We start from the raw sequence: 72,089 nt of genomic DNA, 5'->3' as shown, positions 1-72,089 counted from the left end.
CACTAAAGAAAATGGCTGCTGCGCATGGGTTTATGTATGAATTTTGAATGGCGTAATTACGTGGCGCATCTTTTAGAACTGGCCGTTGTTTTTTACGATTGGTAGCCTAATTTGCATAAATCTACACTTTATTGAGAATTTACGTGAACAGAATACTGGCGTAAGTACTTGCGACGACTAAAATGTGTATTTGCGCACATTTTAGTTGATCGCCTGTTTTTCCTACTTACGCCAGTTTAGCATCTGACGGCGCAGTATATTGGATAGGTCGAGTTGCGAGGTGAAATTACGGGCGGCGCAAACTATGACGTATATCGGATCGCGGCCCATATGTTCCATAACTACATAGCTAGCAGAGATAAAACTAAAAGATTTCAAAATGTTAAACACCTCACACCTGCACTAAAGATCATAAAAGTATATATATATTTTTTTGTAGTGCACACCTTAAACATAATAAAAATCAAGAATAAGTTTTCATTTATAAAAATAAAAAATAAGTTATTTCATGCTTATTCTTGGTATATTATTTATATACTATATTATATTTGACATATGATTGAGTACATAGTAAAAAATACTGGTACTTTGACCTCCAACATCTTGAACAGCATCTGGCAATTGTTGGGAAGTATGGATTACTGTGCTGTATCTTATTTGCAATTAAGGGGTTAAATTAGCACTACCAGTGTACTTTAAACAATGACTTAAGCTCTGTTTGCTTTAGTAGCTGTTTATTTTGAAAAGAAAAACATGCATGATTTTCATTATAAACCTCACATAATTTTAATTAAGCACAATTAGAGCAATTAGTGGTTAAAGGACCATTGAATAAAAATAAAAAATACATGCTTTCATTGTTTAGAGCATTTCATTTTATCACTATTGAGTATCAACCCAGCAAATCTATCGCCTAGATTACGAGTCTTGTGTTAGGGTTAAAAAGCAGCATTGAGAGATCCCAATGCTGCTTTTTAATGCCCACTGGTATTACGAGTCTTGCAGGTACAGGTGTACCGCTCACTTTTTTCGGCCAGACTCGAAAATACCACAAATCCACTTACGTCAATTGCGTATCCTATATTTTCAATGGGATTTTCCTAACGCCGGTATTACGAGTCTTCCTAAAAGTGAGCGGTAGACCCTCTCCTGTCAAGACTCGTACCGCATTTGAAAGTCAGTAGTTAAGAGTTTTATGGGCTAACGCCGTATTATAAAACTCTTAACTAAAGTGCTAAAAAGTACTCTAACACCCATAAACTACCTACTAACCCCTAAACCGAGCCCCCCCCACATTGCAAACACTAAAATAAAATGCTTAACCCCTAATCTGCCGAACCGGACATCTCCACCACTATAATAAATATATTTATTATCGCAAACAATAGTTACATTTTATTAACTCCTAATCTGCTGTCCCTAACATCGCCGCCGCCTACCTACATTTATTAACCTCTAATCTGCCGCCCCCAACATCGCCGCCACTATATTAAATGTATTAACCCCTAAACCTAAGTCTAACCCTAACCCTAACACCCCCCTAACTTAAATATAATTTAAATAAATCTAAATAAAATTACTATTTTCTCCTACATAGGTGTGTCCGGTCCACGGCTTCATCCTTACTTGTGGGAATATTCTCTTCCCTAACAGGAAATGGCAAAGAGGCACACAGCAAAAGCTGTCCATATAGCCCCTCCTCTGGCCCCGCCCTCCAGTCATTCTCTTTGCCGCTCTGAACAAGTAGCATCTCCACGGGGATGGTAAAGAGTTTGTGGTGTTTAGTTGTAGTTTTTATTTCTTCTATCAAGAGTTTGTTATTTTAAAATAGTGCCGGCTTGTACTATTTACTCTACAACAGAAAAGTGATGAAGATTTCTGTTAAAGAGGGCTATGATTTTAGCACAAGTAACTAAAATCCATTGCTGTTACCACGCAGGACTGTTGAAACCAGAGAACTTCAGTTGGGGGTAACAGTTTGCAGACTCATCTGCTTCAGGTATGACTAGTCTCCTTTCTAACAACACAGGCTATTGCTAGAAGACTGTCATTTTTCCCCTCAGGGAAAACGGTAAGCCATTTTTCTTAGAACTCAGCAACAAGATAACAGGCTTACTTTTTCTAGTTCTTATGCTGGTAGAAACTATTGTGGGCCAAAACGATTGATTTTTATTACATCTTAATGGCATTTGAGATGTTTTGTAAACTTACATACACTTGGGAACGTTTTTATTAGATCTGGCTTGTATTAGATGCCTAATCTAGTCAGGAAGGCCCCTTCACTCTAGTATGCTGAGGGAGGAGGCCCCATTTTCGCGCCTCAGTTGCGCAGTTGATTTCAAAGGCAGTGCATGCAGCTTCATGTGAGAGGGTCCTGTGGCTCAGAAACCGACTCCGGAGGGCTTATTTCTGTTGTGGTTGACCCCTAAGGAAGGTAAAAGCTACAGCAAAAGCTGTAGCAGGGACTGTAGTGGGTAAAACCGGTTAAAATCAACAATTAGCTCCGGTTTGCTTATTTTTGGGTCTAGAGTCTCTATATTTCGTGTGCAATACTTTCAAAGCATTAGGACACTGGGGTATAAATTTTATAAAAATCGGATATTGCCTTCATAGTTTTTTGAACATTCAGAAAAAAAGTGTGTCATTTTATTATTTAAAGAGACAGTAACGGTTTTGCTTAAAATTGTTTTTATTGCATTAAAAGCCTGCCAAAGTCTGTTTAACATGTCTGAACCATCAGATAACTTATGTTCTGTGTGTATAGAGGCCAATGTGGCCCCCCCTGCGAGTGTATGTGATAATTGTGCCATAGCATCCAAACAAAGTAAGGACAGTTCTGTCACATTTAATAAAGTTGCCCAAGATGATTCATCTAATGAAGGTAGTGGGGATAGTTCTACATCCTCTCCTTCTGTGTCTACACCAGCTTTGCCCGCGCAGACACCTTCTGGCGCGACAATGCTTGTTTCTATGCAGCAATTATCAGCAGTAGTGGATAATTCTATAGCAAATCTTTTATCCAAACTGCCAGCATTTCAGAGAAAGCGTGATTGTTCAGTTTTAAATACAGATAAAAAGGATAAACAATTAGACGCTGATGATGCCTTATCTATTTTACCCTCACATCAATCGGAATTTGCTGTAAGGGAGGGACTGTCTGAGGGAGAAATTTCTGACTCAGGAAAAATTTCTCAACAGGCAGAGCCCGGTATAGTAGCATTTAAATTTAAGCTAGAACATCTCCGCGCCCTGCTTAAGGAGGTATTAGCTACTCTGGATGACTGTGATTCTATGATAATCCCAGAAAAGTTGTGCAAATTGGACAAGTTCTTAGAGGTTCCAGTGCACGATGACGCCTTTCCAATACCCAAAAGGGTAGCGGACATAGTGAATAAGGAGTGGGAGAAACCGGGTATTCCCTTTGCCCCACCTCCTATATTTAAGAAAATGTTTCCCATTGTAGACCCCAGAAGGGACGCATGGCAGACGGTCCCGAAGGTAGAGGGAGCAGTTTCAACGTTAGCGAAGCGCACAACTATTCCTATAGAGGACAGCTGAGCTTTCAAAGATCCTATGGATAAAAAATTGGAAGGATTGCTTAAAAAGATTTTTGTTCAGCAAGGCTTCATTCTTCAACCAGCTACGTGTATTATTACTGTCACCTCAGCTGCGTCCTTTTGGTTCGAGGAATTAGAAAGGTCGCTCCAGAAGGAGACTTCATATGAAGAAGTCATGGACAGAATTCATGCACTAAAGTTAGCGAATTCCTTCATATTGGATGCCGCTTTTCAAATAACGAAATTAGCGGCGAAAAACTCAGGTTTTGCTATAGTGGCGCGTAGGGCGCTTTGGCTAAAATCATGGTCGGCAGATGTGTCGTCCAAGACTAAGTTACTTAATATTCCTTTCAAAGGTAAGACCCTTTTTGGGCCGGAATTGAAGGAGATTATTTCAGACATCACTGGGGGTAAGGGCCATGCCCTCCCACAAGATAGGCCCTTCAAGGCTAAGAACAAATCTAATTTTCGTTCCTTTCGCAATTTCAGGAACGGACCGGTTAATAACCCTACAGCCTCTAGACAAGACGGTAACGCTGTCCAGCCCAAACCTGCATGGAAGCCTGTGCAAGGCTGGAACAAGGGTAAACAGACCAAGAAACCTGCTGCTGCTACCAAGACAGCATGAAGGGGTAGCCCCCGATCCGGGAACGGATCTAGTAGGGGGCAGATTATCTCTCTTTGCTCAGGCTTGGGCAAGAGATGTTCCGGATCCCTGGGCACTAGAAATAGTCTCCCAGGGTTACCTTCTAGAGTTCAAGGGATTTCCTCCAAAGGGAAGGTTCCACATGTCTCGCTTATCTTCAGACCAGATAAAGAAACAGGCTTTCTTACATTGCGTAAGAGACCTATTAAAGATGGGAGTGATAAACCCAGTCCCCTCAGGGGAACAAGGTCTAGGTTTTTACTCAAATCTGTTTGTAGTTCCCAAAAAAGAGGGAACTTTCAGGCCAATTCTGGATTTAAAGATATTAAACAAATTCCTCAGAGTTCCATCGTTCAAAATGAAAACCATTCGGACAATCTTGCCAACAATCCAGGAGGGTCAATATTTGACTACCGTGGACTTAAAGGATGCGTATCTGCATATCCCGATCCACAAAACTCATCATCAGTTCCTGAGGTTCGCCTTTCTGGACAAACATTACCAGTTCGTGGCTCTTCCATTCGGTTTAGCCACCGCTCCCAGAATTTTCACAAAGGTGTTAGGGTCCCTTCTAGCGGTCCTGAGGCCGAGGGGCATTGCTGTAGCACCTTACCTAGACGACATTCTAATCCAAGCGTCGTCTATTTCCAAAGCAAGGGCTCATACAGACATTGTCGTAGCCTTTCTCAGATCTCACGGGTGGAAGGTGAACATAGAAAAAAGTTCCCTGTCACCGTCCACAAGGGTTCCTTTTCTAGGAACAATAATAGATTCTGTGGAAATGAAGATCTTTCTGACAGAGGTCAGAAAGGTAAAGCTTCTAAACGCTTGTCGAGTTCTTCATTCTATTCCTCAGCCCTCCATAGCTCAGTGCATGGAAGTAATAGGACTAATGGTTGCAGCAATGGACGTGGTTCCTTTTGCTCGAATTCATTTAAGACCATTACAGCTGTGCATGCTCAAACAGTGGAATGGGGATTATGCAGACTTGTCTCCCCAAATTCAGTTAGATCAGATAACCAGGGACTCACTCCTCTGGTGGTTGACTCAAGATCACCTGTCTCAAGGAATGAGTTTCCGCAGACCGGAGTGGGTCATTGTCACGACCGACGCCAGCCTCTTGGGTTGGGGTGCGGTCTGGGACTCTCGGAAAGCTCAGGGTCTATGGTCTCGGGAAGAGTCTCTTCTCCCGATAAACATTTTGGAACTGAGAGCAATATTCAATGCGCTCCTATCTTGGCCTCAACTAGAGGAGGCCAGATTCATAAGATTTCAGTCGGACAACATGACGACTGTAGCGTACATCAATCATCAGGGGGGAACAAAGAGTTCCTTAGCGATGAAAGAGGTCTCCAAGATCATCAAATGGGTGGAGGATCACTCCTGCCATCTTTCTGCAATTCACATCCCAGGAGTAGACAACTGGGAGGTGGATTTTCTGAGTCGTCAGACTTTCCATCCGGGGGAGTGGGAACTTCACCCGGAGGTCTTTGCCCAGTTAACTCAACGATGGGGCAGCCCAGATATGGATCTGATGGCGTCTCGTCAGAACTCCAAGGTTCCTCGATACGGGTCCAGGGATCCCAGGGCGGCACTGGTGGATGCATTAGTGGCGCCCTGGTCGTTCAATCTGGCTTATGTGTTTCCACCGTTCCCTCTCCTTCCCAGGCTTGTAGCCAGGATCAAACAGGAGAAGGCCTCAGTGATTCTAATAGCTCCTGCGTTGCCACGCAGGACTTGGTATGCAGATCTGGTGAATATGTCATCGGTTCCACCATGGAAGCTACCTTTGAGGAAGGATCTTCTAGTTCAAGGTCCATTCAGACATCCAAATCTAGTCTCTCTGCAACTGACTGCTTGGAAATTGAACGCTTGATTCTCTCTAAGCGTGGGTTTTCTAATTCGGTTATAGACACTCTGGTTCAAGCCAGAAAACCAGTGACTAGGAAAATGTACCATAAGATATGGCAAAAATATATCTGTTGGTGCAATTCCAAAGATTTTTCTTGGAGTAAAAACAAAATTCCTAGAATACTTTCCTTTCTCCAAGAGGGTTTGGATAAAGGTTTGTCAGCTAGTTCTTTAAAGGGACAGATATCTGCTCTGTCTGTTTTGTTACACAAACAACTGGCAGCTTTGCCAGATGTACAGGCGTTTGTACAGGCATTAGTTAGAATCAAGCCTGTTTACAGACATATGACTCCTCCATGGAGTCTAAACTTAGTTCTTTCTGTTCTTCAAGGGGTTCCGTTTGAACCCTTACATTCCATAGATATTAAGTTACTATCTTGGAAAGTTCTGTTTTTGGTTGCTATTTCTTCTGCTAGAAGAGTTTCTGAATTGTCTGCTCTGCAGTGTTCTACTCCCTATCTGGTTTTCCATTCAGATAAGGTAGTTTTACGTACCAAACCTGGTTTTCTTCCAAAGGTGGTTTCCAACAGGAATATTAACCAGGAAATAGTTGTTCCTTCCCTGTGTCCGAATCCAGTTTCAAAGAAGGAACGGTTGTTACACAACTTAGATGTGGTCCGTGCTCTAAAATTCTATTTAGAGGCAACTAAGGATTTCAGACAAACTTCATCCTTGTTTGTTGTTTATTCTGGTAAGAGGAGAGGGCAGAAAGCTACTGCTACCTCTCTTTCCTTTTGGCTGAAAAGCATCACCCGATTGGCTTATGAGACTGCCGGACGGCAGCTTCCTGAACGAATCACAGCTCACTCCACTTGGGCTGTGGCTTCCACATGGGCCTTCAAGAACGAGGCTTCTGTTGATCAGATTTGTAAGGCAGCGACTTGGTTTTCACTGCATACTTTTACAAAATTTTACAAATTCGATACTTTTGCTTCTTCTGAGGCTGTTTTTGGGAGAAAGGTTTTGCAAGCCGTGGTGCCTTCCGTTTAGGTCGCCTGACTTGTTCCCTCCCTTCATCCGTGTCCTATAGCTTTGGTATTGGTTCCCACAAGTAAGGATGAAGCCGTGGACCGGACACACCTATGTAGGAGAAAACAGAATTTATATCTTACCTGATAAATTCCTTTCTCCTACGGTGTGTCCGGTCCATGGCCCGCCCTGGCTTTTTGTCAGGCTTAAATATTTGTATCTCTATACACTACAGTCACCACGGCACCCTATAGTTTCTCCTTTTTCTCCTAACCGTCGGTCGAATGACTGGGGGGCGGGGCCAAAGGAGGGGCTATATGGACAGCTTTTGCTGTGTGCCTCTTTGCCATTTCCTGTTAGGGAAGAGAATATTCCCACAAGTAAGGATGAAGCCGTGGACCGGACACACCGTAGGAGAAAGGAATTTATCAGGTAAGATATAAATTCTGTTATTAACTAAATTATTCCTATTTAAAACTAAATACTTACCTATAAAATAAACCCTAAGATAGCTACAATATAACTAATAGTTACATTGTAGCTATCTCAGGCTTTATTCTTATTTTACAGGCAACTTTGTATTTATTTTAACTAGGTAGAATAGTTAATAAATAGTTATTAACTATTTAATAACTACCTAGTTAAAATAAAGACAAATTTACCTGTAAAATAAAACCTAACCTAAGTTACAATTACACCTAACACTACTCTATAATTAAATTAATTCCCTAAATTAACTACAATTAATTACAATTAAATACAATTATCTAAAGTACGAAACCCCCCCCACTAAATTACAGAAAATAATAAAAATAATTACAATTTTTTTAAACTAATTACACCTAATCTAATCCCCCTAATAAAATAAAAAAGCCCCCCAAAATAATAAAAAGCCCTACCCTATACTAAATTACAAATAGCCCTTAAAAGGGCTTTTTGTGGGGTATTGCCCCAAAGTAATCAGCTCTTTTACCTGAAAAAAAAGTACAATACCCCCCAACATTAAAACCCACCACCCACACACCCAACCCTACTCTAAAACCCACCCAACCCCCCCTTATTAAAACCTAACACTAACCCCTTGAAGATTACCTTACCTTGAGAAGTCTTCACCCAACCGGGCCAAAGTCCTCAACAAAGCCGGGCGAAGTGGTCCTCCAGACGGGCAGAAGTCTTCATCCAAGCCGGGAAGAAGTGGTCCTCCAGACAGGCAGAAGTCTTCATCCAGACGGCATCTTCTATCTTCATCCATCCAGAGCGGAGCGGGTCCATCTTCAAGACATCCAACGCGGAGCACCCTCTTCCATCGACGTCGACTGTAGAATGAAGGTTCCTTTAAATTACGTCATCCAAGATGGCGTCCCTCCAATTCCGATTGGCTGATAGAATTCTATCAGCCAATCAGAATTAAGGTAGAAAAAATCCTATTGGCTGATTGGCGGCGATGTTGGGTTCAGCAGATTAGGGGTTAATACATATAATGTAGGTGGCGGCGGTGTCCGGAGCGGCAGATTAGGGGTTAATAATATAATGCAGGTGTCGGCGATGTCGGGGGTGGCAGATTAGGGGTTAATAAGTGTAAGATTAGGGGTGTATAGACTTGGGGTTCATGTTAGGGTGTTAGGTGTAGACATAAAATGTATTTCCCCATAGGAATCAATGGGGCTGCGTTAGGAGCTGAACGCTGCTTTTTTGCAGGTGTTAGTTTTTTTTCCAGCCGGCTCTCCCCCATTGATTCCTATGTGGAAATCGTGCACGAGCACGTTTAGCCAGCTCACCGCTACCGTAAGCAGCGCTGGTATTACAGTGAGATGTGGAGCTAAATTTTGCTCTCCGCTCACTTTTCTGCGGCTAATGCCGGGTTTGTAAAAACCCATAATACCAGTGTTGTTTGTAGGTGAGCGGTGAGCATAAACTGCACGTTAGCACCGCACAGCTTTACAGACAAAACTCGTAATCTAGCCGTATGTGTTTAACCTCTGTAAAGGAAAGAAAAATATTGGGTTCAATTTCCCTTTAACCCCTTGAGTGCTAACGACGGCTCTGAGCCGTCGCAGAGTTTCCCACTCTGGTGCTAATGACGGCTCAGAGCCGTCGCTAGCACTCTCCCACCTTAAGGGAGATCTGGGGGCTCCCACCTGCTCCTACCCCAGCCATCGGGCCTGCATAGTGACAGGCATCGCCGGGGCTTCACGTTTTGCACGGTGACGTCACGCGCAATGACGTCACAGCGCAACTTTATAAAAAATGTACAATAAAAAGTATAGGGAAAGGGGGCATGCTGCTTAGATGCCTGTATCTCAGGAATCTAAGAAGCTAAAGACCCCCAAGACCCACCGCTGGAAAGGTAATCACCTAACCTTTCCTACGTTGTCTTGGGGATCTGGGAAGAAAAAAAAAACTTAAATCACCTTAGCACCCAGGTGGGAAAGTGCTTAGCACTCAAAGGGTTTATTATCCCAAATTTTTAGTTCAAACTTTTAAAGTATTAAGAAAATATCGCACTTTTCTATCCTGTGAGTAGTGATAGCCAAACTGATCGTGAAGTAAACCTAGAAAAAAACTAAGGCCACTAGCAGGCTTGTCTTGTTTTAAGGGTTAGATACATTTGTCCTCTGTATTTGTTTTCAGTAGCTCTTCCCCAAGTAGTGTGAGGAGGACTAGTACACAGGTAACACACTAGCAGGCTTGTCTTGTTTCAAGGGTTAGATACATTTGTCCTCTGTATTTGTTTTCAGTAACTCTTCCTCATGCAGTATGAGGAGGACTAGTATACAGGTTAGGCACTAGCAGGCTTTTCTTGTTTCAAGGGTTAGATACATTTGTCCTCTGTATTTGTTTTCAGTAGCTCTTCCCCATGCAGTGTGAGGAGGACTAGTATACAGTTAACACACTAGCAGGCTTGTCTTGTTTCAAGGGTTAGATACATTTGTCCTCTGTATTTGTTTTCAGTAGCTCTTCCCCATGCAGTGTGAGGAGGACTAGTATACAGGTAACACACTAGCAGGCTTGTCTTGTTTCAAGGGTTAGATACATTTGTCCTCTGTATTTGTTTTCAGTAGCTCTTCCTCATGCAGTGTGAGGAGGACTAGTATACAGGTTAGACACTAGCAGGCTTTTCTTGTTTCAAGGGTTAGATACATTTGTCCTCTGTATTTGTTTTCAGTAGCTCTTCCCCATGCAGTGTGAGGAGGATTAGTATACAGGTAATACCCTAGCAGGCTTGTCTTGTTTAACCTTTTAAAGCCGTTATGCCGTTCCATTCCGTCATAATTAGACTGGGCTTTAAAGCCGTTATGACGGAATGGAACGTCATAACTAACGGCTGTCCTGAAGCCTTCTGTGCTTCAGGGATTTAATCGCGGTCTGGAGGGCGTTCCTAGGATTGTAGGGACGCCCCCCAGATGCGATCCAATAATTGAAATCTCGCGATCGTATGCACGATCGCGTAGTTTCAATTTGTCTACATCGGAACAGTTGTTCCGATGTAGGCACTTTAACCCTGTCACGAAAGGGTTAAAGGGTTAGATACATTTGTCCTCTGTATTTGTTTTTAGTAACCTTCCCCATGCGGTGTGAGGAGGACTAGTATACAGGTAACACACTAGCAGGCTTGTTTCAAGGGTTAGATACATTTGTCCTCTGTCTTTGTTTTCAGTAGCTCTTCCCCATGCAGTGTGAGGAGGATTAGTATACAGGTAATACCCTAGCAGGCTTGTCTTGTTTAAAGGGTTAGATACATTTGTCCTCTGTATTTGTTTTTAGTAACCTTCCCCATGCGGTGTGAGGAGGACTAGTATACAGGTAACACACTAGCAGGCTTGTTTCAAGGGTTAGATACATTTGTCCTCTGTATTTGTTTTCAGTAGCTCTTTCCCATGCAGTGTGAGGAGGACTAGTATACAGGTAACACACTAGCAGGCTTGTCTTGTTTCAAGGGTTAGATACATTTGTCCTCTGTATTTGTTTTCAGTAGCTCTTCCCCATGCAGTGTGAGGAGGACTAGTATACAGGTAACACACTAGCAGGCTTGCCTTGTTTCAAGGGTTAGATACATTTGTCCTCTGTATTTGTGTTCAGTAGCTCTTCCCCGTGCAGTGTGAGGAGGACTAGCATACAGGTAACACACTAGCAGGCTTGTCTTGTTTCAATGGTTAGATACATTTTTCCTCTGTACAGGTATACCCCGCTCATACAGCGGGTTAGGGACCGGAGCCTCGCTGTAAAGTGAAAACTGCATTAAAGTGAAACAAGGCAGTTATAGCTTTTTATTCACTTGCCAGTGTGTTTAAAGACTTTAAAAAAATGTTTGAACTAACATATATTAGGGGTGCAGTAGTGCTAAGTTTAGTTTAACACTAGCACAGCACAGTATTCAATTAGTATTCAATAAATACTGTACCTGTAAAATAGTGACAATTACTGTAGTAACATTTGCCAGAATATAGCACTGAGACACAGATTGCACTGTTATGCTGTAAACAGAGTGAACTAAGCATAACAAAATGGTGCCAGTCACTTTTCTTGCAATCTCACAATGATTACAGCACTGTTTGAAAATCCATGGAGGCTGAACTTCAGCTCCACAGAGCGCTGTATTAGCGAATCGCTGTAAAGTGAAGCACTGTAAAGTGAGGTATACCTGTATTTGTTTTCAATAGCTCTTCCCCATGCTGTGTGGAGAACTAGTATACAGGTAACACACTAGCTTGTCTTGTTTCAAGGGTTGGATACATTTGTCCTCTGTTTTCAGTGGCTCTTCCCCATGCAGTGTGAGGAGGACTAGTATACAGGTAACACACTAGCAGGCTTGTCTTGTTTCAATGGTATTAATTTTTATTTGTATAAATGCACATTTCTAAGAGAGAGACTGCAAACACACACACAAATTAGCTTCCAGATGTATGTTTGCATGGATAGATATTCATGTTACTGTGATGACTGCTTTATTTCCCCCTTCTAGAGGAGGAATGTGTACAAAGTACCAGGGAGGTGCGATGCTGAAGGATAATATGTGATAATATAAGACTGGTACAGATTGTCTTGTAAAGTTTTACTTTTGATACTGATCTTTTCCAAAACTGGAAATATCTTAACTGCAGATGTATAAGTATAAAGAGTACTTAGATACAGGGTTCTGCTGATCAAATAATATTGTCCATCTAATACACTAGTTTCAACCATTTTTGTTGCACTCTTACAAACTATGTCATACTCCTGTTTCCCTATATATATTATGGGAAAGGTGTAAAAGCCGGAATGGAACGGAACAGGCCTTTTATGAAGGAAATTGATTCAAAATATAATGGGATATGTTAGAGACTATTGAGAACAATTTAGGAACAATAATCTTTGTGGTGTAAAATTTAATTAACTACCAAAATAGTGTCTGGAACCAAACATAACAGCCCGGAACAGCACCTTCCCAGAAAACCAGATACACCAAATTCACAAGTCACTCATTAATAAATGTGATAAGTGTAATCAGCCTCAAACCACCCACAGAAACCACGTTCCAATGTCTGTAATACACTTTTTCATGAAAACTGACGGAACGGCACCTTCCTAGCAAACCAGATACATCCAATTCACCAGTCACACATGACTTAATGTATAAAGTGTAATCAGCCACACACCATTCACAGAAACCACATTAGGATATCTGTTCCGGCCTGTAATACGCTTTTCATGAAAACTGACGGAGCAGCACCTTCTTAGCAACATAAACAGACCAGATTCACCACTAGTAGCTATGGATTCAACTACCCCTGCACTCTACTCTCTCTTTCTGTCCTTTTTTTCATCAGTGACTGCTTATCTGGCATTTCTTCCTGGATGGCCTCTCACCACCTAAAAATCAACATATTCAAGACTGAGCTCCTTCTCATCACCCCCTCTAATTCTACTACAGTTTCTTAATTTTCTATCAATGATGGCATCACCACTATCTTCCCATCACCCCAAGTCCGCTGCATAGGAGTTACACTTGACTCCGATCTGTCCTTTATACCCCACAGCCAATTCATCTGTTTCTGAGTGCTGAAACTATTAAACAGCTAACCGTTCCATTCATTTTTATAAAGAAGCATATTAAAGGCTACAATTGATGTTATGTGGTTTCTGTGGATGACTTGTGGCTGATTACATCTAGTCATCTGTTGCTAGTAAATTTAGTCTATCTGGGTTGCTGGGAATGTGCCCTTCAGTCACTATTCATGATAAAGCGTATTACAGGCCATAACGGTTATTGTAATGTGGTTTCTGTAGAAAGTATGTGGTTGATTACACTTCTTACATTTAGTCATATGTGATTGGTGAATTTGGTGTATCTGGTTTGCTGGGAAGCTGCAGTTCCTCCACTTTTCATGAAAAATCGTATTACTGTCCAGAGCGGGTATTGGAACATGGTTTCTGTGGATGGTTTGTGGTTGTTTAAACTTATTATACCTAGTTATGTGTGGCTGGGGAATTTTGTCTGTATATGGTGCTGGGAATGTGCAGTTCTGTCCCTTTTCATAAAAAAGTGTATTTAAAGCTGGAACAGATATCATAATGTGGTTTCTGTGGATGGTTTGTGGCTGATTGCACTTATTGCATTTAGTCATGTGTGACTGATGAATTTTGTTTGCTGGTAAGGTGCTGTTTCGTCACTTTTCATGAAAAAGCGTATTAACGGCCGGAACGGGTATTGGAATGTGGTTTCTGTGGATCGTTTGTGATTGATTAATCTTATCACATCTAGTTAAGTGGGACTGGTAAATTTGGTCTGTATATGTTGATGGGCAGGTGCTGTTCCATCACTTTTCATAAAAAAGGTATTACAGGTCGGAACGGGTATTGGAACGTGATTTTGGTGGATGGTTTGTAGTTAATTACACTTATTTAATCTAGTTATGTGTGGCTGCTGAATTTGGTCTGTATATGTTGCTGGGAAGGTGCCGTTCCATCACTTTTCATGAAAAATTGTATTACAGGCCGGAACAGATATCATAATGTGTTTTCTGTCGATGGTTTGTGGCTGATTACAATTATTACATTTAGTCATGTGTGACTGGTGAATTTGGTGTATTTGGTTTGCTGGGAAGGTGCCGTTCCCTCCAGTGACGTGGAGTGACATCAGAGGCTGGTGAGGCACTGGCTATAATATGCCTGAGAAACTCCTATATGAACACAATATAGGTATCTTAAATTTACAATTAAATTGGCAGGTTGCACAATGAAGATTAGCCTTCATTTTTACTCATTCAACGCAAATGAAAAAATATAGTGCATGGTCTAGTGCAGAACTTTTTTTCACTTTCTTTGAAGAGATTGAAACTTTTTCTGCAAGTCACTTTGAAATTAAATTAAATTGTAAAATTAGGCAGTTACACTAATGCAGTGTTTCTCAACCTGGGCCCTCAAGTAGCAGGCCAGTTTTTCATTATAGCTGAACTAGAGCACAGGTGAGCGCAATACTTCACCTGTGTTCTAGTTCAGCTATGAGGAAAACCTGGCCTGTTTGGGGTACTTGAGGACCGTCGTTGAGAAACACTTAAAGCACCAGCTCATCTGCAATATGTTGATTACCTGGAGAATAATGCAGTTTTTAACGTTTTATACACAGGGATGACACTAAAGTATGAAGTATAAGCAATCCAGTATTTTTCAGTAAAAATGTAATTCACCACTTTGGCCATTACATGGTGATGTTGGACTTGGAGTGAGTTGGAGGCTTGAGGGTGTAAGCCTCCAACTCACTCCAAGTCTAAGACAATGTAAAAAAAAGGATATACTGGAACATTGTGGTATAAGTGCATGAGTGGCACTGCAGTAGTTGCTGCCTTATGTAAGGTGCTAAGGTCTGACTAAAAACTCAACATAAGTGCCATAAAATTGCCATTATCATTTTTTTAATATTTTTTTTTTTTCTTGGACTTGGAGTTGGAGTCTTGAGGCAAATACAGGAGGGCACACAAAAAAACACAGACATACACGCAGTGACACACACAGGGGCACAGAAGGACACACACAAACACACACACAGTGACACACACAGACATACACAGTGACACACACAGGGGACACACAAGGACACACACAAACATACACACAGTGACACACACACATAAGAAGGCACACAAGGACGCACACAGTGACACACACAGGGGGCACACAAACATACACACAGTGACACACAGGGGGCACACAAGGACACAGTGACACACACACACACAGGAGGGCACACAAGGACACACACAAACATACACACAGTGACACAGAAGAGGGCACAAAAGGACACACACAGAAACATATACACAGGAAGGCACACAAGGACACACAAACATACACACAGTGACACACACAGGATGGCACACAAGGACACAGTGACACACAGGAGGGCACAAAATGACACAAACATATACACAGTGACACACACAGGAAGGCACAGAGTGACACACACACATACACAGGGACACACAAAAATACACATAATGCCACACACATACAGTGACACATACACACAGGAGGACACACAAGGACCCACACAAACAGTGACACACACACACACACACAGGAGGGCACACAAGGACATACACAGTGAAACACACAAAGGAGGGCACACAAGGACACACAAACATACACACAGTGACACACACACAGGAGGCCACACAAACATACACACAGTGACACACACACACAGGAGGGCACACAAGGACATACACAGTGACACACACACACACACAGGAGGGCACACAAGGACATACATAGTGACACACGCAGGAGGGCACACAAGGACACACAAACATACACACAGTGACACACACACAGGAGGGCACACAAGGACACACAAACATACACACACACATAGGAGGCCACACAAACATACACACAGTGACACACACACACACAGGAGGGCACACAAGGACATACACAGTGACACACACACACACACACACAGGAGGGCACACAAGGACATACACAGTGACACACGCAGGAGGGCACACAAGGACACACAAACATACACACAGTGACACACACACACACAGGAGGGCACACAAGGACACACAAACATACACACACACATAGGAGGCCACACAAACATACACACAGTAACACACACACACACAGGAGGGCACACAAGGACATACACAGTGACGCACACACACACACACACAGGAGGGCACATAAGGACATACACAGTGACACACGCAGGAGGGCACACAAGGACACACAAACATACACACAGTGACACACACACAGGAGGGCACACAAGGACATACACAGTGACACACACACACACAGGAGGGCACACAAGGACATACACAGTGACACACGCAGGAGGGCACACAAGGACACACAAACATACACACAGTGACACACACACACAGGAGGGCACACAAACATACACACAGTGACATACACACAGGAGGGCACACAAGGACACACACAGAGGAGGGCACAGAAGGACACACACAAACATACAGTGACACAAACACACAGGGGGTACCCAAGGAGGTGCAAGCAATTTTTTGCCCCCCCCCTTAAGACACCTGCAAAGACCCCACATCCCTGCCTAAAGAGTCCTGCAAATACAAAGTGAAGCTTTGACAAATAAACCCCTTATCTGCAGTTCATGAAAAAGTCTCATTTGCATCCTTTATTTCCTAACACAGCATTTCAAGTGCTATAATGTTATGTTTAGAGCCCTGGACCCTGCCATAGAACTGCCATATTTGCAAACACAGATTGACACTCCTAAAAAAAAAATTCTTACCTCCTCTAATTGACAATTATCCATAACACTGTCTGACACTGAAGCACATGCTCACACTGTTTGCAGCTCATCTTGTTTGTCGGGCTGACCAGTGCTCTTCAGCGCCATCTGCTGGCTGCCATCATTAAAAAGGCCAGCATTTTAAAAAATAAAACAAAAAAAAAGTTTTTAACTGTTGCGCTCTGGAAGGTGGAGAGAAGGCACCCAGGGCAGATGGAAAGGGCTACATCAGACTCTGTCTTCACTGTATATATGACTAAGTCTGATGATCCCTTTGCAGCTATTCCCAGATTGGATCAGTCACTCTAAAATGTTAAAAAGCTCAAACCTGCTCTGTCTCGTTTTTTGTTAGCAGCAGATGCGGTAATTCATTCATCCTAGCTATCTGTAATTCTATATTAACTTAATACAGATGAATGAATTACTGCATCTGCTGTTAACAAAAATGAGACAGAGCAAGTTTGAGCTTTTCAACTTTTTAGAGTGACTGGTGCAATCGCAGCTGGTGCCAATGCCAATGCAAGTTGCAAACAAAGAACAAGAGTCCTTGCGGTTCACTCTGATCACAGACACACTACATACAGTTAGTCTCAGACAGAGTCAGTCAGTAAAAATTATGTTATGTCACTCTGGTCTGTGTGTGATCATCATACTGTCTGTCACTGTGCGTCACTGGTCACTCTCAGTCTCTGACCGACCGTCGTCACCAGTCCAGTTCACCAGTAGAATAGACAGACACTGACAGTACACGGGGGTCACCGGTCACGCCGGCGACTCACTTCACTAGGACACTGACTAAGCAGCCAGACACTGACTGATGAGAGCACACTTGCCTCCTGAATGATCCTGATGATGACTGTTCTTGATGCCGACGAACACTCACTGATGGCCGCACATGACACAACACCTGACCAGTGCGCTGCGCCTGCATCTGCCGCCTCAATTTCCCGCCCAGCAACTCAGCCAGCCCAGAGACTGAGAGACTCAGTCACTCAGACATACTCAGAGACTCTGATTGGCTGAGGGGCGGGCAGACAGGGTTGAGGGCTCCCGGAGGCTTGAAGATACAAGCCTCCGGTGGGAGCAGTATGGGCCGCAAGAGAGACTGCTGCATTGGCTCTTATTCCACACTGGGTGGCAGTTTCTTGTGGCCCATACAATACAGTATTACAATTACATTCATATTGCGCAATGGAAGGATAGCTAGCCTCTACTTTCTTGCGCAATATGAATGTAATTGTAATTACTTAATATAACGTTTTTTAAAACAATAAATAAATAAAATAAATGTCAATAAAATAATGAATTTGGTGGAGGGGTGGGGGGTCACCTTTTGAGATGGGAAAAAAAATGGAAAAGAAAAAAAAGATTTATTATTTTTTTGTTATTTTTTTAATAAAAAAAGGCTGTAATAACCACATTGGCCAGGGGAGGCACTGCCTCACCTGCCTCCTATGAGTGCACGTCACTGGTTCCCTCACTTCTCATGAAAAAGCTTATTACAGGCCAGAACAGGTATTGGAACATGGTTTCTGTGGATGGTTTGTGGTTGATTACACGTAATTTATCTAGTTATGTGTGGCTGCTGAATTTGGTCTGTAAATGGTGCTGGGAAAGGGCTGTTCCATCAGTTTTTATGAGAAAGTGTATTACAGGCCGGAACAGATATCATAATGTGGTTTAGTCATGTGTGACTGGTGAATTTGGTGTATTTGGTTTGCTGGGAAGGTGCCGTTCCATCACTTCTCATGAAAAAGCTTATTACAGGCCAGAACAGGTATTGGAACATGGTTTCTGTGGATGGTTTGTGCCTGATTACACTTATAACATTTAGTCATGTTTGACTGGTAAATTTGGTGTATCTGGTTTTCTGGGAAGGTGCAGTTCCGTCACTTTTCATGAAAAAGAGTATAACAGGCCAGAACGGGTATTGGCACATGTTTTCTGTGGATCATTTGTGGTTGATTACACTTATCACATCTAGTTATGTGTGGCTGGTGAATTTGATCTGTATATGTTGCTGGGAAGGTGCTGTTCTGTCACTTTTATTAAAAAAGTGTATTACAGGCCGGAACAGATATCATAATGGGGTTTCTGTGGATGGTTTGTGGCTGATTACACTTTTTACATTTAATCATATGAATGTATCTGGTTTTCTGAGAAGGTGCCGTTCCGTCACTTTTCATGAAAAATCGTTTTACAGGCCGGAACAGGTATTGGAATGTGGTTTCTGTGGATGGTTTGTGGTTGATTACACTTATTTCTTCTAGTTTATGTGTGGCTGCTGAATCTGGTTTGTATATGTTGCTGGGAAGGTGTTGTTCCGTCACTTCTCATGAAAGAGCATATTACAGGCCGGAACAGATATTGGAACATGGTTTCTGTGGATGGTTTGTGGTTTATTACACTTATCACATTTAGTTATATGTGGCTGGTGAATTTGGTCTGTATATGTTGCTGTGAAGGTGCTCTTCCATCACTTTTCATAACAAAAGTGTATTAAAGGTCGGAACAGATATCAACATGTGGCTTCTGTGAATGGTTTGTAGCTGATTACACTTATTACATTTAGTCATGTGTGACTGGTGAATTTGGTGTATTTGATTTGCTAGGAAGGTGCTGTTCCGTCACTTTTCATGAAAAAGCATATTACCAGCCAGAATGAGTATTGGAACGTGGTTTCTGTGGATGGTTTGTGGTTGATTACACTTATCACATCTAGTTATGTGTGGCTGGTGAATTTGTTCTGTCTATGTTGCTGTGAAGGTGCTGTTCCATCACTTTTCATGAAAAAGCGTATTACCAGCCAGAATGAGTATTGGAACATAGTTTATGTGGATGGTTTGTGGTTTATTACACTTATTTAACCTAGTTATGTGTGGCTGATGAATTTGGTCTGTATATGTTGCTGGGAAGGTGCTGTTCAGTCACTTTTAATAAAAAAAAAGTTTATTACAGGCTGGAACAGATATCATAATGTGGTTTCTGTGGATGGTTTATGGCTAATTACACTTATAACATTTAGTCATGTGTGACTGGTGGTTTTGGTCTGTATATGTTGCTGGGAAGGTGCAATTCCATCACTTTTCATAAAAAAGTGTATTAATGGCTGGAACGGGTATTGGAACGTGGTTTCTGTGGATGGTTTGTGGTTGATTACACTTATTTCCTCTAGTTATGTGTGGCTGGTTAATTTGGTCTGTATATGTTGCTGGGAAGGTGCTGTTCCGTCCCTATTTATAAAAAAGCGTATTAAAGGCCGGAACAGATATCATAATGTGGTTTCTGTGGATGGTTTGTGGCTGATTACACTTTATTACATTTAGTCATGTGTGACTGGTGAATTTGGTGTATTTGATTTGCTGGGAAGGTGCCGTTCAGTCAGTTTTAATGAAAAAGCATATTACAGTCCGGAGCGGGTATTGGAATGTGGTTTCTGTGGATGGTTTATGGTTGATTACAATTATTACATCTAGTTATGTGTGGTTGTTGAATTTGGTCTGTATATATTGCAGGGAAGGTGCTGTTCTGTCACTTTTCATAAAAAAGCAAGAACAGATATCATAATGTGGCTTCTGTGGATGGTTTGTGGCTGATTACACTTATTAAATGTAGTCATATGTAATTGGTGAATGTGGTGTATCTAGTTTGCTGGGAAGCTGCAGTTCCGTCACTTTTCATGAAAAAGCATATTACCAGCTAGAATGGGTATTTGAACGTGGTTTCTGTGGATGATTTGTGGTTGATTAAACTTATTACATTTAGTCATGTGTGACTGGTGAATTTGGTTTGCTGGTAAGGTGCTGTTCCGTCATTTTTCATGGAAAAGTGTATTACCGGCCGGAACGGGTATTGAAATGTGGTTTCTGTGGATCGTTTGTGATTGATTAATCTTATGACATCTAGTTATGTATGACTGGTGAATTTGGTCTGTATATGTTGCTGGGAAGGTGCCGTTCCATCACTTTTCATGAAAAAGTGTATTACAGGCTGGAACAGATATCATAATGTGGTTTCTGTGGATGGTTTGTGGCTGATTACACTTATTACATTTAGTCATGTGTGCCTTGTAATTTTGGTGTATTTGGTTTGCTGGGAAGGTGCCGTTACATCGCTTTTAATGAAAAAGCGTTTTACAGGCTGAAACGAGTATTGGAACGTGGTTTCTGTGGATGGTTTGTGGTTGATTACACTTATTTCTTCTAGTTATGTGTGGCTGCTTAATCTGGTCTGTATATGTTGCTGGGAAGGTGTTGTTCCATCACTTCTCATGAAAGAGTGTATTACAGGCTGGAAAAGGTATTGGAACATGGTTTCTGTGGATGGTTTGTAGTTTATTACACTTATCACATTTAGTAATGTGTGACTGGTGAATTTGGTGTATTTGATTTGCTGGTATGGTGCCGTTCAGTCACTTTTCAGGAAAAATCGTATTACTGGCCAGAACGGGTACTGGCACATGTTTTCTGTGGATCATTTGTGGTTGATTACACTTATCACATCTAGTAAAGTGTGGCTGGTGAATTTGGTTTGTGTATGTTGATGGGAAGGTGCCGTTCCAACACTTTTCATGAAAAAGCGTCTTTATTCATTTGCAGTCAAAATTGTAACCACATTTTATCTCTTCCATTGTTTACAAAGCTGTGAATGAAGGCATGAGCAAGCTTAATTTGTGCTGGGTACAGGCAGCAAATGCCTACTGCCACACTACTCTGAATGCAACCGATCCCGTCTGATCTCGGAAGTTAAGCAGTGACAGGCCTGGTCAGTACCTCTATGAGAGACCGTCCAGGAACACAGAGTGCGGTAGGCTTTTTTTTTATTTTTCAAAGCAACTATGCATGCGTAATATCCCCTGAAAGTGGCGATATTCATTGAAATAACTGTATCATGCAATTCCTTAAAAACACATGTCAATTTAAAATAAAGATAATTATCTTTTGTAAAGACAGATAGTCAGGAAGGCAGACAGACAAAGAGGCAGGTAAACCTTATCCGTGTATACTTTTTGTCATGGGTCAGCGAGTTATTCTGGGCCTGTACTGGCCATTTATATTTATTCATTTGCGGTCAAAATTGTAACTCCATTTTATCTCTTCCATTGTTTACAAAGCTGTGAATGAAGGCATGAGCAAGCTTAATTTGCACTGGGTACAAGCAACAAATGCCTACCGCCACACTACTCTGAATGCACCCGATCCCGTCTGATCTCGGAGGTTAAGCAGTGTCAGGCCCGGTCAGTACCTGGATGGGAGACCACCTGGAAAAACCGGGTGAGGTAGGCTTTTTTCTTTGATTTTTTAAAGCAACTATTCATGCGTAATATCCCCTGAAAGTGGCGATATTCATTGAAATAACTATCTTGCAATTCCTTAAAAACACATGTCAATTTAAAATAAAGATAATTATCTTTTGTAAAGACAGACAGACAGGCAGGCAGACAGACAAAGAGGCAGGTAAACCTTATCCGTGTATACTTTTTGTCATGGGTCAGCGAGTTATTCTGGGCTTGTACTGGCCTTTTTTATTTATTCATTTGCGGTCAAAATTGTAACTCCATTTTATCTCTTCCATTGTTTACAAAGCTGTCAATGAAGGCATGAGCAAGCTTAATATTTGCTGGGTACAAGCAGCAAATGCCTACCGCCACACTACTCTGAATGCACCCGATCCCGTCTGATCTTGGAAGTTAAGCAGTGTCAGGCCTGGTCAGTACCTGGATGGGAGACCGCCTGGAAACACCGGGTGAGGTAGGCTTTTTTCTTTGATTTTTTTAAAGCAACTATTCATGCGTAATATCCCCTGAAAGTGGCGATATTCATTGAAATAACTGTATCTTTCAATTCCTTAAAAACACATGTCAACTTAAAATAAAGATAATTATCTTTTGTAAAGACAGACAGACAGGCAGGCAGACAGACAAAGAGGCAGGTAAACCTTATCCGTGTATACTTTTTGTCATGGGTCAGCGAATTATTCTGGGCCTGTACTGACCTTTTTTATTTATTCATTTGCGGTCAAAATTGTAAGTCCATTTTATCTCTTCCATTGTTTACAAAGCTGTGAATGAAGGCATGAGCAAGCTTAATTCACGCTGGGTACAAGCAGCAAATTCCTACCGCCACACTACTCTGAATGCACCCGATCCCGTCTGATCTCGGAAGTTAAGCAGTGTCAGGCCTGGTCAGTACCTGGATGGGAGATCGCCTGGGAACACTGGGTGCGGTAGGCTTTTTTCTTTGATTTTTTAAAGCAACTATGCATGCGTAATATCCCCTGAAATTGGCGATATTCATTGAAATAACTGTATCATGCAATTCCTTAAAAACACATGTCAATTTAAAATAAAGATAATTATCTTTTGTAAAGACAGACATGCGGGCAGGCAGACAGACAAAGAGGCAGGTAAACCTTATCCGTGTATACTTTTTGTCATGGGTCAGCGAGTTATTCTGGGCCTGTACTGGCCTTTTCTCTTGTTAAGTGTAGTCAGTCCACGGGTCATCCATTACTTATGGGATTATATCTCCTCCCTAACAGGAAGTTGCAAGAGGGAAACACCCAAGCAGAGCTGCTATATAGCTCCTCCCCTCACGTGTCATATCCAGTCATTCTCTTGCAACCTAACTAAAGATAGGTCGTTGTGAGAGGGCTGTGATGTTTTTAACTTAGTTTATGTCTTCAATCAAAAGTTTGTTATTTTAAACGGCACCGGAGTGTGCTGTTTATTCTCAGGCAGCATTAGAAGAAGAATCTGCCTGAGTTTTTCCTATGATCTTAGCAGACGTAACTGAGATCAACTGGCTGTTCTCATACATTCTGAGGAGTGAGGTAACTTCAGAACAGGGGAATAGCATGCAGGGCCCCCCTGCAAGGAGGTATGTGCAGTAAATTATTTTCTAAGGAATGGAATTGACTGAGAAAATACTGCTAATACCGATGTAATGTTCAGCCTTAAATGCAGTGGTAGCGACTGGTATCAGGCTGATAAATGTGTGTGTACACTGAAGTATTTTTCTAGGGAATGGAATTTTACTCAGAAAATACTGTTAATACTGAAGTAATGTATGAGCCTTCACTGCAGTAAAAGCGACTGGTAGCAGGCTTATTAATAACACATCATAACTTTTAAATTATTTATTCAAAACGTTTACTAGCATGTTAATCGTTTTTTATGAGGTACTTGGTGATATAAACTTATTGGGCATAATTTTTACCACATGGCTATCGTTTTTCTCTGCATAGAAACAGTTTACTGAGCTTCCCCACTGTTGTAATATGAGTGGGAGGGGCCTATTTTAGCGCTTTATTGCGCAGTAAAAATTCAGTCACAGTCTTCCTATTTTATCCTCCATGATCCAGGACGTCTCCATAGGGCTCAGGGGTCTTCAAAATTCGTTTTGAGGGAGGTAATCAGTCACAGCAGACCTGTGACAGTGTGTTTGACTATGATAAAAACGTTAATTAATAGAATTGTTATCCGTTTTTGGGCATTATGGGGTTAATCATCTTTTTGCTGGTGGGTGCAATCCTCTGCTAACTGTATACACTTATTGTGAAAATTTGGTTGCTATAACTAATTTGGTTCATTGTTATTTCAACTGTGAGAGCGTTTTTGTGCTTCTTAAAGGCGCAGCAGCGTTTTTTATATTGCTTGAAAATTTATTTGAAGTATTTTCCAAGCTTGCTAGTTGTCATTGCTAGTTTGTTTAAATAGTTAAATATGCAATGCAGTTATAGCACACTGTAAAAATATTCAATCACTGTGAGTGTAAAAGTGTCTCTGTGTGAAGACAAAATGATAGCGTATACGTGACGGTATCAAACTGGTTATAACGTGTACACAGTGAATGTAGTAAGTCCTTATTATCAAAAGGTGGAACTGTGGTGACGATAGAATTTGCTGGTGATACAAGGTAATCGGCAGTTAAGTAATGCATGTAAATCATGGCTGTAAAATAAGCCAGGTATTCTCACCACTTATGCCGCTTCTAGAGCTCCACCTTGGGACGTCCTGTTAACAGGTAGGGAGACGCTCCTCTGGTTGCCGGATGCACAAGCAATGAATATAGAACAAAGTCACCTGTACTAGGACTGAACACATCCGCAGGGCAATGGTGCAGGTAAAAACACAGACTTTATTGTAAGTAGTACAACAATCACAGGGTGCAAACAAGCTCAGGAGTGAACTGAGAACAACTGAAACGTCCGACGCGTTTCCTGCCCGTAGGCACTTCGTCAGGGACTAAACATGTCAATACACATACAGCTTAAAAAGGCTCACCTCTCTACGTCACAATATAAACACTTGCTCATTATTGTTAAAGGGACAGCAAATAATATCAGGCAGAGAATCGTTACTAAAGAGCATAAAAGATATCCAAATACACTTATAATACAAGTCAGAATCGTATCTTATGTAATCACTGTGTATAAATCTTGTATCTGCAACAGTAACATATAAAAAGGTGCAATACAAATGACTTGATAAAGCAGTGACAAACAATTGGATCTCGCTATTCCCTGATATTATCACAAACCAAGTAGTAATGGATGAGCATTGGTAACAACAATTTAAAAGCTAAAAAATAATAATAATGTTATTGTTCTTAAAGATGTTAAAGGGACTCGCAAAGGATTATTTAACCGGCTCACATATAATTATGAAAAATATATATAGTATTAATACAATAAAAAAATATATACATATATGCAGTGTTGATACAATGAAGTATAATATATGAGGCCAGCTATTTTACACCCGACCACTATAGGATGTGAAAGAAGAATATTAATGGAGACCAAGCTAATACACCTCTGACTCAGCATCTGTAACCCAGACTGCATGAACCAAAGTTGCTGGACCTAAAATTAGCGAATCCAATTTATTTAACAAATTCAACAAAAAAAGAAAAAAACAAATACCTACATTGTGAAAAAAATATTTGCACGAGTGATGAACTAAATATGAAGTGAATGAATGAGAGTGATCGTGCCCAAAGGGATAAAGGATTTATAGATGCATGTAATGTTCCAGTATGTCTAATAAATCAATAACAATAAAACGAAATCCTACTCTATAAGTGAATAATAAAATTGAGTGTGCACATGATGTCTTAAACCTAACCTAATATTAATAAGGGTTAAACTAATAAATATTAATATTGAAAGACAAAGTAAATAATAACTATAATGAATTTAATAAATCTAATGGATTCGCAGCTTCTACTGACTAGGGTAGAATAACCCCTGGTTATTAATTTCAAGATATGGGCCAGGCGGAGAACTGGCTCATACCTAATGGGGCTGTAATTACTATTACTACCAACTGGGGTAAAAGGTCCTTAATTATATACATTAAGGTAAAAATTAGCCTATATCTTATAAGGCTGTAGTGGCAGGGGTGAGTAAAATTGGAGGAAGAGACATTGAAGGGTAAGTGAAGAGAACAAGGCTCTGGTTTTTATATAGAATAAACAAATAGGGACCAGATATCTTGAAATTAATAACCAGGGGTTATTCTACCCTAGTCACTAGAAGCTGCGAATCCATTCGATTTATTAAATTCATTATAGTTATTATTTACTTTGTCTTTCAATATTAATATTTATTAGTTTAACCCTTATTAATATTAGGTTAGGTTTAAGACATCATGTGCACACTCAATTTTATTATTCACTTATAGAGTAGGATTTCGTTTTATTGTTATTGATTTATTAGACATACTGGAACATTACATGCATCTATAAATCCTTTATCCCTTTGGACACGATCATTAGAGGTAAGAACCTAATATTTATCAATATCATGTATACTTACTATTCATGCATTTTTAATTATGCATGTTTATTCCACTTTCACACTCTCATTCATTCACTTCATATTTAGTTCATCACTCGTGCAAATATTTTTTTCACAATGTAGGTATTTAATCACTGACACTGGAGAGTTATTTTGGTGGATTTGTTTTTACTTTTTTTGTTGAATTTGTTAAATAAATTGGATTCGCTAATTTTAGGTCCAGCAACTTTGGTTCATGCAGTCTGGGTTACAGATGCTGAGTCAGAGGTGTATTAGCTTGGTCTCCATTAATATTCTTCTTTCACATCCTATAGTGGTCGGGTGTAAAATAGCTGGCCTCATATATTATACTTCATTGTATCAACACTGCATATATGTATATATTTTTTTATTGTATTAATACTATATATATTTTTCATAATTATATGTGAGCCGGTTAAATAATCCTTTGTGAGTCCCTTTAACATCTTTAAGAACAATAACATTATTATTATTTTTTAGCTTTTAAATTGTTGTTACCAATGCTCATCCATTACTACTTGGTTTGTGATAATATCAGGGAATAGCGAGATCCAATTGTTTGTCACTGCTTTATCAAGTCATTTGTATTGCACCTTTTTATATGTTACTGTTGCCGATACAAGATTTATACACAGTGATTACATAAGATAAGATTCTGACTTGTATTATAAGTGTATTTGGATATCTTTTATGCTCTTTAGTAACGATTCTCTGCCTGATATTATTTGCTGTCCCTTTAACAATAATGAGCAGGTGTTTATATTGTGACGTAGAGAGGTGAGCCTTTTTAAGCTGTATGTGTATTAACATGTTTAGTCCCTGACGAAGTGCCTACGGGCAGGAAACGCGTTGGACGTTTCAGTTGTTCTCAGTTCACTCCTGAGCTTGTTTGCACCCTGTGATTGTTGTACTACTTACAATAAAGTCTGTGTTTTTACCTGCACCATTGCCCTGCGGATGTGGTCAGTCCTAGTACAGGTGACTTTGTTCTAGTTTGTTTAAACATGTCTGATACAGATGAATCTGTTTGTTCACTATGTTTAAAGGCCAATGTGGAGCCCAATAGAAATTTATGTACTCAATGTATTGATGTTACTTTAAATAGAAGTCAAAATTTACATGTAAAGAAATTATCACCAGACAACGAGAGGGAAGTTATGCCGACTAACTCTCCTCACGTGTCAGTACCTTCGCCTCCCGCTCAGGAGGTGCGTGATATTGTGGCGCCAAGTACATCAGGGAGGCCCATACAAATCACTTTGCAAGACATGGCTACTGTTATGACAGAAGTGTTATCTAAATTGCCAGATTTAAGAGGTAAACGCGATCACTCTGGGGTAAGGACAGAGCGCGCTGATAATGGGAGAGCCATGTCCGATACTGCGTCACAATTTGCAGAACATGAGGACGGAGAGCTTCATTCTGTGGGTGACGGATCTGATCCAGGCAGACTGGATTCAGAAATTTCTAATTTTAAATTTAAGCTTGAGAACCTCTGCGTATTACTAGGGGAGGTATTAGCGGCTCTAAATGATTGTAACACAGTTGCAATCCCAGAGAAATTATGTAGGCTGGATAAATACTTTGCGGTACCGGTGTGTACTGACGTTTTCTTCTGTTAAGTGTGATCAGTCCACGGGTCATCATTACTTGTGGGATATTAACTGCTCCCCTACAGGAAGTGCAAGAGGATTCACCCAGCAGAGTTGCTATATAGCTCCTCCCCTCTACGTCACCCCCAGTCATTCTCTTGCACCCAACGACTAGATAGGATGTGTGAGAGGACTATGGTGATATATTTAGTTTTTATATCTTCAATCAAAAGTTTGTTATTTTATAATAGCACCGGAGTGTGTTATTCCTTCTCTGGTAGAATTTGAAGAAGAATCTACCTGAGTTTTTCTATGATTTTAGCCGGAGTAGTTAAGATCATATTGCTGTTTCTCGGCCATCTGAGGAGAGGTAAACTTCAGATCAGGGGACAGCAGGCAGATTAATCTGCAAAGAGGTATGTAGCAGTTTATTATTTTCTGACATGGAATTGATGAGAAAATCCTGCCATACCGTTATAATGTAAACTCAGCCTTGAATGCAGTAGATGTAGCTGATATCAGGCTGTCATGTATGTATATTTTACACTTCAGTTTTCTGGGAAATGGTACTTCTCTGGCTTTTAAACTGTATACATAGACTTAACCTATTTTGCAGGGACTTGCAATAGGTTTTAAATGACAATTAATTATTGAGGTAAAATGTTTTTTTGCTGGCATGTAAAAACGTTTTTTTCTCTGAGGTACTGGGTGAAAAAATGTTTTGGGCACTTTTTTTCCACTTGGCAATAGTTTTGATTTAAATTAGAGCAGTTCACTGATCCCTCTCACTGTTATGTGTGTGGGGGAGGGGCCATTTTTGGCGCTTTTACTATGCATCAGAAAAACTCAGTCAGAGGTTCATTTTCTTCCTGCATGTTCCGGTTCATCTCTACAGAGTTCAGGGATCTCAAGAGTCTTTTTTGAGGGAAGTAATCATTACAGCAGAGCTGTGCTGATTGTATTGACTGTGATATAAAAAACGTTTATTTGTGTATTTTTTTCTGCTGCCTGGGTTAGTTATCATTTGCTGAGGGGAACAATCCTTTGCTAAAACTGTATATTCTGACAAAGATTGATGCTATAACTTAATTATTTTATCTGTTATAATATTTTTCTGTGCTTCTTAAAGGCACAGTTCGTTTTCATATTATTTGTAAATTACTTTGAAAAGTATTTCCAAGTTGCTGTTTATTTGCTAGTGTGTTAAACATGTCTGATTCAGAGGAATATCTCTGTGCTATATGTGTTAATGCCAAAGTGGAGCCCAATAGAAATTTATGTACTAAATGTATTGATGCTACTTTAAAAAATAGTCAATCTGTACAAATTGAACATATTTCACCAAACAACGATTGGAGAGTTATGCCGACTAACTCGCCTCACGTGTCAGTACCTGCATCTCCCGCTCAGGAGGTGCGTGATATTGTAGCGCCGAGTGCATCTGGGCGGCCATTACAAATCACATTACAAGATATGGCTACTGTTATGACTGAAGTTTTGGCTAAACTACCAGAACTAAGAGGTAAACGTGATCACTCTGGGATGAGAACAGAGTGCGCTGATAATGCAAGGGCCATGTCTGATACTGCGTCACAGTTTGCAGAACATGGAGACGGAGAGCTTCATTCTGTGGGTGACGGTTCTGATCCAAATAAACTGGACTCAGACATTTCAAATTTTAAATTTAAGCTTGAGAACCTCCGTGTGTTACTAGGGGAGGTATTAGCGGCTCTGAATGATTGTAACACAGTTGCAATCCCAGAAAAAATGTGTAGGTTGGATAAATATTTTGCGGTACCGACGAGTACTGACGTTTTTCCTATACCTAAGAGACTTACTGACATTGTTACTAAGGAGTGGGATAGACCCGGTGTGCCTTTCTCACCCCCTCCTATATTCAGAAAAATGTTTCCAATAGACGCCGCCACACGGGACTTATGGCAAATGGTCCCTAAGGTGGAGGGAGCAATTTCTACTTTAGCTAAGCGTACCACTATCCCAGTGGAGGATAGCTGTGCTTTTTCAGATCCAATGGATAAAAAATTAGAGGGTTACCTTAAGAAAATGTTTGTTCAACAAGGGTTTATATTGCAACCTCTTGCATGTATTGCGCCTGTCACGGTTGCAGCAGCATTTTGGTTTGAGTCTCTGGAAGAGACACTTCAATCATCCACACTAGATGACATCACACACAAACTTAAATTCCTTAAGTTAGCTAATTCATTTATTTCAGATGCCGTAGTACATTTAACTAAACTTGCGGCTAAAAATTCAGGATTCGCCATTCAGGCACGCAGAGCTCTGTGGCTAAAATCCTGGTCAGCTGATGTTACGTCTAAATCTAAATTGCTTAATATTCCTTTCAAAGGGCAGACCTTATTCGGGCCCGGCTTGAAAGAGATTATTGATGACATTACAGGAGGTAAAGGTCATGCCCTGCCTCAGGACAAGGCCAAAGCCAAGGCTAGACAGTCCAATTTTCGTTCCTTTCGTAATTTCAAAGCAGGAGCAGCATCAACTTCCTCTGCACCAAAACAGGAAGGAGCTGTTGCTCGCTACAGACAAGGCTGGAAACCTAACCAGTCCTGGAACAGGGGCAAACAGGCCAGAAAACCTGCTGCTGCCCCTAAGACAGCATGAATTGAGGGCCCCCGATCCGGGACCGGATCTAGTGGGGGGCAGACTTTCCCTCTTCGCCCAGGCTTGGGCAAGAGATGTTCAGGATCCCTGGGCGTTAGAGATCATATCTCAGGGATACCTTCTGGACTTCAAATCCTCTCCCCCAAGAGGGAGATTTCATCTGTCAAGGTTGTCAACAAACCTAACAAAGAAGGAAGCGTTTCTACGCTGCGTACAAGATCTTTTATTAATGGGAGTGATCCATCCAGTTCCGCGGTTGGAACAAGGACAAGGGTTTTACTCAAATCTGTTTGTAGTTCCCAAAAAAGAGGGAACCTTCAGGCCAATCTTGGATTTAAAGATCCTAAACAAATTCCTAAGAGTTCCATCGTTCAAGATGGAAACTATTCGAACAATTTTGCCCATGATCCAAGAGGGTCAGTACTTGACCACAGTGGATTTAAAGGATGCTTACCTTCACATACCGATTCACAGAAGTCATTCTGTCCGGTATCTAAGGTTTGCCTTTTTAGACAGGCATTACCAGTTTGTAGCTCTTCCATTCGGACTGGCTACGGCTCCAAGAATCTTCACAAAGGTTCTGGGCACTCTTCTGGCGGTACTAAGACCGCGAGGAATTTCAGTAGCTCCGTACTTAGACGACATACTGATACAAGCTTCAAGCTTTCAAACTGCCAAATCTCATACAGAGATAGTACTGGCATTTCTAAGGTCGCATGGATGGAAAGTGAACGAAGAGAAAAGTTCTCTCTTTCCACTCACAAGAGTTCCCTTCCTGGGGACTCTGATAGATTCTGTAGAAATGAAGATTTACCTGACAGAGGACAGGTTAACAAAACTTCAAAATGCATGCCGTGTCCTTCATTCCATTCAAGAGACCAGAAATTCTCTTCTATGGTGGCTTTATCGGCCACATCTGTCCAGGGGAATGCCATTCAGCAGGCCAGACTGGTCAATTGTAACAACAGACGCCAGCCTACTAGGTTGGGGCGCTGTCTGGAATTCTCTGAAGGCTCAGGGACTATGGAATCAGGAGGAGAGTCTTCTTCCAATAAACATTCTGGAATTGAGAGCAGTCCTCAATGCTCTTCTGGCTTGGCCCCAGTTAGCAACTCGGGGGTTCATCAGGTTCCAGTCGGACAACATCACGACTGTAGCTTATATCAACCATCAGGGAGGGACAAGAAGCTCCCTAGCAATGATGGAAGTATCGAAGATAATTCGCTGGGCAGAGTCTCACTCTTGCCACCTGTCTGCAATCCACATCCCGGGAGTGGAGAACTGGGAGGCGGATTTCTTAAGTCGTCAGACTTTTCATCCGGGGGAGTGGGAACTTCATCCAGAGGTCTTTGCCCAAATACTTCGACGTTGGGGCAAACCAGAGATAGATCTCATGGCGTCTCGACAGAACGCCAAGCTTCCGCGCTACGGGTCCAGATCCAGGGATCCGGGAGCGGTCCTGATAGATGCCTTGACAGCACCATGGACCTTCAGGATGGCTCATGTGTTTCCACCTTTCCCGATGCTTCCTCGATTGATTGCCAGAATCAAACAGGAGAAAGCATCAGTGATTCTAATAGCGCCTGCATGGCCACGCAGGACTTGGTATACAGATCTGGTGGACATGTCATTCTGTCCACCTTGGTCGTTACCTCTGAAACAGGACCTTCTGATTCAGGGTCCTTTCAAACATCAAAATCTAACTTCTCTGAAGCTGACTGCTTGGAAATTGAACGCTTGATCTTATCAAAGCGTGGTTTTTCTGAGTCAGTTATTGATACCTTAATACAGGCTAGGAAGCCTGTTACCAGAAAGATTTACCATAAAATATGGCGTAAATACCTATATTGGTGCGAATCCAAAGGTTACTCTTGGAGTAAGGTTAGGATTCCTAGGATATTGTCTTTTCTACAAGAAGGTTTAGAAAAGGGGTTATCCGCTAGTTCCTTAAAGGGACAGATCTCAGCTCTGTCCATTCTGTTACACAAGCGTCTGTCAGAAGTTCCAGACGTTCAGGCTTTTTGTCAGGCTTTGGCCAGGATTAAACCTGTGTTTAAAGCTGTGGCTCCACCATGGAGTTTAAACCTTGTTCTTAACGTTTTACAGGGTGTTCCGTTTGAACCCCTTCATTCCATTGATATAAAGTTGTTATCTTGGAAAGTTCTATTTTTAATGGCTATTTCCTCGGCTCGAAGAGTCTCTGAGTTATCAGCCTTACATTGTGATTCTCCTTATTTGATTTTTCACTCGGATAAGGTAGTTCTGCGTACTAAGCCTGGGTTCTTACCTAAGGTAGTCACTAACAGGAATATCAATCAGGAGATTGTTGTTCCATCCTTGTGCCCAAATCCTTCTTCGAGGAAGGAACGTCTTTTGCAAAATCTGGATGTAGTTCGTGCCCTTAAATTTTATTTACAGGCAACTAAAGATTTTCGACAAACGTCTTCCCTGTTTGTCGTTTACTCTGGTCAGAGGAGAGGTCAAAAAGCTTCTGCTACCTCTCTCTCTTTTTGGCTTCGTAGCATAATTCGTTTAGCTTATGAGACTGCTGGACAGCAGCCTCCTGAAAGAATTACAGCTCATTCCACTAGAGCTGTGGCTTCCACTTGGGCCTTTAAGAATGAGGCCTCTGTTGAACAGATTTGCAAGGCTGCAACTTGGTCTTCGCTTCATACTTTTTCCAAATTTTACAAATTTGACACTTTTGCTTCCTCGGAGGCTATTTTTGGGAGAAAGGTTCTTCAGGCAGTGGTTCCTTCTGTATAAAGAGCCTGCCTATCCCTCCCGTCATCCGTGTACTTTTGCTTTGGTATTGGTATCCCACAAGTAATGATGACCCGTGGACTGATCACACTTAACAGAAGAAAACATAATTTATGCTTACCTGATAAATTCCTTTCTTCTGTAGTGTGATCAGTCCACGGCCCGCCCTGTTTTTTAAGGCAGGTAAATATTTTTTAAATTATACTCCAGTCACCACTACACCCTTGGCTTCTCCTTTCTCGTTGGTCCTTGGTCGAATGACTGGAGGTGACGTAGAGGGGAGGAGCTATATAGCAACTCTGCTGGGTGAATCCTCTTGCACTTCCTGTAGGGGAGCAGTTAATATCCCACAAGTAATGATGACCCGTGGACTGATCACACTACAGAAGAAAGGAATTTATCAGGTAAGCATAAATTATGTTTTTCCTATACCTAAGAGGCTTACAGAAATTATTAGCAAGGAGTGGGATAGACCCGGTGTGCCTTTTTCTCCCCCTCCTATATTTAGAAAAATGTTTCCGATAGACGCCACCACACGGGACTTATGGCAGACGGTCCCTAAGGTGGAGGGAGCAGTTTCTACTTTGGCTAAGCGTACCACTATCCCGGTAGAGGATAGCTGTGCCTTTTCAGATCCAATGGATAAAAAATTAGAAGGTTACCTTAAGAAAATGTTTGTTCAACAAGGTTTTATTTTACAGCCCCTTGCATGCATTGCGCCCGTCACTGCTGCGGCGGCTTTCTGGTTTGAGTCTCTGGAAGAGGCCATTCGCACAGCTCCATTGGATGAAATTATGAACAAGCTTAAAGCACTTAAGCTAGCTAATTCATTTGTTTCTGACGCCGTTGTACATTTAACCAAACTTACGGCTAAGAACTCAGGATTCGCCATCCAAGCGCGCAGAGCACTGTGGCTTAAATCCTGGTCAGCTGACGTGACTTCTAAATCTAAATTGCTTAATATTCCTTTCAAAGGGCAGACCTTATTCGGGCCCGGCTTGAAAGAAATTATCGCTGACATTACCGGAGGTAAGGGCCATGCTCTGCCTCAAGACAGGGCCAAATCTAAGGCTAAACAGTCTAATTTTCGTGCCTTTCGTAACCTCAAGGCAGGAGCAGCATCAACTTCCTCCGCTCCAAAACAGGAAGGAGCTGTTGCTCGCTACAGACAGGGCTGGAAAGCTAACCAGTCCTGGAACAAGGGCAAGCAGGCCAGAAAACCTGCTGCCTCTAAGACAGCATGAAGTGAGGGCCCCCTATCCGGAAACGGATATAGTGGGGGGCAGACTTTCTCTCTTTGCCCAGGCTTGGGCAAGAGATGTCCAGGATCCCTGGGCGTTGGAGATCATATCTCAGGGATATCTTCTGGACTTCAAAGCTTCTCCCCCAAAAGGGAGATTTCATCTTTCAAGGTTATCAACAAACCAAATAAAGAAAGAGGCGCTTCTACGCTGTGCACAAGACCTATTACTAATAGGAGTAATCCACCCAGTTCCGCGGACGGAACACGGGCAAGGATTCTATTCAAATCTATTTGTGGTTCCCAAGAAAGAGGGAACCTTCAGACCAATCTTGGACTTAAAGATCCTAAACAAATTCCTAAGAGTTCCATCATTCAAAATGGAAACTCTTCGAACCATCCTACCCATGATCCAAGAGGGTCAGTACATGACCACAGTGGATTTAAAGGATGCCTACCTTCACATACCGATTCACAAGGATCATTACCGGTATCTAAGATTTGCCTTCCTAGACAGGCATTACCAGTTTGTAGCTCTTCCCTTCGGTCTAGCTACGGCCCCAAGAATCTTTACAAAGGTTCTGGGCTCACTTCTGGCGGCCCTAAGACCGCGAGGCATAGCGGTGGCTCCGTACCTAGACGACATTCTGATACAAGCGTCAAGTTTTCAAACTGCCAAGTCTCATACAGAGATAGTTCTGGCATTTCTGAGGTCGCATGGGTGGAAGGTGAACGTGGAAAAGAGTTCTCTATCCCCACTCACAAGAGTCTCCTTCTTAGGGACTCTTATAGATTCTGTAGAGATGAAAATTTACCTGACGGAGGCCAGGTTATCAAAACTTCTAAATGCTTGCCGTGTCCTTCATTCCATTCCACACCCGTCAGTGGCTCAGTGCATGGAGGTAATCGGCTTAATGGTAGCGGCAATGGACATAGTACCTTTTGCGCGCCTGCATTTCAGACTGCTGCAATTGTGCATGCTAAGTCAGTGGAATGGGGATTACTCAGATTTCTCCCCTCTACTAAATCTGGATCAGGAGACCAGAGAGTCTCTTCTATGGTGGCTTTCTCGGCCACATCTGTCCAAAGGGATGTCCTTCCGCAGGCCAGATTGGACGATTGTAACAACAGACGCCAGCCTTCTAGGTTGGGGCGCAGTCTGGAATTCCCTGAGGGCTCAGGGATCTTGGACTCAGGAGGAGAGACTCCTCTCAATAAACATTCTGGAGCTAAGAGCAATTTTCCATTCTCTTCTGGCTTGGCCTCAGTTGGCAACTCTGAGGTTCATCAGATTTCAGTCGGACAACATCACGACTGTGGCTTACATCAACCATCAGGGGGGAACCAGGAGTTCCCTAGCGATGTTGGAAGTCTCAAAGATAATTCGCTGGGCAGAGTCTCACTCTTGCCATCTGTCAGCGATCCACATCCCAGGCGTGGAGAACTGGGAGGCGGATTTTCTAAGCCGCCAGACTTTTCATCCGGGAGAATGGGAACTTCATCCGGAGGTCTTTGTCCAACTAATTCTTTGTTGGGGCAAACCGGATCTGGATCTCATGGCTTCTCGCCAGAACGCCAAGCTTCCTTGCTACGGATCCAGGTCCAGGGACCCGGGAGCGGTATTGATAGATGCTCTGACAGCACATTGGGTCTTCAACATGGCTTATGTGTTTCCACCTTTTCCGATGCTCCCTCGATTGATTGCCAGGATCAAACAGGAGAGAGCATCAGTGATTCTGATAGCGCCTGCGTGGCCACGCAGGACCTGGTATGCAGATCTAGTGGACATGTCGTCCTGTCCACCATGGTCTCTGCCTCTGAGACAGGACCTTCTAATTCAGGGTCCTTTCAACCATCCAAATCTAATTTCTCTGAGGCTGACTGCATGGAGATTGAACGCTTGATTCTATCAAAGCGTGGCTTCTCGGAGTCGGTTATTGATACCTTAATACAGGCTAGAAAACCTGTTACCAGGAAAATTTACCATAAAATATGGCGTAAATATTTATATTGGTGCGAATCCAAGAGTTACTCATGGAGTAAAGTTAGGATTCCTAGGATATTGTCTTTTCTACAAGAAGGTTTAGAAAAGGGTTTATCTGCTAGTTCGTTAAAGGGACAGATTTCGGCTCTGTCTATTCTTCTGCACAAACGTCTGGCAGAAGTTCCAGACGTTCAGGTTTTTTGTCAAGCTTTGGCTAGGATTAAGCCTGTGTTTAAGACTGTTGCTCCGCCGTGGAGCTTAAACCTAGTTCTTAACGTTCTGCAGGGCGTTCCGTTTGAACCCCTTCATTCCGTTGATATCAAACTGTTATCTTGGAAAGTTCTGTTTTTGATGGCTATTTCCTCGGCTCGAAGAGTCTCTGAGTTATCTGCCTTACATTGTGACTCTCCTTATCTGATTTTTCATTCAGATAAGGTGGTTCTGCGTACTAAACCTGGGTTCTTACCTAAGGTAGTCTCTAACAGGAATATCAATCAAGAGATTGTTGTTCCATCTTTATGTCCTAACCCTTCTTCAAAGAAGGAACGACTTTTGCATAATCTGGACGTCGTCCGTGCCCTGAAGTTCTATTTGCAGGCAACTAAAGATTTTCGTCAAACTTCTTCCCTGTTTGTCGTTTACTCTGGACAGAGGAGAGGTCAAAAGGCTTCGGCTACCTCTCTCTCTTTTTGGCTTCGTAGTATAATACGTTTAGCCTATGAGACTGCTGGACAGCAGCCTCCTGAAAGGATTACAGCTCATTCTACTAGAGCTGTGGCTTCCACCTGGGCCTTTAAGAATGAGGCCTCTGTTGAACAGATTTGCAAGGCTGCAACTTGGTCTTCACTTCACACTTTTTAAAATTTTTACAAATTTGATACTTTTGCTTCTTCGGAGGCTGTTTTTGGGTGAAAGGTTCTACAGGCAGTGGTTCCTTCCGTGAAAAGTTTCCTGCCTTGTCCCTCCCGTCATCCGTGTACTTTTAGCTTTGGTATTGGTATCCCATAAGTAATGGATGACCCGTGGACTGACTACACTTAACAAGAGAAAATATAATTTATGCTTACCTGATAAATTCATTTCTCTTGTAGTGTAGTCAGTCCACGGCCCGCCCTGTCTTTTAAGGCAGGTCTAAATTTTATTTAAATTCCAGTCACCACTGCACCCTATAGTTTCTCCTTTCTCGTCTGGTTTCGGTCGAATGACTGGATATGACACGTGAGGGGAGGAGCTATATAGCAGCTCTGCTTGGGTGTTTCCCTCTTGCAACTTCCTGTTAGGGAGGAGATATAATCCCATAAGTAATGGATGACCCGTGGACTGACTACACTACAAGAGAAATGAATTTATCAGGTAAGCATAAATTATATTTTTTATTTATTCATTTGCGGTCAAAATTGTAACTCCATTTTATCTCTTCCATTGTTTACAAAGCTGTGAATGAAGGCATGAGCAAGCTTAATTCGCGCTGGGTACATGCAGCAAGTACCTACCGCCACACTACTCTGAATACACCTGATCCCGTCTGATCTCGGAAGTTAAGCAGTGTCAGGCCTGTTCAGTACCTGGATGGGAGACCGCCTGGGAACACCGGGTGCAATAAGCTTTTTTCTTAAATTTTTTAAAGCACCTATGCATGCGTAATATCCCCTGAAAGTGGCGATATTTATTGAAATAACTGTATCTTGCAATTCCTTAAAAACACATGTCAATTTAAAATAAAGATAATTATATTTTGTAAAGACAGACACGCAGGCAGGCAGACAAAGAGGCAGGTAAACCTTATCCATGTATACTTTTTGTCATGGGTCAGCAAGTTATTCTGGGCCTGTACTGGCCATTTATATTTATTCATTTGCGGTCAAAATTGTAACTCAATTTTCTCTCTTCCATTGTTTACAAAGCTGTGAATGAAGGCATGAGCAAGCTTAATTCGCGCTGGGTACAAGCAGCAAATGCCTACCGCCACACTACTCTGAATGCACCCGATCCCGTCTGATCTCGGAAGTTAAGCAGTGTCAGGCCCGGTCAGTACCTGGATGGGAGACCGCCTGGAAAAACCGGTTGAGGTAGGCTTTTTTCTTTGATTTTTTAAAGCAACTATTCATGCTTAATATCCCCTGAAAGTGGCGATATTCATTGAAATAACTGTATCTTGCAATTCCTTAAAAACACATGTCAATTTAAAATAAAGATAATTATCTTTTGTAAAGACAGACAGGCAGGCAGACAGACAAAGAGGCAGGTAAACCTTATCCGTGTATACTTTTCTCTTTTTAAGTGTATCCAGTCCATGGATCATCCATTACTTATGGAATATATTCTCCTTCCCAACAGGAAATTGCAAGAGTCACCCACAGCAAAGCTGCTATATAGCTCCTCCCCTAACTGCCATATTCAGTCATTCTCTTGCAAGTCTCAACATAGATAGGAGGTCGTGAGAGTCTGTGGTGCTTTATACTTAGTTTATTCTTCAATCAAAAGTTTGTTATTTTCAAATGGCACCGGAGTGTGCTGTTTATCTCAGGCAGTATTTAGAAGAAGAATCTGCCTGCGTTTTTTCTATGATCTTAGCAGACGTAACTAAGATCCATTTGCTGTTCTCACACATTCTGAGGAGTAAGGTACTTCAGAGGGGGAATGGTGTGCAGGTTTTCCTGCAGATAAGGTATGTGCAGTAAAATATTTTTCTAGGAATGGAATTGACTAAGAAAATACTGCTGATACCGAAGTAATGTAAGTAAAGCCTTAAATGCAGCGATAGCGACTGGTATCAGGCTTATTAATAGAGATACATACTCTTATAAAAATGTGTTTTAAAACGTTTACTGGCATGTTTAATCGTTTTTTAACGAACATTGGTGATAACACTGTAATGTTGGTATAGCCTTAAATGCAGTAAAAGCGACTGGTATCAGGCTTATTAATAGAGATACATACTCTTGTAAAAATGTGTTTTAAAACGTTTGCTGGCATGTTTAATCGTTTTTTAACATATGTTTGGTGATAAAACTTATTGGGGCCTAAGTTTTTTCCACATGGCTGGCTTAAATTTTGAATAGAAACAGTTAACTGAAGCCTCCAACTGTTGTAATATGAGTGGGAGGCGCAGTTAAAATTACAAAATGAATCATCTAGATTCCCTCAGCAGTCCCATGAATACTACAGGACATTTCTAAAGGGCTAAAAAGACTTCAAAAATCGTTTATAGGGAAGGTAATCCACAGCTCTGCTGTGGCAGTTTTCTTGTGTCTGTTTTTAAAAACGTCTATGTCGTTTTTTTGATCTGTTTTTTGCATTAAGGGGTTAATCATCCATTTGCAAGTGGGTGCAATGCTCTGTTACCTTATTACATGTACTGTAAAAATTTCGTTTATTTTACTGCCTTTTTTTCACTGTTTTTCAAATTTTGACAAAATTTGTTTCTCTTAAAGGCACAGTAACGTTTTATATATTTGCTTGTTAACTTGATTTAAAGTGTTTTCCAAGCTTACTAGTCTCTTTATTAGTCTGTTCTAACATGTCTGACATAGAGGAAGCTCTGTGTTCATTATGTTTTAAAGCCATGGTGGAACCCCATCTTAGAATGTGTACCAGATGTACTGATTTCATGTTAAACAATAAAGATCATTTTTTGTTTTTAAAAAAAAAAAAAAAAAAAAAAACTATCACCAGAGGATTCTAACTCTCCCCACGTGTCAGATCTTTTGACTCCCGCTTTAGGGACTCACGCTCAAATGGCGCCAAGTACATCAAGGGCACCCATAGCGTTTATTTTACCAGGGGATTCTGTTGAGGGGAAAGTTATGCCGACTAACTCTCCCCACGTGTCAGACCCTTCGACTCCCGCTTCAGGGACTCACGCTCAAATGGCGCCAAGTACATCAAGGGCGCCCATAGCGTTTATTTTACAAGACGTGACAAAGGTGGTGAATAATACTCTGGCAGCAGTATTAGTCAGACTACCTAAAATTAAAGGAAAGCAGATAGCTCTGGGGGTAGATACAGAGCATACAGACGCTTTAAGAACCATGAATGATACTATCTCACAATATGCTTAGTCTGTGGGTGAATGACTCAGGGTAGATGATTTAACCTGATTCTGATATTTCTACATTTAAAATTTATACTTCAGAACCTCCACTTGTTGCTCAGGGAGGCTTTGGCTACTCTGAATGAATGTGTACAATCACAGGGCCAGAGAAATTGTGTAGACTGGTTAAATAATATGCAGTGCCGGTGTGTGCTGATGTTTTTCCAATACCTAAAGAAGTTTACTAAAAAAAAAAAAAAAAAAAAAAATTAATAAGGAATGGGATAGACCAGGTGTGCTGTTCTCTTCCCCTCCTATTTTTTTTTTTTAGAAGAATGTTTTCTAATAGTTACCACCACACGGGACTTCTGGCAGACAGTTCCTAAGGTGGAGAGAAGAGTTTCTACTCTAGCTAAGCATACCACTACCTCTGGCAAGGACAGTTGTGCTTTTTAGATCCAATGAATAAAAAATGTTTATTCAACAGGGTTTTATCCTGCAGCCCCTTGCATACATTGCTTCTGTCACTGCTGCTGCGGCGTTCTGGGTTGAGTCTCTTGATGAGGCTTTACAGTTAGCGACTCCATTGGATGAATATATTTGACAAGCTTATGCTAGCCAAATTCCTTTGTTTTCTGATGCCTTTGTTCGTTTGACTAGACTAACGGCTAAGAATTCTGTTTTTTTACTATACTGGCGCGTAGAGCGCTATGGCTTATATCATGGTCAGCTGTCGTGACTTTAATAAATAAGCTATTTAACTTCCCTTCAAGGGGCAGACCCTATTCGGGCCTGGTTTGAAGGAGATTATTGCTTATATCACTGGAGGGTGGCATCCACTTCCTCTAAGGCAAAACAAAAGGGAATTTTTGCTCAGTCCAAGGCGGTCTGGAGACAATCGGACCTGAAACAAAGATAAGCAGGCCAAGGAGCCTGCTGCTGCCTCTAAGGCAGCATGAAGGAACGGACCCCTATCCGGTAACGGATCCTATAGGGGGCAGACTTTCATTCTTCGCCCATGTGGGCAAGAGATGCCCAGGATCCCTAGGCATTGGAATTTATATCCCAGAGATATCTTCTGGATTTCAAAGATTCCCCCCCAATAAAAAAGGGAGTTTTTGCCTTTCACAATTATCTGCAAACCAGATAAAGAAGGAGGCATTCTTACATTGTGTACGAGATGCATCCAGTTCCAAGAGAGGAATAGGGACAGAGTTTTTACTCAAATCTGTTTGTGGTTCCCAAGGAGAGGGAACCTTCAGACCTATTTTGGATCTAAAGATCTTAAACAAATTCCTCAGAATTCCGTCATTTAAGATGGAAACTATTCGTACCATCTTAACTATGTTCCAGGAGAGTCAATAGAGGACTACAATGGATTTGAAGGATGCTTATTCTCACATTGTGATGCATAAAGATCACCATCGTTTTTCAGGTTTGCCTTTCTAGACAGGCATTACCAGTTTGTAGATCTTTCCTTTGGGATATCTACAGCCCCAAGAATCTTTATGGAGGTTCTAGGGTCGCTTTGGCGGTCCTTAGGCCGCGGGGCATAGAAGTGGCCCTTTATTTAGACGACATCCTGATACAGGCGTCAAACATCCAAATTGCCAAGTCTCATACGGACGTAGTACTGGCATTTCTGAGATTACATGGGTGGAAAGTGAACAAGGAAAGAGTTCTCTATTCCCAATCTCAAGGGTTTCCCTCCTAGGGACTCTGATAGATTCTGTTGAAATGAAAATTTACCTGACGGAGTCCAGGTTGTCAAATTTTCTAAATTTCTGCCGTGTTTTTCATTCCATCCGCGCCCTTTGGTGGCTCAGTACATGAATGAAATCGGCTTAATGGTAGCGGCAAGGGACATAGTACCGTTTGCACGTCTACATTTTAGACCGCTGCAACTATGCATGCTCAGTCAGAGGAGCGGGGATTCCACAGATTTGTCCCCCTGTTAAACCTGGACCAAGAGACCAGAGATTCTCTTCTCTGGTGACTATGTCGGGTCCATCTGTCCAAGGGTATGACCTCCCGCAGGTCAGATGGGACAATCGTTACAATAGATGCCAGCCTTTTAGGTTGGGATGCAGTCTGGATCTCCCTGAAGGCTCAGGGATAGGGGACTTAGGAGGAGACCCTCCTTCTAATAAATATTCTGGAATTGGGAGTGATATTCCATGCTCTTCAGACTTGGCCTCAGTTAGCAACTCTGAGGTACATCATTCTCAGTCGGACAATATACACGACTGTGGCTTTCATCAGCCATCAAGGGGGAACAGAAGTTCCCTAGCGAGGTTAGAAGTCTTACAATAATTCACTGGACAGAGACTCACTCTTGTCTATCAGCTATCCATATCCCAGGTGTTGAGAACTGGGAGGTGGATTTTCTAAGTCGTCAGACTTTTTCTTCCAGGGGAGTGGGATTTCCTCCGGAGGTCAAGACCAAGCAGGAGAAGGCTTTGTTGTTTTTGACAGTGCCTGCGTAGCCACGCAGGACCTGGTATGCAGATCTGGTGGACATGTCATCCTTTCCATCACGGTCTTTGCTTCTGAGACAGGTCCCCCTACCTCAGGGTCCTTTCAACCATCTAAATAGAATCAATCTGAGATGGACTGTCTGGAGACTGAACGCTTGATGGTATCAAAGCATGGCTTCTCCGAGTCAGTCATTGATACCTTAATACAGACATGTAAGCCTGTCTCTAGGAAAATGAACATAGATATGGTGTAAATATCTGATTTTTATGAATCCAAGGGTTACTCATGGAGTAAAGTCTGGATTCCCAGGATATTATCTTTTCTCCAAGATGTTTTTGAGAAAAGGGTTGTCAGCTTTGCTCTGCCATGGAGCTTAAACCTGGTTCTTAAGGTTCTTCAGGAAGTTCCGTTTGAACCTTTTTTTGTTCCATAGATATCAATCTTTATCTTGGAAAGTTCTTTTTGGGTAGCTATTTCCTCGACTCGTAGAGTCTCTAAGTTATCTGTGTTACAATGTGATTCTCCTTATCTGGTCCTTCGTACAGATAAGGTAGTCCTGCGTACCAACCTGGGTTTTTTCCTAAGGCGGTATCCAACAAGAACATCAATCAAGAGATATTTGTTCCATGCTTGTATCCTAATCCTTCCTCAAAGAAGGAACGTCTATTACACAATATTGGACGTGGCTTGTGCTTTAAAATCTTACTTACAAGCTAATACAGTTTTCATCAAACGTTCACCTTGTTTGTTGTCTATTCTGGACAGAGGAGAGGTCAAAAGACTTCAGTAGCCTTTCTGTCCTTTTGGTTAAAAAGCATAATTCATTTAGCTTATGAGACTGCTGGTCAGCAGCCTCCTGAAGGGATTACCGCTCATTCTACTAGAGCTGTGGTTTTCACTTGGGCCTTTTTTAAATGTGGCTTCTGTTGAACAGATTTACAAGACGGAGTCTTGGTCTGCGCTTCATACTTTTTCAAATTTAACAAATTTGATACCTTGCTTCTTCGGAGGCTATTTTTGGGAGAAAGGGTTTTTTTTTTACAGGCAGTGGTAACTTCCGTTTAAGTACCTGCCTTGTCCCTCCCATCATCCGTGTACTTTAGCTTTGGTATGGATATTCCATAAGTAATGGATGATCCGTGGACTGGATACACTTAACAAGAGAAAACATAATTTATGCTTACCTGATAAATTTATTTCTCTTGTAGTGTATCCAGTCCACGGCCCGCCCTGTCACTTTAAGGCAGGTAATTTTTTCACTTAAACTACAGTCACCACTGCACCCTATGGTTTCCTTTCTCTGCAGGTTTTCGGTCGAATGACTGAATATGGCAGTTAGGGGAGGAGCTATATAGCAGCTTTGCTGTGGGTGACTCTTGCAACTTCCTGTTGGGAAGGAGAATATATTCCATAAGTAATGGATGATCCGTGGACTGGATACACTACAAGAGAAATAAATTTATCAGGTAAGCATAAATTATGTTTTTGTCATGGGTCAGCGAGTTATTCTGGGCCTGTACTGGCCTTTTTTATTTATTCATTTGCGGTCAAAATTGTAACTCCATTTTATCTCTTCCATTGTTTACAAAGCTGTGAATGAAGGCATAAGCAAGCTTAATTCGTGCTGGGTACAAGCAGCCAATTCCTACCACCACACTACTCTGAATGTACCCGATCCCGTCTGATCTCGGAAGTTAAGCAGCGTCAGGCCTGGTCAGTACCTGGATGGGAGATCGCCTGGGAACACCGGGTGCGGTAGGCTTTTTTCTTTGATTTTTTAAAGCAACTATGCATGCGTAATATCCACTGAATGTGGCGATATTCATTGAAATAACTGTATCATGCAATTCCTTAAAAACACATGTCAATTTAAAATAAAGATAATTATATTTTGTAAAGACAGACATGCGGGCAGGCAGGCAGGCAGACAAAGAGGTAGGTAAACCTTATCCATATATACTTTTTGTCATGGGTCAGCAAGTTATTCTGGGCCTGTACTGGCCATTTATATTTTTTCATTTGCGGTCAAAATTGTAACTCCATTTTATCTCTTCCATTGTTTACAAAGCTGTGAATGAAGGCATGAGCAAGCTTAATTCGCGCTGGGTACAAGCAGCAAATGCCTACTGCCATACTACTCTGAATGCACCTGATCCTGTCTGATCTCGGAGGTTAAGCAGTGTCAGGCCCGGTCAGTAACTGGATGGGAGACCGCCTGGGAACACCGGGTGCGGTAGGCTTTTTTCTTTCTTTTTTTAAAGCAACTATTCATGCGTAATATTCCCTGAAAGTGGCGATATTCATTGAAATAACTGTATCTTGCAATTCCTTAAAAACACATGTCAATTTAAAATAAAGATAATTATCTTTTGTAAAGACAGACAGACTAGCAGGCAGGCAGACAGACAGAAAGGCAGGTAACCTTATCCTTGTTTACTTTTTGTCATGGGTCAGCGAGTTATTCTGGGCCTGTAGTGGCATTTTTTATTTATTCATTTGCGGTCAAAATTGTAACCCCATTTTATCTCTTCCATTGTTTAAAAAGCTGTGAATGAAGGCATGTGCAAGCTTAATTCGTGCTGGGTACAGGCAGCCTATGCCTACCGCCACACTACTCTGAATGCACCCGATCCCGTCTGATCTCGGAAGTTAAGCAGCGTCAGGCCCGGTCAGTACCTGGATGGGAGACCGCCTGGGAACACCGGGTGCGGTAGGCTTTTTTCTTTGATTTTTTAAAGCAACTATTCATGCGTAATATCCCCTGAAAGTGGTGATATTCATTGAAATAACTGTATCTTTCAATTCCTTAAAAACACATGTCAACTTAAAATAAAGATAATTATCTTTTGTAAAGACAGACAGACAGGCAGGCAGACAGACAAAGAGGCAGGTAAATCTTATCCGTGTATACTTTTTGTCATGGGTCAGCAAATTATTCTGGGCCTGTACTGGCCTTTTTTATTTATTCATTTGCGGTCAAAATTGTAACTCCATTTTATCTCTTCCATTGTTTACAAAGCTGTGAATGAAGGCATGAGCAAGCTTAATTCACGCTGGGTACAAGCAGCAAATTCCTACCGCCACACTACTCTGAATGCACCCGATCCCGTCTGATCTCGGAAGTTAAGCAGCGTCAGGCCTGGTCAGTACCTGGATGGGAGATCGCCTGGGAACACTGGGTGCGGTAGGCTTTTTTCTTTGATTTTTTAAAGCAACTATGCATGGGTAATATCCCTTGAAATTGGCGATATTCATTGAAATAACTGTATCATGCAATTCCTTAAAAACACATGTCAATTTAAAATAAAGATAATTATCTTTTGTAAAGACAGACAGGCAGGCAGACAAAGAGGCAGGTAAACCTTATCCATGTATACTTTTTGTCATGGGTCAGCGAGTTATTCTGGGCTTGTACTGGCCTTTTTTATTTATTCATTTGCGGTCAAAATTGTAACCCCATTTTATCTCTTCCATTGTTTACAAAGCTGTGAATGAAGGCATGTGCAAGCTTAATTCACGCTGGGTACAGGCAGCCAATGCCTACCGCCACACTACACTGAATGCACCCGATCCCGTCTGATCTCGGAAGTTAAGCAGCGTCAGGCCCGGTCAGTAACTGGATGGAAGACCGCCTGGGAACACCGGGTGCGGTAGGCTTTTTTCTTTGATTTTTTAAAGCAACTATGCATTTGTAATATCCCCTGAAAGAGGTGATATTCATTGAAACAACTGTATCTTGCAATTCCTTAAAAACACATGTCAATTTAAAATAAAGATAATTATCTTTTGTAAAGACAGACAGGCAGGCAGGCAGACAGACAAAGAGGCAGGTAAACCTTTTCCGTGTATACTTTTTGTCATGGGTCAGCGAGTTATTTTGGGCCTGTACTGGCCATTTTTATTTATTCATTTGCGGTCAAAATTGTAACTCCATTTTATCTCTTCCATTGTTTACAAAGCTGTTAATGAAGGCATGAGCAAGCTTAATTCACGCTGGGTACAAGCAGCAAATGCCTACCGCCACACTACTCTGAATGCACCCGATCCTGTCTGATCTTGGAAGTTAAGCCGTGTCAGGCCCGGTCAGTACCTGGATGGGAGACTGCCTGGGAACACTGGGTGCGGTAGGCTTTTTTCTTTCATTTTTTAAAGCAACTATTCATGCGTAATATCCCCTGAAAGTGGCGATATTCATTGAAATAACTGTATCTTGCAATTCCTTAAAAACACATGTCAATTTAAAATAAAGATAATTATCTTTTGTAAAGACAGACAGACAGGCAGGCAGACAAAGAGGCAGGTAAACCTTATCCGTGTATACTTTTGTCATGGGTCAGCGAGTTATTCTGGGCCTGTACTGGCCTTTTTTATTTATTCATTTGCGGTCAAAATTGTAACTCCATTTTATCTCTTCCATTGTTTACAAAGCTGTGAATGAAGGCATGAGCAAGCTTAATTCGCGCTGGGTACAAGCAGCAAATGCCTACTGCCACACTACTCTGAATGCACCCGATCCCGTCCGATCTCGGAAGTTAAGCAGTGTCAGGCCTGGTCAGTACCTGGATGGGAGACCGCCTGGGAACACCGGGTGCGGTAAGCTTTTTTCTTTGATTTTTTAAAGCAACTATTCATGCGTAATATCCCCTGAAAGTGGCGTTATTCATTGAAATAACTGTATCTTGCAATTCCTTAAAAAATATTTCAATTTAAAATAAAGATAATTATCTTTTGTAAAGACACACAGACATTCAGGCAGGCAGACAAAGAGGCAGGTAAACCTTATCCGTGTATACTTTTTGTCATGGGTCAGCGAGTTATTCTGGGCCTGTACTGACCGTTTTTATTTATTCATTTGCGGTCAAAATTGTAACTCCATTTTATCTCTTCCATTGATTACAAAGCTGTGAATGAAGGCATGAGCAAGCTTAATTTGCGCTGGGTACAAGGAGCAAATGCCTATGCACCCGATCCCGTCTGATCTCGGAAGTTAAGCAGTGTCAGGCTCAGTCAGTACCTGGATGGGAGACCGCCTGGGAACACCAGGTGCGGTAGGCTTTTTTTCTTTGATTTTTTTAAAGAAATTATGCATGCGTAATATCCCCTGAAAGTGGCGATATTTATTGAAATAACTGTATCTTGCAATTCCTTAAAAACACATGTCAATTTAAAATAAAGATAATTATCTTTTGTAAAGACAGACAGGCAGGCAGACAGACAAAGAGGCAGGTAAACCTTATCCATGTATACTTTTTGTCATGGGTCAGCGAGTTATTCTGGGCCTGTACTGGCCTTTTTATTTATTCATTTGCAATTGTAACCACATTTTATCTTTTCCATTGTTTACAAACCATGAAGGCATGAGCAAGCTTAATTTGCGCTGCGTACAGGCATCAAATGTCTACCGCCACAGTACTTTGAATGCACCCGATCCTGTCTGATCACTGAAGTTAAGCAGAGTCAGGCCCAGTCAGTACCTGGTTGCAAGACTTCCTGGTTACACTGGGGTCTGACCCATGACAAAAGTGTACATGGATAAGGTTTACCTGACTCTCTCTCTGTCTGTCTTTACAAAAGATAATTATCTTATTTCAAATTGACATGTGCTTTTTAGGAATTGCAAGATACAGTTATTTCAATGAATATCGCCACTTTCAGCACGCATAGTTGCTTTAAAAAATCAAAGAAAAAGTCTACCACCCCCGTTGTTCCAAGGGTTTCTAATATCCAGGCACTGACCGTGCCTGACCCTGCTTAACTTCCAAGATCAGAGATGATTGGGTTCATTCAGAGTAGAATGGTGGTAGGCATTTGCTGAATGTACCCAGTGCGAATTAAGCTTGCTCATGCCTTCATTCACAGCTTTGTAAACAATGGAAGAGATAAAATGGGGTTACATTTTTGACCGCAAGTGAATACATAAAAAAGGCCAGTACAGGCCCAGAATAACTTGCTGACTCATGACAAAAAGTTTACACGTCTGTCTTTACAAAAGATAATTATCTTTATTTCAAATTTACATGTGTTTTTTAGGAATTGCAAGATACAGTTGTTTCAATGAATATTGTCACTTTCAGGGAATATTACGCATGCATAGTTGCTTTAAAAAAAATCTAAGAAAAAAGCCTACCGCACCCGGTGTTCCCAGGCGGTCTTCATCCAATTACTGACCAGGCCTGACCCTGCTTAACTTCTGAGATCAGACGGGATTGGGTGCATTCAGAGTATTGTTGCGGTAGGTACTTGCTGCCTTTACCCAGCGCAAATTAAGCTTGCTCGTGCCTTCATTCACAGCTTTGTAAACAATGGAAGAGATAAAATGGGGTTAAAATTTTGACCGCATATGAATAAATAAAAAAGGCCAGTACAGGCCCAGAATAACTTGCTGACCCATGACAAAAAGTATATATGGATAAGGTTTACCATCCTCTCTGTCTGCCTGTCTGTGTTTACAAAACATAATAATCTATATTTCTTCTGTTAAGTGTGATCAGTCCACGGGTCATCATTACTTCTGGGATATTACTCCTCCCCAACAGGAAGTGCAAGAGGATTCACCCAGCAGAGCTGCACATAGCTCCTCCCCTCTACGTCACTCCCAGTCATTCTCTTGCACCCAACGACTAGATAGGATGTGTGAGAGGACTATGGTGATTATACTTAGTTTTATATCTTCAATCAAAAGTTTGTTATTTTAAAATAGCACCGGAGTGTGTTATTACCTCTCTGGCAGAGTTTGAAGAAGAATCTACCAGAGTTTTGCTATGATTTTAGCCGGAGTAGTTAAGATCATATTGCTGTTCTCGGCCATCTGAGGAGTGAGGTAAACTTCAGATCAGGGGACAGCGGGCAGATGAATCTGCATAGAGGTATGTAGCAGTTTTTATTTTCTGACAATGGAATTGATGAGAAAATCCTGCCATACCGATATAATGTCATGTATGTATACTTTACACTTCAGTATTCTGAAGAATGGTACTTCACTAGAATTACACTATAAGAAATACATAAAGCTGTTTAATTACTAGAGATTATGTTTAACGTTTTTGCTGGAATGTAAAATCGTTTTCATTTGCTGAGGTACTGTGTGAATAAATGTTTGGGCACTATTTTTCCACTTGGCAGTTGCTTAATCTGTTTTTCTGACAGTTTCTGTTCTCCCTCACTGCTGTGTGTGAGGGGGAGGGGCCGTTTTTTGGCGCTTTTTCTATGCATCAAATATTTCAGTCAGCAACTCATTGTATTCCCTGCATGATCCGGTTCATCTCTACAGAGCTCAGGGGTCTTCAAAACTTATTTTGAGGGAGGTAATTTCTCTCAGCAGAGCTGTGAGAATTATAGTTTGACTGAGATAAAAAACGTTTATTCTGTAATTTGTTTCCTGCTTTCAGAATTTGTTATCTTTGCTAATGGGATTAAACCTTTGCTAAAGTTGTGTTGTTTACAAGGATTGAGGCTATAACTGTTTCAATTTATTAATTTTCAACTTTCATAGATCTTCTGTGCTTCTTAAAGGCACAGTACATTTTAATATTATTCTAATTGAATTGTATTTCCAAGTTGCAAGTTTATTTGCTAGTGTGTTAAACATGTCTGATTCAGAGGATGATACCTGTGTCATTTGTTGCAATGCCAAAGTGGAGCCCAATAGAAATTTATGTACTAACTGTATTGATGCTACTTTAAATAAAAGTCAATCTGTACAAATTGAACAAATTTCACCAAACAACGAGGGGAGAGTTATGCCGACTAACTCGCCTCACGTGTCAGTACCTACATCTCCCGCTCAGAGGGAGGTGCGTGATATTGTAGCGCCGAGTACATCTGGGCGGCCATTACAAATCACATTACAGGATATGGCTACTGTTATGACTGAGGTTTTGGCTAAATTACCAGAACTAAGAGGTAAGCGTGATCACTCTGGGGTGAGAACAGAGTGCGCTGATAATATTAGGGCCATGTCAGACACTGCGTCACAGGTGGCAGAACATGAGGACGGAGAACTTCATTCTGTGGGTGACGGTTCTGATCCAAACAGACTGGATTCAGATATTTCAAATTTTAAATTTAAACTGGAAAACCTCCGTGTATTACTAGGGGAGGTGTTAGCGGCTCTGAATGATTGTAACACAGTTGCAATACCAGAGAAAATGTGTAGGTTGGATAAATATTTTGCTGTACCGACGAGTACTGAGGTTTTTCCTATACCTAAGAGACTTACTGAAATTGTTACTAAGGAGTGGGATAGACCCGGTGTGCCGTTCTCACCCCCTCCGATATTTAGAAAAATGTTTCCAATAGACGCCACCACAAGGGACTTATGGCAAACGGTCCCTAAGGTGGAGGGAGCAGTTTCTACCTTAGCTAAGCGTACCACTGTCCCGGTGGAGGATAGCTGTGCTTTTTCAGATCCAATGGATAAAAAGTTAGAGGGTTACCTTAAGAAAATGTTTGTTCAACAAGGTTTTATATTGCAACCCCTTGCATGCATTGCGCCGATCACGGCTGCAGCGGCATTCTGGATTGAGTCTCTGGAAGAGAACATTGGTTCAGCTACTCTGGACGACATTACGGACAGGCTTAGAGTCCTTAAACTAGCTAATTCATTCATTTCGGAGGCCGTAGTACATCTTACTAAACTTACGGCGAAGAATTCAGGATTCGCCATTCAGGCACGCAGGGCGCTGTGGCTAAAATCCTGGTCAGCTGATGTTACTTCTAAGTCTAAATTGCTTAATATACCTTTCAAAGGGCAGACCTTATTCGGGCCCGGGTTGAAAGAGATTATCGCTGACATTACAGGAGGTAAAGGCCATGCCCTGCCTCAGGACAAAGCCAAAGCCAAGACTAGACAGTCTAATTTTCGTTCCTTTCGTAATTTCAAAGCAGGAGCAGCATCAACTTCCTCTGCACCAAAACAGGAAGGAGCTGTTGCTCGCTACAGACAAGGCTGGAAACCTAACCAGTCCTGGAACAAGGGCAAGCAGACTAGGAAACCTGCTGCTGCCCCTAAAACAGCATGAATTGAGGGCCCCCGATCCGGGATCGGATCTAGTGGGGGGCAGACTTTCTCTCTTCGCCCAGGCTTGGGCAAGAGATGTTCAGGATCCCTGGGCGCTAGAGATAATATCTCAGGGATACCTTCTGGACTTCAAATACTCTCCTCCAAGAGAGAGATTTCATCTGTCAAGATTGTCAACAATCCAGACAAAGAAAGAGGCGTTTCTACGCTGCGTACAAGAGCTCTTGTTAATGGGAGTAATCCATCCAGTTCCACGATCGGAACAGGGACAGGGGTTTTACTCAAATCTGTTTGTGGTTCCCAAAAAAGAGGGAACTTTCAGACCAATCCTGGACTTAAAGATCCTAAACAAATTCCTAAGAGTTCCATCGTTCAAGATGGAGACTATTCGGACAATTTTACCTATGATCCAAGAGGGTCAATACATGACCACTGTAGATTTAAAGGATGCTTACCTTCACATACCGATTCACAAAGATCATTATCGGTACCTAAGGTTTGCCTTCCTAGACAGGCATTACCAGTTTGTGGCTCTTCCATTCGGATTGGCTACAGCTCCAAGAATCTTCACAAAGGTTCTGGGTGCTCTTCTGGCGGTACTAAGACCGCGGGGAATCTCGGTAGCTCCATACCTAGACGACATTCTGATACAAGCTTCAAGCTTTCAAACTGCCAAGTCTCATACAGAGTTAGTGCTGGCATTTCTAAGGTCACATGGATGGAAGGTGAACGAAAAGAAAAGTTCACTCGTTCCACTCACAAGAGTTCCCTTCCTGGGGACTCTTATAGATTCTGTAGAAATGAAGATTTACCTGACAGAGGACAGGCTAACAAGACTTCAAAGTGCTTGCCGCACCCTTCATTCCATTCAACACCCGTCTGGCTCAATGCATGGAGGTAATCGGCTTAATGGTAGCGGCAATGGACATAGTACCCTTTGCACGCTTACACCTCAGACCACTGCAACTGTGCATGCTAAGTCTGTGGAATGGGGATTACTCAGACTTATCCCCTTCTCTGAATCTGGATCAAGAGACCAGAAATTCTCTTCTATGGTGGCTTTCTCGGCCACATCTGTCCAGGGGGATGCCATTCAGCAGACCAGACTGGACAATTGTAACAACAGACGCCAGCCTTCTAGGTTGGGGTGCCGTCTGGAATTCTCTGAAGGCTCAGGGACAATGGAGTCAGGAGGAGAGTCTCCTGCCAATAAACATTCTGGAATTGAGAGCAGTTCTCAATGCCCTCCTGGCTTGGCCCCAGTTGACAACTCGGGGGTTCATCAGGTTTCAGTCGGACAACATCACGACTGTAGCTTACATCAACCATCAGGGAGGGACAAGAAGCTCCCTAGCTATGATGGAAGTATCAAAGATAATTTGCTGGGCAGAGTCTCACTCTTGCCACCTGTCAGCAATCCACATCCCGGGAGTGGAGAACTGGGAGGCGGATTTCTTAAGTCGTCAGACTTTTCATCCGGGGGAGTGGGAACTTCATCCGGAGGTCTTTGCCCAAATACTTCGACGTTGGGGCAAACCAGAGATAGATCTCATGGCGTCTCGACAGAACGCCAAGCTTCCTCGTTACGGGTCCAGATCCAGGGATCCAGGAGCAGTCCTGATAGATGCTCTGACAGCACCTTGGGACTTCAGGATGGCTTACGTGTTTCCACCCTTCCCGTTGCTTCCTCGATTGATTGCCAGAATCAAACAAGAGAGAGCATCAGTGATTCTAATAGCACCTGCGTGGCCACGCAGGACTTGGTATGCAGACCTGGTGGACATGTCATCCTGTCCACCTTGGTCTCTACCTCTGAAACAGGACCTTCTGATACAGGGTCCCTTCAAACATCAAAATCTAACTTCTCTGAAGCTGACTGCTTGGAAATTGAACGCTTGATTTTATCAAGACGTGGATTTTCTGAGTCAGTTATTGATACCTTAATACAGGCTAGGAAACCTGTTACCAGAAAGATTTACCATAAGATATGGCGTAAATACCTATATTGGTGTGAATCCAAAGGTTACTCTTGGAGTAAGGTTAGGATTCCTAGGATATTGTCTTTTCTACAAGAAGGTTTAGAAAAGGGTTTATCTGCTAGTTCATTAAAGGGACAGATCTCAGCTCTGTCCATTCTGTTACACAAACGTCTGTCAGAAGTTCCTGACGTCCAGGCTTTTTGTCAGGCTTTGGCCAGAATTAAGCCTGTGTTTAAAACTGTTGCTCCACCATGGAGTTTAAACCTTGTTCTTAATGTTTTACAGGGCGTTCCGTTTGAACCCCTTCATTCCATTGATATAAAGTTGTTATCTTGGAAAGTTCTATTTTTAATGGCTATTTCCTCGGCTCGAAGAGTCTCTGAATTATCAGCCTTACATTGTGATTCTCCTTATTTGATTTTTCATTCGGATAAGGTAGTCCTGCGTACTAAACCTGGGTTCTTACCCAAGGTAGTTACTAACAGGAATATCAATCAAGAGATTGTTGTTCCTTCTTTATGCCCAAATCCTTCTTCAAAGAAGGAACGTCTACTGCACAACCTGGATGTAGTCCGTGCTCTAAAATTTTACTTACAGGCAACTAAGTAATTTCGACAAACGTCTTCTCTGTTTGTCATTTACTCTGGGCAGAGGAGAGGTCAAAAAGCTTCCGCTACCTCTCTTTCTTTTTGGCTTCGTAGCATAATTCGTTTAGCTTATGAGACTGCTGGACAGCAGCCTCCTGAAAGAATTACAGCTCATTCTACTAGAGCTGTGGCTTCCACTTGGGCCTTCAAGAATGAGGCCTCTGTTGAACAGATTTGCAAGGCTGCAACTTGGTCTTCGCTTCATACTTTTTCCAAATTTTACAAATTTGACACTTTTGCTTCATCGGAGGCTATTTTTGGGAGAAAGGTTCTTCAGGCAGTGGTTCCTTCTGTATAAAGAGCCTGCCTATCCCTCCCGTCATCCGTGTACTTTTGCTTTGGTATTGGTATCCCAGAAGTAATGATGACCCGTGGACTGATCACACTTAACAGAAGAAAACATAATTTATGCTTACCTGATAAATTCCTTTCTTCTGTAGTGTGATCAGTCCACGGCCCGCCCTGTTTTTAAGGCAGGTAAATATTTTTTAATTTATACTCCAGTCACCACTTCACCCTTGGCTTTTCCTTTCTCGTTGGTCCTTGGTCGAATGACTGGGAGTGACGTAGAGGGGAGGAGCTATGTGCAGCTCTGCTGGGTGAATCCTCTTGCACTTCCTGTTGGGGAGGAGTAATATCCCAGAAGTAATGATGACCCGTGGACTGATCACACTACAGAAGAAAGGAATTTATCAGGTAAGCATAAATTATGTTTTTTAATTGACATGTGTTTTTAAGGAATTGCAAGATACAGTTGTTTCAATGAATATCGCCACTTTCAGGGAATATTACGCATGCATAGTTGCTTTAAAAAATCAAAGAAAAAAGCTTTACCGCACCCGGTGTTCCCAGGGGATCTGCCATCCAAGTACTGACCGGGCCTGACCCTGCCTAACTTCCGAGATCAGACAGGATTGGGTGCATTCAGAGTAGTGTGGCGGTAGGCATTTGCTGTCTGTGCCCAGCGCGAATTAAGCTTGCACATGCCTTCATTCACAGTTTTGTAAACAATGGAAGAGATAAAATGGGGTTACATTTTTGACCGCAAGTGAATACATAAAAAAGGTCAGTACAGGCCCAGAATAACTCACTGACTCATGACAAAAAGTTTACACGTCTGTCTTTACAAAAGATAATTATCTTTATTTCAAATTTACATGTGTTTTTAAGGAATTGCAAGATACAGTTGTTTCAATGAATATCGCCACTTTCAGGGGATATTACGCATGCAAAGTTGCTTTAAAAAATCAAAGAAAAAAGCTTACCGCACCCGGTGTTCCCAGGGGATCTCCCATCCAAGTACTGACCGGGCCTGACCCTGCCTAACTTCCGAGATCAGACAGGATTGGGTGCATTCAGAGTAGTGTGGCGGTAGGCATTTGCTGTCTGTACCCAGCGCGAATTAAGCTTGCACATGCCTTCATTCACAGTTTTGTAATCAATGGAAGAGATAAAATGGGGTTACAATTTTGACCGCAAATGAATAAATAGAAAAGGCCAGTACAGGCCCAGAATAACTCGCTGACCCATGACAAAAAGTATACATGGATAAGGTTTACCTGCCTCTTTGTCTGTCTGCCTGCCTGCCTGTCTTTACAAAAGATAATTATCTTTATTTTAAAATGACATGTGTTTTTAAGGAATTGCAAGATACAGTTGTTTCAATGAATATCACCACTTTCAGGGGATATTACAAATGCATAGTTGCTTTACAAAATCAAAGAAAAAAGCCTAATTCCTAAAAAACACATGTAAATTTGAAATAAAGATAATTATCTTTTGTAAAGACAGACGTGTAAACTTTTTGTCATGAGTCAGCGAGTTATTCTGGGCTTGTACTGGCCTTTTTTATGTATTCACTTGCGGTAAAAAATGTAACCCCATTTTATCTCTTCCATTGTTTACAAAGCTGTGAATGAAGGCATGAGCAAGCTTAATTCGCACTGGGTACATTCAGCAAATGCCTACCACCATTCTACTCTGAATGTACCCAATCATCTCTGATCTTGGAAGTTAAGCAGGGTCAGGCCCGGTCAGTGCCTGGATATTAGAAACCCTTGGAACAACGGGGGTGGTAGACTTTTTTCTTTGATTTTTTAAAGCAACTATGCATGCTGAAAGTGGCGATATTCATTGAAATAACTGTATCTTGCAATTCCTAAAAAGCACATGTCAATTTGAAATAAAGATAAATATCTTTTGTAAAGACAGACAGAGAGAGAGTCAGGTAAACCTTATCCATGTATACTTTTGTCATGGGTCAGCGCCCAGTGGACCCAGGAAGTCTCGCAACCAGGTACTGACTGGGCCTGACTCTGCTTAACTTCAGTGATCAGACAGGATCGGGTGCATTCAGAGTAGTGTGGCGGTAGGCATTTGCTACCTGTACCCAGCGCGAATTAAGCTTGCTCATGCCTTCATGGTTTGTAAACAATGGAAGAGGTAAAATGTGGTTACAATTTTTACCGCAAATGAATAAATAAAAAAGGCCAGTACAGGCCCAGAATAACTCGCTGACCCATGACAAAAAGTATACACGGATAAGGTTTACCTGACTCTCTGTCTGCCTGCTTTTAAATTGACAAGTGTTTTTAAGGAATTGCAAGATACAGTTGTTTCAATGAATATCGCCACTTTCAGGGGTTATTACACATGCATAGTTGCTTTAAAAAACCCAAGAAAAAAGCCCAGTGGCGCCAGGGTTGGTGTCACCCGGTGTGGTAACTTATTGTGTCACCCCCCCCGTATTGTTTTTTTTTGTTTTGTTTTTAATAATGTTAGTAAAAATTTAACAAAACTCAACCAGTGTAATAGATTAACCCCTTGAGGTACTTAGCCTAGTAAACACACACACACACACACACAAGCAGTATACACTCACACACACCAATACGGACACACACAGATGCAGACAAATACAGTACACACACACATACATTTGACACACAGGTACACACACCTCCAATTTTTCCTTCCCCCCCCCCCCCCCACTGCCCTAGAAATACTGTAATGTATTGGCAGATATAAATCCATCAATCACTGTGTAGAATGTTGAAATCTAGCATTTCTAGGGCAGTGGGGAAAAAACACACACAGGAAAAATTGGAGGGAAATAGGCAAATCAAATAATAAAAATACATTGCAAAGTTTTTAGACACATAATTATCAGTGTAATTCTTATATTAATGTCCCCTTAATGTAATGTTCTAATCCAGTAATATATATTCACATATTTTACTTAAATCAACTAAAAACTTAAATATTTTTCTGTGTGTGACCTATAAATAATTTATCTTGTGTCAGAGTGCTCAGTGCTGTCAGATGTAGCTCACTATTGTTTATTTAAATGGCACTTTATCTTCACTTAAGGTAACATATTTTTATTATAAGCTATATCTTATCTTCCACCTTAAAAAACAGAAATGTTAAAATAAAGGAGAAAGATGGAGGAAGAGGAGAAATATGATAAGTGAAGGGGGAAAGTGGGATACAGAGAGATGTGAGATAGTGAAGAAGAGATGAGTGAGGAGAAAAGAAGAAAAAAAAGAGGGAGTAGAGAAAAAGAATAAAAAAGATTTTCCTGGGGGGCGGAGCCAACTACGGAGCTGACCGGTCGCATAGAGCTGGAGCTCTCTTCCCAAAAAAGTCAATTATCCCTCTAATAATCCCTTAAGAACCCGAAAAAATCCCCCAAATTAGATAAAAATATCAATCTCTTCTCTGTGCCCTCCCTGCTCTTGTATTTCATTATTCCCGTCTATGATATAGATCCGAATCAGCAAAAACTTTACAAAATACTACCCGGATGGAGGAGCTGTCTTGTTCTGCCGTGCGATGAGTCTGGCGTCCTACATACCCTCAGCTGTCTATCTTAACCTTCCCAGCTGCACCGACAACGTGTAAGTTACCAACGGGAGCTTAAGTTTGCTATTGATTTTCCAGCTGACAGCCCACAGCAGAGCAGAGAAAAAGCCTGCGAACGGCCGCCATCTTGGGCTTCACTGCCGCACTGAGCGCAAACATGGAACAGCCTCTTGGGATCCTGATTCTCGCTGTGGCATCACACTGGCTGTAACACGTCCTAGGCAAGATCCAAATTATCAGGGGACACCTCTCTCCCGGAATTCATGCAGCACAGCTACAGTGACCTGCTCTCCTTCTCGGCACTCCATTAACTGAGACCCCTACATGGAGTATATATTCTACTGAGGCCTCAGGCAGCAACTGAGTGATTTTCCAAGGCTGAAGTACAACTGCCACAATAGGGGTTTGAGGATTTTCTTTATAAGACACGCTGTAAAATCCTGCAAAACTCCCATCCAACATCACCCCTAGACAGAGTTATACCACCTCAGTAATCTCCCTCTTCAACAATCTTGCTAGGTCACCCTATATAACTCTCTATTCCGGCTGATTAACCTGACAAAGCAGTGCATAAGTTTACATATTCTTTACCAGATGAAACTAAAATACCAAGTTTTGGTGTCCTGGAGGTAACCAGATAGTCCTCTCTTAGACCAGGCAATCCCTGTTCTCCTCTGCCCTTCAGGCAGCATCACAGTAAAGTACACAGACCTAAAAAGTACAAACAGATAAGGCTCTACGACAACACTCAGAGACTCTATCTCTCTACGTATCCCACTACAATAAGTTATATTACAGCATTTTATCAAACAACCTGTCAGGGATAAGCATTCTACATACATGCTACAGTGATTATAGCAGATCCCTTTTTACCTGCTACAGAAGGCCAATTATAGCTTTTGACTCCTTAACCAGGTTATTAAGAACCTCTTACACAGATTTCCACACCAGCCCCGCAGAGATCCCTCTCCTCCCTTTCCCACAGCCACTTCACGCTGCGGGTCATATCCACACTCCTTTTTCCGGACTTGCCCAGAGGTGGCTCCAACCCAGGAGGGGGATCCTCACTAACCTCGGGTCAGCCCAGACAGGCGGTACCCGCATCATTAACTAGACTCTGACAATCCGGAACATCCTTTTTTTTTTGGAAATTTAGGAGAGTAATGGCGGGCTAGAGCTTCATGATTTAGGGGACCCGACACCCCCCAGCATTCAACCCTAACAAGGAAGCAACATATCCTGACAAATCTAGAAGATATCGAAATTAAATCTCCCAACCATGTCGCAATCAGTGAAGAGAAAACCTAAACACCAGGATAATCCTAAAAGAACCCTCACTGACCATTTTCATTGTAAGAATTTATCTGACCCAGACCTCTCAGGGGAGGACTCAAAAGATTCCACAGCTTTCAGCTCGGAACACACCAAACCAGACAACTCCCGTAAAGATAAAACTATGCTCTCACAATCCACTTTCTTAGAATCCATTAAACTTCTAACCGATAAGATGGACACCCATTATGCCTCTCTTAGACAAGAACTTCGTCAATCGGTTAGTGAACTTAAGCGAGACATCTCCTCACTAGGAGAAAGAACAGAGATTCTAGAAAGAAAACATGAAGATCTAACAATGGATCACTCCAATCTTTTATCTTATTCACAAAACCTAGCGGAGCAAATCTCTGACTTGGAGACCAAACTGGCGGACCTGGAGGACATTTCCCGCAGAAATAATCTTCAGATTAGAGGCATTCCTGAATATATTTCTCAGCTGATCTTCATAAATATCTGCTTACCCTCTTCAAGGAGCTCCTGGGGGCAACGACAGAGCAGGATCTGTTGATAGATAGGGCACATAGAGCTACACGCCCATGTAACTCCACTGCTGATACCCCAAGAGATGTCATCCTTCATCTACACTACCAAAGAAAAAGTTCTACGGGCTTCTTTTACCAATAAGCCTCTCAAAGAACCCTACCAAAATCTACAAATCTTCCCTGATCTGTCTCTGCACACCCTAGCCAAAAGGAGATCCTTCCATCAATTTACAATGGCATTGAGACACCACAAGATAAAGTACAGATGGGGATTCCCTGTGAAGCTCTTTGTACAACACCAGGATCATTCCTATGTAATTTCATCCATAGATCAAGGTCTGAAACTACTCAACACTCTGGGTCTCTCTAATCCTTCTGAGCCCTCTACTGGGATACCAAAGAAAGAAGAAAGAACTCAACCTGACAGCTCCGGAATGGAGACCACTCCATCCTGCATCCTCCCACAAAGAAAAAGAATGATGGAGATCAGAACCCAAGTAGCTACAGACTTCCTTATCGCCAGATCGGTTATCTCAAGACCGAACTATTGAAATAGACCTTTAATGGAGTCCACAAACATCAATATCATTAACCAGGTCTCCTTCATCAGATGACCTCTACACAGGTAAGCCTAGAGCTCACATACGGTGTCATGAACCAAGCCTCCAGATGAAAAAGAAAAAGAAAAGGTCTGGGAGGCATTCTGCTAAGAAGGGCTGTGTGGGGATTTGAACCTGTGGCTCTGTGGTTGCTATTTCTGTTTGCTTACATGTTGAGCCACAGCCAGTTCTAGCAATAGCATGGATCTTAAAAGATCTGATAAATAACTATTTGCCTTACTTGTTATTACACCTGTGCAACACACAGGTGTTCTCAATTCTGTAATTAATCAGAACCAACCCTGTGCAAAACCTCCCTATTTAAGGATGGCTTTTAGTCTGCATTTTTGTCTTCACATTGGATCTGTTTTGTCAAGTCAGAACCTGTTTCCTGTATTTCTTTGGAGAAAGATTTCCTTTGCACCTGTTTACAAGGTATTACCAGGAGAAAGCCTTTACCTTTAAACCTGTTACCAATCTACAAGTTTGTTTCCTGCTTTATGCAATTCCTGCACTTGGCTATTGCCAGGAGAAAGATTTCCTTTGCACCTGTTTACAAGGTATTACCAGGAGAAAGCCTTTACCTTTAAACCTGTTACCAATCTTCAAGTTTGTTTCCTGCCTTGTGCATTTCCTGCACTCAGCAATTACAAGGAGAGAGACTTTACCTTTAAACCTGTTACCAGTTTGCAAGTTGTTTCCTGCATTGTGCAATTCCTGCACTCAGCAATTACAAGGAGAGAGACTTTACCTTTAAACCTGTTACCAGTTTGCAAGTTGTTTCCTGCATTGTGCAATTCCTGCACTCAGCAATTACAAGGAGAGATACTTTACCTTTAAACCTGTTACCAGTTTGCAAGTTGTTTCCTGCATTGTGCAATTCCTGCACTCAGCAATTACAAGGAGAGAGACTTTACCTTTAAACCTGTTACCAGTTTGCAAGTTGTTTCCTGCATTGTGCAATTCCTGCACTCAGCAATTACAAGGAGAGAGACTTTACCTTTAAACCTGTTACCAGTTTGCAAGTTGTTTTCTGCATTGTGCAATTCCTGCACTCAGCAATTACAAGGAGAGAGACTTTACCTTTAAACCTGTTACCAGTTTGCAAGTTGTTTCCTGCATTGGGCAATTCCTGCACTCAGCAATTACAAGAAGAGAGACTTTACCTTTAAACCTGTTACCAGTTTGCAAGTTGTTTCCTGCCTTGTGCAATTCCTGGACTCAGCAATTACAAGGAGAGAGACTTTACCTTTAAACCTGCTACCTGTTTACAAGTTGTTTTCTGCCTTGTGCAAATCTTACATTTCAGTTATTACCAAGAGAAAGACTTTCCTTTTTGAATCTGCATCTCTGCTTACTAGTTTTCTTTATTTTCACTCCTGCTGTATGTGGTCTTAACATACCTGAGTAGCATATTTAAATATTCTGCAAGTATTTGCTTAAACAAAGTATTTTGTTGTTTAAATAAATTTGTTTTCATTTTCAATCAGTATGGCTTCTACTAATCTTCCTTTAAAGCAACTGTTCCAGACAATGAGGCTCTCACATGATATCCTGAGACAGAACATGACAGAATGTGAAGACCCTAAAAGAGAGCCCTCTGGGATTATTGCTGTATTGGATTCAGTGTTAAAGTTTATTAAGGACATACTCATTAACTTTATGGAGCTGGTGGAAATGTTATCTCTCCCAACCGAAACCTTGTCTAAAGTTACCTCCCAAACAAGGAAAGGTTTTAAAGAACCCTTAACAGAAGAGGAGAAAATTCGGCGAAGACAGCTTAACCTCTGTTTCTATTGTGGGGGAACCGGTCACCACATCACAGGGTGTCCAGTAAGACCCCCTAGAGGATCAAGTCGAGATATAGCCAAGTTTAAAATGGACTCTGATGTTAAGGGAACAAATTATTCTTCCACTAGCAAACTTAAAGATACTCCTGGAGAGGATCCAGCTACTGAGAATACATCAATTCTACAAACAACCGTTTCTAACACGCTTCAAGAAATGGTACCTGATTTGAAACAGATGGTCATTGGGAGTATAACTCCAACTACATCCATTACCCATACCACTGCGTCTGTTTCTGCATCAACCACATTGGGGAACTCTGCAAAAATACCTCCTGGAAATCCTGCACATTACCTTGTTTCTGCCCTGGCTGGAGATCCAGCTAACAAAAGTCACTCATCAGACATAAAAGTGACAAACCTTCCAGCTGAATCAGACTCTGCCAATTCTAAAGATCCACACCTCCTTGTACCACCTTCACCCAGCTACTCATTGACTGAGAAATAATTGGATGAGATGGTTGAATTGGATATAAATGACACAGAAAATGAATTCCTGGACTCTGAAGGAGAGGTCATACCTTACCCGGAGGTACTCTACCCATCAGGCAAATATGACCCAGATAACGAATTCCTTGACTCTGAAGGAGAGGTCTTTTCCTACCCGGAGGTACCCTGCCCATCAGCCAGTCCATTGCAAGCTGCTGGGTATAATCAGGAACCTCTAAATCAAAACTGTCTTGGTTTTTCAGCTCTTGTTATGCCTACAGGGATATCTTCTAAGGGTCCCCAATCTCAGGCAGCTGTTCCAAGCAAAGAATCCATTCCATCTGATTGTATTAGGGCTTCAAATGGAACACTTGTTCGTAAATCCCACCTTCAGATGTTTGAACAGGCTTTGAGCGCCCAGAGTGCGCTCTTTGGAGGGGGCATCTGTCATGAACCAAGCCTCCAGACGAAAAAGAAAAAGAAAAGGTCTGGGAGGCATTCTGCTAAGAAGGGCTGTGTGGGGATTTGAACCTGTGGCTCTGTGGTTGCTATTTCTGTTTGCTTACATGTTGAGCCACAGCCAGTTCTAGCAATAGCATGGATCTTAAAAGATCTGATAAATAACTATTTGCCTTACTTGTTATTACACCTGTGCAACACACAGGTGTTCTCAATTCTGGAATTAATCAGAACCAACCCTGTGCAAAACCTCCCTATTTAAGGATGGCTTTTAGTCTGCATTTTTGTCTTCACATTGGATCTGTTTTGTCAAGTCAGAACCTGTTTCCTGTATTTCTTTGGAGAAAGATTTCCTTTGCACCTGTTTACAAGGTATTACCAGGAGAAAGCCTTTACCTTTAAACCTGTTACCAATCTACAAGTTTGTTTCCTGCTTTATGCAATTCCTGCACTTGGCTATTGCCAGGAGAAAGATTTCCTTTGCACCTGTTTACAAGGTATTACCAGGAGAAAGCCTTTACCTTTAAACCTGTTACCAATCTTCAAGTTTGTTTCCTGCCTTGTGCATTTCCTGCACTCAGCAATTACAAGGAGAGAGACTTTACCTTTAAACCTGTTACCAGTTTGCAAGTTGTTTCCTGCATTGTGCAATTCCTGCACTCAGCAATTACAAGGAGAGATACTTTACCTTTAAACCTGTTACCAGTTTGCAAGTTGTTTCCTGCATTGTGCAATTCCTGCACTCAGCAATTACAAGAAGAGAGACTTTACCTTTAAACCTGTTACCAGTTTGCAAGTTGTTTCCTGCATTGTGCAATTCCTGCACTCAGCAATTACAAGGAGAGAGACTTTACCTTTAAACCTGTTACCAGTTTGCAAGTTGTTTCCTGCATTGTGCAATTCCTGCACTCAGCAATTACAAGGAGAGAGACTTTACCTTTAAACCTGTTACCAGTTTGCAAGTTGTTTTCTGCATTGTGCAATTCCTGCACTCAGCAATTACAAGGAGAGAGACTTTACCTTTAAACCTGTTACCAGTTTGCAAGTTGTTTCCTGCCTTGTGCAATTCCTGGACTCAGCAATTACAAGGAGAGAGATTTTACCTTTAAACCTGCTACCTGTTTACAAGTTGTTTTCTGCCTTGTGCAAATCTTACATTTCAGTTATTACCAAGAGAAAGACTTTCCTTTTTGAATCTGCATCTCTGCTTACTTGTTTTCTTTATTTTCACTCCTGCTGTATGTGGTCTTAACATACCTGAGTAGCATATTTAAATATTCTGCAAGTATTTGCTTAAACAAAGTATTTTGTTGTTTAAATAAATTTGTTTTCAATTTCAATCAGTATGGCTTCTACTAATCTTCCTTTAAAGCAACTGTTCCAGACAATGAGGCTCTCACATGATATCCTGAGACAGAACATGACATACGGGTACTTACCTTACTCTCCTCTGGCTCATGGCTCTCCTCTTGTTGTTATTACTCCCCCTTGTCATACCGTTTATTTATCTCTTACTTATTGTTTTAATCCATTATGTTAATTTAGAGAGTAATCCCTGTCTTACTAACTACAGGAGATGCATAGATACTAGGATAGATACTTAATTAAGTTAATTGAGATCGAGATAGTAGCATTTATAGACTTGCTTTGGACATCAGAACTACACCATATGCTTTGATGTGTCATGTTTTAGTTAAAGAAATATTTAATATTTGTTACTCAAGTTTGATACTGTTGTTCAGTTTTTTTATATACATGTTTGTTTCTCCACATATATCATTCCTTCCTGTCTGTTGCACAAAGCCCATAGACAAGGCAAACTCCCAATTGAACCCATCTTGGACCCCTTTTCTATCTCTATTAAACGAACATATACTGGTCTAAAAAACAACCCTCCTTGTTCACTTACCATACTATTCATAAACTGGGGGGGCCTCGGGTCTGGCCACCTGTATCTTCTACTCTATACTTAACATTTTTATCATCAGCCCCCTTTACCATATCTACATTATTCTAATCTATTTAACCTCCCCAAATCTCCTTTTACCAGACCGCTCGCTCATTTACCCAGTTTAGGTTAGACACATCCATCTCCGCCTCCCCCATATTGCCTCCACCTTCCCCCTGCTCCCTATTTTTTTTTTAACCAGAGCGGCTTTTGACCGCTGATTCCCCAATTTTCCAGAAAAAATAAACACATTGCTTAGTTATTTCTAACTATACTTTTAAACATTACTTCAAACTACTTTGCTGGACCAAATTCTTTTTCTAGATATTGACCCTGGAAAACGCCCCTTAGCACGACCTCTCATCCCTCTCCCCCCCCTTCTTTTTTTTTTTTTTTTTCCTTCTCCATTCTCTTCCCCCATTTCTCCCTCATTTCTATAATCATCCATCACAATAAAACCACAATAACACAATAAAATTAGAAACATGGATCCATGTCTAACTACTAAAAACAAAAGTACATAATAAAATCTCCTGGGAGATGCGAATTACAGTGGGAGTGTTGACACTCCTTAAAGGTGATACACAAGTGTGGGAAGTTGAATAAAAATACAAATATAAATACTTATAAGCAAAGTTATAAACCATAAAACGATTCCAAACTCACAATGTCAATCAAATATAAAGTCAATCAAAAATGGTGAAAAAATAGTGGAAAAAGTAAAATGTGAATGTTCGTATTAAACCGTGGGTGTGTCCTCCAACGTTGCTGATGGGTAGTGAGAGATCTATAGTCAAATGTAGATGTTAGATGAAGTTGTAGAAAAAATGAGTAAAGATGAGTGAAAAAAACACAATTCAACCTTTAGGCAAAGGTCATTTAGAACCAAAATACAAAAAACAAAAAGCAAAAAATAGAAAAAATAATGATAAATGATAAAATCCACTTTGGTAAAATCATATATGAAATGTAGCAATCCAAAAAAAAAAGAGTTCGTGTTAGTTGTGTGCAAAAAATGGGGGATTAAAACAAATTCTGTGCCCAGTGTGTTCAATGTCCCATCCGATGTTAAAAGTAAAATCACAATAAATAGCAACAAAAAAACCTTGTTAATGAAGAAATATAATACTGTTTGAAATAAATGGGACACAAACAGTTTTCCTGAGACAGGTGGTTCTCATTCCCAATGCTGATTATTTATGTTTGTTTCAGCAGCGCTGTCTGAACCCTAACTTTGACCTCAGTAGAAATTCTGAAGATAAAAATACAAAACTTTTATCTTCAGAATTTCTACTGAGGTCAAAGTTAGGGTTCAGACAGCGCTGCTGAAACAAACATAAATAATCAGCATTGGGAATGAGAACCACCTGTCTCAGGAAAACTGTTTGTGTCCCATTTATTTCAAACAGTATTATATTTCTTCATTAACAAGGTTTTTTTGTTGCTATTTATTGTGATTTTACTTTTAACATCGGATGGGACATTGAACACACTGGGCACAGAATTTGTTTTAATCCCCCATTTTTTGCACACAACTAACACGAACTCTTTTTTTTTGGATTGCTACATTTCATATATGATTTTACCAAAGTGGATTTTATCATTTATCATTATTTTTTCTATTTTTTGCTTTTTGTTTTTTGTATTTTGGTTCTAAATGACCTTTGCCTAAAGGTTGAATTGTGTTTTTTTCACTCATCTTTACTCATTTTTTCTACAACTTCATCTAACATCTACATTTGACTATAGATCTCTCACTACCCATCAGCAACGTTGGAGGACACACCCACGGTTTAATACGAACATTCACATTTTACTTTTTCCACTATTTTTTCACCATTTTTGATTGACTTTATATTTGATTGACATTGTGAGTTTGGAATCGTTTTATGGTTTATAACTTTGCTTATAAGTATTTATATTTGTATTTTTATTCAACTTCCCACACTTGTGTATCACCTTTAAGGAGTGTCAACACTCCCACTGTAATTCGCATCTCCCAGGAGATTTTATTATGTACTTTTGTTTTTAGTAGTTAGACATGGATCCATGTTTCTAATTTTATTGTGTTATTGTGGTTTTATTGTGATATTTTATGTTTAGCCTTTATCGAAGGTAATAAATTGTAAGATTTAGCCACAAGTTTGTTAGCCTTTTAAGCTCTTTTAGCGCTTACTCTCACCTTTTCATATTTGTACTATTATCAGCCTACTAGGAGGCTAACTGTTAGTAAGCTTAAGGCCCCATTGTAGCGCTCGGTCCAATTCTCTCCATTTTATAATCATCCATCCCCACATCACCAGGGAGGGACTTCGCTTACTTACACTAAATGTACAGGGACTTAACTCCCCAACTAAACGTAGTTTACTTTTTACATACTTACGTAAAACCGCATAGACATAGCATTTGTCCAGGAGACCCACTGGACCCCGGCTATCGAGATCACACGCACCTCCAGAAAATTCCCCACCCTTCTAGAAGCCACGTTCTCTACTAAATCTCGAGGCATATCTATTTACATAGGTAAAAACATCCTATGACCCGATTTATGTAGAATCCGATCCCTAGGCCAGGTTTATTATAGTTGTGTGCAAACTGAATAAACAACTAGTCACACTGCTCAACGTCTATGCACCTAACACCAGGCAGATAAAATTCCTTAGGACACTTCTCACGTCAGTTTCGAAGGTAAAACAAGGGGAACTAATAATTGGAGGGGATTGCAACTTAATATGGGATGCGAAACTGGATAGAACAGGTTCTCCATACTCCCGTAACGACAGAGCCACTCATTCCCTCTCCCTGTCCTTCCGGTCTCTGGTTGCTCAACATGAATTGTACGATGTATGGAGAGCCCTCCATCCACAAGAGAGAGATTATACGATTTATTCCGGACATCACAAAAATCACATACACGCATCGATTACTTCTTTACTAGCGCTAAATATTTAGATAACGTTTACTCTAGCACAATTGTCCCCGTTTCTTGGTCCGACCATGACTCCCTACACTTACAATTAGGATTACATATAGCTCCCTCTTTCCCCCCTCTATGGTGCATGCAAGATTGGACTCTCACGGACCCTCACCTTAAGATAACCCTTCAAAACAAGATTATTGGCTTCCTCAATTTCAATGACGATAACCAGACAACTACACAAAACCTGTGGGCCACCCTGAAAGCGGTGATGAGGGGACATCTTATGCAGATGGAAGCAGAGACCCGATCGAAAAACAAAATTACCTTATCCTCTTTAGTTATCCAATTACGAAAATTAAGATCTGAACTCACTCGTTCATACTCTCCCACTGTAAATGATTAAATAGTTGAAATTACGAACCAAATTCAAGCCTTAGAAATTAAAAAGGTCCATAATATGGTAGAAAAATTCAAAAGGATTTACTATCATCAAGGCAATAAAGCCTCTACCCTTTTAGCATCCAAGCTTAAACACCGAACTGCTCAAGCTAGAATATTCTCTATACAAAATTCAACAGGGATAAATGTTTCTGCCCCCACAGAGATAGGGAACACCTTCAAGAAATATTACCAGGCGCTGTATAACATTGAAACAGGGCTAGAGTCCCCCCCTTGTACCTTAGAGGGAATTTCATCTTTCCTCAAGTCTCTATCTCTCCCATCGTTGACCACAGAGTATGCTTCCTCCTTAACAACCCCGATAACGGCAGAAGAAATCACAAAAGTTATCCAAAGCATGAAATTAGGAAAGTCACCGGGCCCGGATGGCTTTACAGCCAGGTTTTATAACACCTTTCAACCCCTCATTACCCCCATCCTTTGCAGGTTCTTCCAGGTGATATTCTCAGGAGGATCTTTTAAGGCAGAGTTTCTGGAAGCAGTGATAGTTACAATCCTTAAACCAGGCAAACCCCCTGACCTTTGTAGTAGTTATCGCCCCATTTCGTTAATCAACCTTGACACCAAAATTTATGCCAAACTTTTAGCAAACAGAACCTTCGAAAATTATTTCATCCCTTATATCGAACGACCAGGTAGGTTTTATTCCAGACAGGGAAGGCCCTGACGCGACCAGGTGGATACTTGATATTCTTCACGTTGCATCCGACAGCGGTGCTCCCTTCTTGGCCCTGTCGTTGGATGCCGAAAAAGCATTTGACAGGGTCAGATGGGACTACTTATGGGAAACTATGAGAACTTTCCAGTTCCCCAGTACTTTTATCTCTTCTGTGAGAGCCCTTTATGAACACCCCTTGGCCGTTGTTCGAGGAGTCGGTTTCCAATCCTCTAAGTTCAATATAGCAAATGGCACCAGGCAGGGATGCCCACTCTCACCTCTCCTGTTTGCTATGGTCATAGAACCCCTGGCACAATCTATTAGACAAGACCCCCAAACCAAAGGCCTCTCAATTGGACCCTATACCCACAAAATCTCCCTATATGCAGACGACATCACCCTTTTTTTGTCATCTCCCAGAGAGTCCCTCCCTGCAGTTTTCACAATATTAAAATGTTTTGCTGACTTAAGTTTTTACAAGCTTAATATTTCTAAAACAGAGGCCCTTTCCATTAATGTCTCCCCCCATGACCTCAATTTTATGCAAAAATCATTTCACTTCCAGTGGAAAAGAACTTCTCTTAAGATTCTGGGTGTTCATCTTATTCCAGATCCTTCAATCACGGTAGCTCAGAACTATGTAGACAGGTTTCAAGAATTCAAAAAACTACTTGACTCGTGGGAGTTTAGAGAGATCTCTTGGACAGGACGCATATCCGCGATCAAAATGTCCTTTCTCCCCAAGATCACATATCTACTTAGATCCATCCCATATAACGTCCCTAGAAATGTCCTTAACAGACTTCAGAGTATGATCACCACTTATGTGTGGAAGGATAAGAGACCTAGAACCTCTGGTTGTACCTTAGAAAAACCAATCACCCAGGGTGGCCTCGCCTTACCGAATTTGATTTTATATTACAACGCTGCCAGACTTTCACACATATTTAGATGGAATGACAACTGGGCTGGTGTCTATTTGAGTCGTCACTATTACCCCCTAACTTAAGTCTCTTTGACCTCCTTTCGATCTCTAATCATCATAGACAAGACTTGGATAGCATACACCCAATATTCAAACATGCACTATGGTTTTGGGACCAGATAAGACACAATCCAGCCATCTCTCCTCACCCATCGCCTATACTCACCATTTCTAGCGTTCTGTTCTGTCTCCCTTACTCCCACCCTGATTTATGGCCCCTACAACAGACCTTACGAGTGACAGACTTTTATGATAATGATTACATGGCTTTCTCATCCGGCTCTATGCGCCAAATTCCAACTCCTCCCTAGACTTAACTTTGAAGCATATCGCTTAAGCACGCATTTACGCACATGGGGCTACCCTAAACGATCGCTAAGACCTCTGACAACCTGGGAGATGGCCTGGCAAAGGTCTCACGGTTAAACATCTTCTTTCCTTTCATTATAACCTTCTCATTGCCTCACACATCTCTCACAAAATACCACAACACCAAGCCTGGGAAAGAGATATTGGTTTTACTGTTACCCTAGATATTTGGCATGCTAGGATCATGTTAACCAAAAAACTACTCCATTGCGCCACTTTGTGGGAACTTCATTACAAGATCCTAGTTTGGTGGCATTTGGTACCAATGGTACTACATAAGATTTTCCCTGCACAATCCCCCGAATGCTGGAGGAACTGTAAGGCTTGTGGCACAACTCTACATATTTGGTGGTCTTGCCCGGTTATTCAACCACTCTGGAGGGAAATATACACATTCCTACACTCACTGGGAATATCCCCACCATATACTCCAGAGGTATCCCTTTTGCACATGCAAATGCCCAATCTTAATCCTCCCAACAAAGCCCTTACAATCTACATTTTTATGGCCACAAAACTAGTTTTAGCCAGAAACTGGAAGGAAGAGAGATCCCCACGCCTCTCACAGGTAATTCCAATAGTACACTACATAGGACAAATGGAACAGTACTCTTATAAAGTCTTAGATATGATTGACTCCTTCCATGAGACCTGGTCTCCTTGGCTTTCAAAATTCCCAAACTGGGACTCCACCCCCA

General features: G+C 41.5%; 9 non-coding genes and 7 pseudogenes across 9 annotated transcripts; 13 read left to right on the top strand and 3 right to left on the bottom strand.

Moving 5' to 3' along the window:
- The first annotated feature begins 21,534 nt into the window (after window positions 1-21,534).
- LOC128665233 (uncharacterized) lies at window positions 21,535-21,653 on the top strand (annotated as a pseudogene).
- A 353-nt stretch (window positions 21,654-22,006) lies between these two features.
- On the top strand, window positions 22,007-22,125 carry LOC128665368 (5S ribosomal RNA). Its single transcript, XR_008403126.1, has one exon. It is a non-coding gene; the product is annotated as a 5S ribosomal RNA (ribosomal RNA).
- A 353-nt stretch (window positions 22,126-22,478) lies between these two features.
- Window positions 22,479-22,597, top strand: LOC128665346 (5S ribosomal RNA). The gene has a single exon (XR_008403104.1). It is a non-coding gene; the product is annotated as a 5S ribosomal RNA (ribosomal RNA).
- A 356-nt stretch (window positions 22,598-22,953) lies between these two features.
- Window positions 22,954-23,072, top strand: LOC128665275 (5S ribosomal RNA). The gene has a single exon (XR_008403047.1). It is a non-coding gene; the product is annotated as a 5S ribosomal RNA (ribosomal RNA).
- Window positions 23,073-38,368: 15,296 nt separating this feature from the next.
- On the top strand, window positions 38,369-38,487 carry LOC128665435 (uncharacterized; annotated as a pseudogene).
- Window positions 38,488-38,838: 351 nt separating this feature from the next.
- Window positions 38,839-38,957, top strand: LOC128665392 (5S ribosomal RNA). Its single transcript, XR_008403146.1, has one exon. It is a non-coding gene; the product is annotated as a 5S ribosomal RNA (ribosomal RNA).
- Window positions 38,958-45,035: 6,078 nt separating this feature from the next.
- On the top strand, window positions 45,036-45,154 carry LOC128665380 (5S ribosomal RNA). The gene has a single exon (XR_008403136.1). It is a non-coding gene; the product is annotated as a 5S ribosomal RNA (ribosomal RNA).
- A 359-nt stretch (window positions 45,155-45,513) lies between these two features.
- LOC128665425 (uncharacterized) lies at window positions 45,514-45,632 on the top strand (annotated as a pseudogene).
- A 358-nt stretch (window positions 45,633-45,990) lies between these two features.
- Window positions 45,991-46,109, top strand: LOC128665217 (5S ribosomal RNA). Its single transcript, XR_008403034.1, has one exon. It is a non-coding gene; the product is annotated as a 5S ribosomal RNA (ribosomal RNA).
- A 355-nt stretch (window positions 46,110-46,464) lies between these two features.
- Window positions 46,465-46,583, top strand: LOC128665281 (5S ribosomal RNA). Its single transcript, XR_008403052.1, has one exon. It is a non-coding gene; the product is annotated as a 5S ribosomal RNA (ribosomal RNA).
- Window positions 46,584-46,930: 347 nt separating this feature from the next.
- On the top strand, window positions 46,931-47,049 carry LOC128665282 (5S ribosomal RNA). Its single transcript, XR_008403053.1, has one exon. It is a non-coding gene; the product is annotated as a 5S ribosomal RNA (ribosomal RNA).
- Window positions 47,050-47,404: 355 nt separating this feature from the next.
- On the top strand, window positions 47,405-47,523 carry LOC128665430 (uncharacterized; annotated as a pseudogene).
- A 350-nt stretch (window positions 47,524-47,873) lies between these two features.
- Window positions 47,874-47,992, top strand: LOC128665253 (5S ribosomal RNA). Its single transcript, XR_008403037.1, has one exon. It is a non-coding gene; the product is annotated as a 5S ribosomal RNA (ribosomal RNA).
- A 1,520-nt stretch (window positions 47,993-49,512) lies between these two features.
- Window positions 49,513-49,630, bottom strand: LOC128665255 (uncharacterized; annotated as a pseudogene).
- Window positions 49,631-55,864: 6,234 nt separating this feature from the next.
- Window positions 55,865-55,983, bottom strand: LOC128665231 (uncharacterized; annotated as a pseudogene).
- A 312-nt stretch (window positions 55,984-56,295) lies between these two features.
- Window positions 56,296-56,414, bottom strand: LOC128665439 (uncharacterized; annotated as a pseudogene).
- Window positions 56,415-72,089: the final 15,675 nt, after the last annotated feature.

The sequence above is a fragment of the Bombina bombina genome, chromosome 6, assembly GCF_027579735.1.
Source record: "Bombina bombina isolate aBomBom1 chromosome 6, aBomBom1.pri, whole genome shotgun sequence".
NCBI lineage: Eukaryota > Metazoa > Chordata > Amphibia > Anura > Bombinatoridae > Bombina > Bombina bombina.
This window is presented reverse-complemented; position numbering and strand designations above follow the sequence as displayed.